Here is a 71,096-nt window from a genome sequence, read left to right as displayed (position 1 = left end):
TGATCGCAATGTACCGGAGGGGCTGTGGCGCTCTGATCCGGGACCCCTGCGGCAGGCAAAGGGTTACAGCAATCTCACTGCTCATTTATTTAATTGGATTTTATTTATTGACGGTAAAAGCACAAACTCCTTTTTTTCTATGTCATTATTTTCATGGAGTATATCTGTCTTTTGATGCCCCCTGTAAATGTTTCGTTTTTTTTTTTCATGTCTCCCCTCCCCCCCCCGCAGCCTCCTCTTACACAGCAAGGTGAAGCAGCCTGGTGTGATGCTGGAACTGAGCAGCGATTGGCTGGGAGAGCGAGCCAATCAGCAGCTGCCGGGGTACGGGCGTGTGGCTGAGCTCCACCTCTTGAGCGTTCTCCTCCCGCTGGGTCTGTTCTCGGAGGCTGAGGAGCTGGCGCGGGACCCCCGGGGGTTCACTGTGCAGCAGCAGCAAGTGGTTCTCAAAGCCGTGGCAGAGGGGAGGAATCGGTGGGAACAAGAGGATGATCAGGTGAAATCAGAGAGCAGGCAGACAGAGTCAGAGTCAGAGGCAAAGAAGCATACAGGTATGAGCACAGGGGGGACAGAGGGGCCGCGGGGGAGGGGGGGGGGGAACAAGGTGGTCAGAATCTGGGTGGGGGGGGGCAGGGCGACCACACTGGGGGGAGGGGATAGGGCACACTGAGGACATGTTTGCAAACCATTAACCCTGAGAATGACAATCGCTTCACAGAGCAAATAAAAACGAAAAACTAAATTTCTACAAAAACACTGTGGTAGTCCTAGAGGGTACGAAGTGCCACTACTTTAACCCTGGAGTACCACTGCTTCTTATTGCCTAATTTACGGTCCCCTTCTTTACAAAAAAAATAAATAAAATCAATTTATTTGAAGACGCCTGTCTCATAAATAGTGTTCATCTTCATGAAATCCATACGAAATTGTGCTGATGGGGATCAGCCAAAGAGAATCCCTTGTAAATTGCACTCATGGGGTTTCAAATAAAGTGGGGAAATGCATATCCCGGGGTTCCAATGATCCCTTAGATTAGACTTGAATAGTGGGTCGAAAACCATTAAAAATAAACTTTATTGTGTCAAATAAAGGGAAAATAAGGATGTGAGAATATATGTACATATATAATGTGAACTAAAAAAAACAGATGGTTGTGCGGACGCTGGAGCTAGGAGCTCACTACCCATCAATTGCTGTTGCAAAAGGGCGGAGGAGAGCCCCTCAAGGGGTTAATACTTGTGATCGTAGTTCACCATGCAAATGCAGCAGACCTAGAATTAGGTGTGTTAGAAGTCACAGCAGTCTCGCACAGGATACTGCGAAATTCAACGGAGACAATTGTATCTCAAGGATATGCTGCAGATACAATGTGCCGCACTTCAGCCTACAAAGCAGCACCACTGCCGTCATTCGCCTCCAGATCTAGAACGGATGCAAGTCCTGTAACATTGTTTGCTGGACCGACCGAAAATTTTTGGTGTAATTCATAAATGTACCAAGTTACATCCGTAGCAATGGCTGTGTGGGGATAACATATCATTTTATATAGCAGGCTTGGCTCAAATAACCAGAAGGAAAAATCGGGGGGAGGGAGTAACTCCGTATAGTCAAAATGTAACCCCAGTAAACGACCGTGTCATTGGTAAGCTATTTCCCTTCCCGCAACAAGGCTTGTTATTCACTAAAGGTAAGGAAGCCCGTTGTACTGATACTATGTATCGTACAAGTATTTCTATCAACATACCGTGTCATGTATGGCAGATCCCCCTATAGCCTTTTAAAACCACTGTCAGAAGCAAGATTACCCGGTATGTCTTTTTAATTTTAGCAGTAAGGGTGTACTTAGTTTTTCACACATGGCTTCTCCATTTTGGCTTTATTTTTGTCAAATAAATCATGCCACAGTGTAATATGTCATGTGTTGCTGTTCATCTGAGGTTGTATTTACCTAATTTTAAGACCTGCTAAGGAACAGATGAATGTTATTATGTCCTGATATGTAAAACCATAGAATTCAACGAGGGTGCACTTTATTTTTCACACCAATGTACCTCCAACTAGGGTCCCCTATATTCCATGTGGTGATATATTGAGAATATATTCAATTTATTTAAATGTGCATATTACCCAGGTATCTTGGGTGTTTTCCCAGGTATCTCGCCACAGGGATTGTAGGCGAGTCTATTTAGAGCAGGAGTGCCTCCTCGCTCCTCCCCGTACCTCCCCCTCGCTCCTCCTGCTCGCACCTCCTCCTCGCACCTCCTCGTACCTCCCCCTCCCACCTCCTCGCTGATCCTCCCACCTCCTCACTGCTCCTCACACCTCCTCCCTCTTCCTCGCACCTCCCCCTCGCTCCTCCTCCTCGCACCTCCTCGCTGCTCCTCCCACCTCGCACCACCCACCTTGTCGCACCTCCTCGTCGCTGCTCCTCCCACCTCCTCGCTCCTCACTGCTCCTCCTCGCTCCTTGTAGCACCTCCTCGCTGCTCCTCCTCCTCGCTGCTTCTCCTCGCACCTCCCAGCTGCACCTGAGACATGCGATGATGTTTCGGCCAGACAGCGCACTGTTCACACACCCTTCTCTCACGTACCTCAGGTAACACACAAGCAAAACTTCGGAACTACGCGCGGCTGCTCTGCTGGGCCCTGGGTTTCGTGGGGAGTCGGCTTCGCAGGTTGCCCCTCAGGCAGATCGCTCTGGCCATTCTTCTGGTCTGCCTGATTCTATTGCGCTTGGACCCAGGTAAGACGTTGGACACTCCCCGGAGACCGTTTTGTAGTAATGTTGCTCTATTTGTGGCTCTGATGAAAGTCCCATAGAACAGGGGTGCTCCATTCCAGTCCTCAAGACCCCCTCAACTGGTCCTTTTCAGGGTATCCCAATTTCAGCAGTTTCAGTCAGTCACTGCTTCAGCTCAGGTGGCTAAATCAGAGGCTCAGTCTTTGATTGAGCCTCTATTGAGCCACCTGTGCTGAAGCTGGGATATCCTGAAAACCTGACCTGTTGGTGGTTCTTCAGAACTGCAGTTGAGCACCCCTGAAATTGATGAACGAAAGATTGGTTACACTTTTGGACTGCAGTACAAATCTTTATTGTGTGTGTGTGTGTGTGTGTGTGTGTGTGTGTGTGTGTGTGTGTGTGTGTGTGTGTGTGTGTGTGTGTGTGTGTGTGTCTAATTTCCCGTTTTTTTTTTGGAGAGGAGCTGCAATTGCTCTTCCGGCCATTAGGTGGTGCTGTGTGGCTCATGCAGCTCCTCTCCCTGGCTACAACGTGCTGTGTTAATGATGAGGTTAGAGGGGGAGTGTGCATTAATAATACAGCATAAATGGGGGCGCTATTAGACAAATACCATTATAATATTTCTTTTTAAGTGATGTCATTTGTTTTCTAAACCATTTTTTAATTGTGTCTTTTTAATTTTTTTTCTGTGTCTCTGGAAGCAGGGGACCCCCGGGAGCTGAAATGCAATGGGGCTCAGTCCAGGAGACCCCCTGCTTCCACCCAATAACATAAAAAGAATAAAGCAAGAAATACAACCTGTAGCGCTGCTTTAAAAGGGAAGAATCTTTATATGTCACAGATCTGTGCGTCCGAACTCCGCATGAACACCGGTCACCTGTGAGCCACAGGTAACCGAGATTTACACGAGACGCCATCAACAGAAACTGCGGTAAAAGGATCTGTGCAGGTTATAGTACAGACCGTCTTGTTGGGGCAGTTATTGCCAGGCACCTCGGTATACCTCTGCAGGTAAACGGCAAGAAACAGGGACGCATTAGCGTTAGAAAAATATATAATCTTACGTGTATAAAAATAAGTATACAGCAAAGACAATAGGGCATCCCGCAACCAACGGCTATAACAAGTGACGGTCCCTGGCAGCAGACTTCCAGTCTAGACCGACCGGTTCTGGGAGCGTACCCGCACTCAAAAAGCCTGATGGTTGCTTGCACGACATCTTGGCGCTAAGTACTATGCGGCTAGCATGCAATGACCCCAACGCGTTTCGCAAAAGATCGCTTCATCATGTGGCTCCTCCCCATACAAATAGAAAATCCTAGAGCAGAAAGTCCAGTATCCGTGCTTCAGAAAAATAGGAACTGTGGGTCCACCAATTGTAATGTATATGTGACCCATGCAGATATGACTGCAGTAGATTAAATTGAAATGTGGTAAATCCGGACACTGTCTAAAAATATTCAGTAGGTACAATGTTATGAATAACTCCTTTTGTGGAGTAATTACAGACTCCATGGTGTTTGCCCAGAGGGACAGACCATAGAATCACAGTCGTGAGACAGGGACAGATTTGACAAAGCGCTGGATAGAGCGAAACGCGTTGGTGTTCTCTACCGTTCCCTGATTTTTATGTTGCCAGGTTAGAATAAAATTCTTTTTCTACGCGATCCAGTCTCCATCGTTATTGAGCTGTGCACGGCTTCACTTCCCCCTCGTGGGGATACTTCCGGTCCTCCCCATACAACCAGTGGGTGATCTTTAATAGCCTCCAATATCCAATTGCACAAAATGAAACGCACCTGTGGTCACACAGCACCTGATCATTAATTAACTGACGACCGAGGTCCTCTTATTTCTTTAGCGCGGCCTTTGCGTCATTCTTTGGATTATTACAAACCGGTGCTACGTGATCATCTCCACAGAGATGATACCATAACAAAATCTCTTTAAACCTGATCTCGGGGTTCTTCCCACCGGGGCGGCTGAGATTCTTTCTTCCCTCAAAAGGCCGTTGATGGTTTATCAGGTGACTTTTGCTTTAAAGCTGCAGTTCAAGCAATATCCTACGTGTGTTTTTAAAAAAAAATCAATTCTGTGCTATAAGAATTATACTTGTAGCATTTATAAACAAAAAAACTATTTTAAAGACATTTTTAATGTATTCTAATGTAACAAGCATTTTTGTTCCTATAGCAACCATATACAAAGTCACATCCCCTTCCCCTTCTGAAACAGCATCACCTTTTTGAGCCCTGCCCTCTCTAGCAGTGAACCAATTGAATGAGGACCCAGGATGCATTTGGTGAACCCTGAGCCAATCTTCAGCGATCGATTACAGGTAGTGGTGTACCGAGTACCCGGAATTACCCGGTACCGGCATTACCCGGCACATTTCCAGCTACCCGGACATTACCCGGAACCGGACCACTGAGAAGTGGGCTCGGCCGGGTAATACCCGGCGTCGGGTAATGTCAGGGCAGCTGGAAATAATCTTTCATACTTACCTTTCCGGAGACATCTAGGACCAGCAGCAGCAGTCCTGTGACGGTGGCAGCATCAGAGGTGCCTTCAGCCGGCGGGGGAGCTGCAGGAATCACTTCCACAGCACCGGAGCAGGTAAACAGTGTCTGTGTGAGCTGCCGGGGAACCACGTGACCGGAGCAGGAGACGGAGCGTTCCTATTGAAGAGACAGCTGTCCAATAGGAACGCTCCGTCTCCTGCTCCGGTCACGTGGTTCCCCGGCAGCTCACACAGACACCGTTTACCTGCTCCGGTGCTGTGGAAGTGATTCCTGCAGATCCGCCACCGGCTGAAGACACCTCTGATGCTGCCACCGTCACAGGACTGCTGCTGCTGATCCTACATGTCGCTGCCGCTCTGCAGGTAAGTGCCAAACCGGGTACCCGACCAGGTAGAACCTTTAATTTTGGCCGGGTACCCGTTACCCGTTTTTTTTTTAATTGGGGACCCGGTCCAACACTAATTACAGGAGAACGGAATGATCAGCAACTTAGCCAATCACTTGTCGGTGTGTAGATTGTATTGATGCACATATCGAATTAAAAAAATAAATAAAACTTAAACGGCAGCTTTAACAGCCGAGCCACCTTTTGAATGAGGCCTTTATTTTTCTGTTGAAACTCGGTTGTTGGAAGGCTTGGGGACCCTACTCCATATAGGTATTGCTTTCCTCATGGACAACTTTCTTTCCTCCTCCAACTGCTCGTAGCATGAATTGGTGGAATCCGGGTGCTTTTTCCAGTCGGTCTCTAAATTTGAACTTCACAATTAAGAATTCTTCAAAAGCTGCTCCTTTGTTCCTGGTTCCGAGGCCTTTATTACTACGACCCCATGCAGACCTGTATTTCAGGAAACGGGGTGTCACTGGAGCTGAAATTGATGGGGTTTAGCTCCGGAGACCCCCTGCTTCAAACCTGTTGAAAACCAATAAAACAAAAAAAGCATAAATTGCTCCTTAAGGCTGTGATTATACCCAAAAACCCACGCGTCGTCGTGTGTAGCAGCAGCGCCAAAACAAGTGCCTTACAGCCAATGAAAGTGCTTATACCGCAAGCGACGGGGCGCAGCACACCGTATTGTAATGCGTTTACGGCTGGGGAAGAGACTGAGAAATTTGTTTTTTTTCTTGCGACGGCCATGTCATGTGAGCGGTTCAGCCATTGAGGGCGAACCGCTCACAGCCACACCTCTGCCAGGCCTCCAAACCTCACCAGGCCTCCAAACCTCCCCTGCTCTCCCTCCCTGGTATAATCAAGGTGCTGCTCGGCGGCAGCGCTGGGTGACGTCACAGAATAGCGCTGCCGCCTTGCAGCACTTAGTATAATCAAGGCCTTAAGGCCAAGTTATTGGAGACCAACGCAGTGTTTGGGTTGACATAACGTGACATTAAGCCTATGCTACTGAGATTTAGAACGGCTGTTTTTGCATGTAATAAACAGTGTGGATATGAGCTTAACTGTGCTGCCTGGTGGAGTGCAGACATTTAGAATTAAAACAGCAGGAGTTGCCATGTAAAAACTCTACTGCAGGCTGCGGCCTTTCAAAATGAAAACTAAAATAGAAAAAAAAACAGCTAGGAAACAAATAAGGTTGGTTAATCTGCATTAAAGTGAATCGCATGGAGCTCACTTTCAAAAAGTTTTAATGATTTATTTTTGTCCCTGCCTTTCAGCTTCCCCCGTATCACAGGGCCCTGTGTCTCGTCTGCTCCTGCTCCTCCGGCGAGGCATCTCCGACGCGTTTCGGACTTCTCCCGGCAGCTACCACTGATCTCTCCGCGTGACCGGAGCAGAGGAAGGAGGAAGTCTGGCCTCGTGGTCAGTGTAGCAAAAAGCAGCCCTGGACTGATCGAAGAGAGTTATTCTACTGCTTTCTGTGGGATTCATAAATCCCGGGATGTTTTTATTTATTTATTTCAGCCTTAACGCTTTAATTAAACATATAATCAGACTTGAAGCAAATATTCTTTTTTGGGGGGCTTCCTTGGAAATGAAGAAAGATGTTGTTGTTTTTTGTTTTTTTGAGCGCCTGAATGGGGAGGGGGGGAGTTACTTGTCAATCAAGTGTTTACTCAACCTTTAGCCCACCCTGTCCATGTCAGAGCCAAAAAAGATGAGGGAAGAGGAGGCAACACCCCCCCCCCCATCCTGTGCAACACCCCCCCCTCCTGTGCAACACCCCCCCCTCCTGTGCAACACCCCCCTCTCCTGTGCAACACCTCCCCCCCTCCTGTGCAACACCTCCCCCCCTCCTGTGCAACACCTCCCCCCCTCCTGTGCAACACCCCCCCCCCCTCCTGTGCAACACCCCCCCCCCTCCTGTGCAACACCCCCCCCCTCCTGTGCAACACCTCCCCCCCTCCTGTGCAACACACCCCCTCCTGTGCAACACCTCCCCCCCTCCTGTGCAACACCCCCCCCCCCCGGTGCAACACCCCCCCCCCTGTGCAACACCACCCCTCCTGTGCAACACCCCCCCCCTCCTGCTCTCCAAGTCTCTTAAAATGTTTCAAATTAACTTTAAAACATTGTTTAAAATTACTTTTTTTTTTGCCAAAAGTCAGCTAGATTTAACTCTCATATATACAGGCATACCCCGCATTAACATACGCAATGGGACCGGAGCATGTATGTAAAGCGAAAATGTACTTAAAGTGAAGCACTACCTGTTTTCCACTTATCGATGCATGTGCTGTACTGCAATCGTCATATACGTGCATAACTGATGTAAATAACACATTTGTAACATGCTCTATAGTCTCCTCGCTTGCGCACAGCTTTGGTACAGGTAGGGAGCCGGTATTGCTGTTCAGGACGTGATGACAGGCGCATGCGTAAGCTGGCGTTTGCCTATTGGGCGACATGTACTTACTCGCGAGTGTACTTAAAGTGAGTGTCCTTAAAGCGGGGTATGCCTGTATATATGTGTGTGCATTTTTGTACTAAACGAGAGTTCAAGGCGTTGGATTATCACTCCGTCCCGCTGAAACTCAACATCCTGCTTTAGTATTAGGAATATCAATAATGGAAAAGGGAAACCAAAAGTGTGTGTGTGCCCCTGTGTGTGTGTGTGTGTGTGTGCCCGTGTGTGTGTGTGTGTGTGTGTGGTGTGTGTGTGCCCCTGTGTGTGCGTGTTTGTGTGCCCCTGTGTGTGTGTGTGTGCCCCTGTGTGTGTGTGTGTGTGTCCCTGTGTGTGTGTGTGTGCCCCTGTGTGTGTGTGTGCCCCTGTGTGTGTGTGTGCCCCCGTGTGTGCCCCCGTGTGTTCGATTTGCACATTACATGCATGTATTGCTGCTTTATATGATCAGCCGCTTTTACTCGTTCCAAAGTAATATAAATAAAATAATAATAATTACTACTATTAGTGTGACTTCTCCATGAAACATGCCAGTCATTTTCCAATAAAAATTGTTGCAAAATAATATTTGCAGATCTTAATAAAAAGAATGGGTTTTTGTTTGGCCTGCCTGGCTCGCTTCACCGACTTCCTACAGTCTGAGACGTAACTTCTGTACGAGTACAATGTGATAATGTATTGACCTGTAATCCTCCCCTCCCCCAACACCTTATCTTTTTTCTGTATCTCCTCCCTGTTTTCTAAATATTCCAAATAAAGAGTTAAAATAACAGAATGATGATTGTGACATTTGCTTGTTTTATTTGCGGTATTTCTTCATTCCTGAAATTCAAAAAGTGAAAAATGGAAGAAGAAAAGATGTCGTGTGGGTAAGTGCACCTCCTTTAACGATGTCTCTTGCCAATACACTGGCTCAATGAGGGTTATTTATCAAAAATATCCCAGGTGCAAAAAAAATAAGAGCCCAAGATTTCTGGAAGTCATTGTTTTAGAATCTGGGGCAGTTTGGCAACCTTAAAGCTTCAGTTCAGTCAATATCCTGCATGTGTTTTTTTTTTTAATAAATCAGTTCTGTAGTAAGAAAAAATACTTTTAGCATTTTCTGTTTTTAAAAAAACAACTTTGAAAGACCAATTTTCTTGTATTCTATTTTAACAGCCATTTGCTAAGGCACAGCCCCTTCATGTCCTGTCACAAGCCCTGGCACACCCCTTTGTCAGCCCTGCCCTCCCTCTAGCACATGTCAGTGCAGGAGTGCTCATGAATATTCATGAGCTTCCACTGAGAGACAGAAGCAGAAGAAAAACAGATCCCTTCACTAATTATGTCACCAAATTTCGACCTATCAATAGACGGAGAACGAATTGACCTGCAGCTATACAGTTCTTTAGGTAATTAGAGATTGCAAACATGAAACTATTGAAGTAAAAAAATTAAAAAAAGACTGAACTGCAGCTTTAAGGCGTTAATTAATACACTTTACAAGGGAATCGAAAGGCAAAAGGACACAAGCTGCCGGCGGCTGTACTTCAAGAACTGGGCTCTAGCAATGTGGCCCCTGAGGGCCCTGGCTGTGGCCCTCCGACTGCTCCGGCAAATTTCATTCTCATTGCTTAAGCAAACTGAAGCTCACCGGTAAGTTACAGTAATGGATATATGAATATATTATGCTGTTATGCTGATGTTGTTATGCTGGCGAGAGGTTGAAGTATATAATCATTAAATGTATCTCAAATGACATTACAATAAGCCTGTGGCCCTTCTGTTTTCTGATCTGGCCTCTTTGGAGAACTAGTTGAAGAGTGCTGCTCTAGGACGTAGTGATATTTACTAAGACGTGCTACTCCGGAAGACACCTCCCAGCACGTCTCAGGAAATATGGCCCTAAAAGTGTCATTCTAAGTAGTTCTGAAGTGCACAGTTTCAGCTGGAAATGGCCCGAAAGTACGCTTCAGTGTATGTGGGATAAGGCTACAAGTGTCCGGTACCTCTATTACTGGCGTATTGTGCAGAGTTACTACTAGTGCTGTGCGGTTTAGGGATTTAGAGCAGGAACATCGGGTGCTAGCTTTAGCTAGTTGCCTACAGTGATGGGGAGTCTCAGGTCTGATCTGTCTCAGACAAGCAGTTGGCTCAGATTAGTGGCTGTCCCCTGTCATTGTGATGCTGCACTGCCTATGATGCGGTCATCTCACTGACCACCTCCCCTGGTCCAGAGTGCAGTTGAGACAGTCACAGACCGCAGGCTGCTGAGAGACAGTCACTGCTAGAAGAAAGAGACCTAGAACTTCAACTATAAGAGCAGAATGGTAAGAGACACCCCGACTTGCCTCCATGGAGTGAGTGGTCGGATAAGTGACTCATTATTGAGTAGGACTTTCCCAGTGGGTGGCACTCACTTTCTGAGTGATACTTCCTCATTGAAGGGCACTCACTCATTTTAAATGAGTCTGCTTCCTGTGAGTGACACTGCTTCCCAATTAATTGTTGCTCCCACTGAGTGAGAATATTTTCCTGAGTGACACACTTCTGATGACGCCTCCCTGTTGCATTCTGTCTGTGAGTGACACTCACTCCTAATGAACCCGCCTTCCTGCCGAGTGAGCTGCATACACAGGACACCCGTGCTCTCCTCCCTCACCGCCCACTCTCGGGATACTACCTGAACAGTCTCTCCATCCTTTGTACTTCTGCAATAAGGCACTCCAGTCTGGGATAGGAATGTTGAGTGCTGACAAGGATTTAGCAAAAGGGACTTTTAAAGAACATGCATGAATAAATCTATTTGTTTATGGCTTTGCTGACAGCGGAAAAGGCAGAATCATTTAAAGGATTCAGCAGGTGCAGGCTGGCAGGAAGTTATGGTCATAGGGGGACTGTTTTGAATAGGTCATAAGCCAGTGTTTTTCAACGAGGCTTCCTAGGAACCCTTGGGTTCCACAGTCATCGCTAAAGGATCCCTGCAATTTTCAGGTCATTTGAAAATGGGACCAATAAACAGAAGAATTTAAAATGCATCTGATCACAGACACGCTATTAGAGAGGGTTGGGGTTCCTTACAATGCATCTGATCTCAGACGCGCTATTAGAGAGGGTTGGGGTTCCTTACAATGCATCTGATCTCAGACGCGCTATTAGAGAGGGTTGGGGTTCCTTACAATGTATATGGTGTTGAGACGTAATTAGCAGTCCCAGTAATATGCATTTAACCCTTTTGCTGCTGAAGTACATTGCAGACTGCCGACCGTGAGGGGGATTTAGGGCCTTTGTAGGATTCCAGTAACCTGTTCCCAAAGTGAGGCGGCGGGAGGGGGTTCAATAAGAATGATCTGGGATGCAGGTTACTGCTTCCTGGGTGATTCCTCTCTGAGGAAATGTTGAATTCTCACAAAAGACCATCTCATGTGTGAGCTTTTCCAGTAGCAAATAACCCCTGGCATGTCCATGGGATCCTAATCCTGTCTATTTAGGGCAGTGAAAGCTGACACAGGGATTCCTCCCGGGAGAAGGACTCAGAGGGGTTTACTGCTTCACCTCTGGTTGTTCCAGTTTTGTCCCCCCGCTGGAGCACATTGTGAGCTCTTATCATGGAGCGACTCGACACTGCTAAACTCTGGGAAATAATGTAATGAGAGCCCTTTCTGTGCTTGGGGGTAATGTGTCTCTAGCCTGCGAAACCATGGGAGATTAATGCCACAAAGTATATCACAAACGTTGGAGTTCTGCATACACTGCTGCATTGTCATAGTTACATTTGAATAAGTAATAGTAGCTGGACTATCACATTGTAACCGTAACTGTAACTCATTTAGGCAGGGACTGTGCCTGTAACAATCCGATGTGCGTTCCACTCACTACGCTAGGGACTGTGTTACAATCCAATGTGCGTTCCACGCTCTATAGTGTAATTGTGAAGAAAAAATAATTAAGTGTTGTCATTGTCACAAAACTGTCCTTTACTCTGTCTCTCTTCCTCCCTACTCCTGTCTTTGTCCTCGCAAGTATTAAAGTCATTTGACATTTTGCATAAAACCTGTTGTATAAGCCAGGGTTGCTCAACTCCAGTTCTCAAGCCCCCCCAACAGGTCAGTTTTTAGGATATCCCTGCTTCAGCACAGGTGGCTCAATCAGAGGCTGCCTTCAACTGAGCCTCTGATTGAGCCACCTGTGCTGAAGCTGGGCCATCCTGAAAACTAGACCTGTTTCTTGAGGACTGGCGTTGAGCACCCCTGGTGTAAGCCACATCTCACTGTGAAGTTATACGTGACATCACGCTTCCGATTATGATGTCATCTGGTTTGGGCTTTGAAAAGCAAGCTGAATATGGTGTCTCTGAGTTCAGCAGTGAAGTAGTTGAGGGCAGGGGCAGTTTCTGGCAGAGAAGCAGTTAAAGAAGCATTAAAGGGGTGGAAGGGAGGCCGTTTCCTTTATAGTACTCTCTATAGGAGTAACAGAAAGGAAAGCAATCAGCCATGTAACACCTTCTCCAACATTTCTACAGTTCTTTAATGGTCCAAATGTAGTTTAACAGGCGCACTCGTTACATCCCACTTCTATTACTGGAGGGCGCCTCGGCTGCGAGTCGTGCTGCAACCTTTTCAGAGATGCAGTGATCAGGGCAGCATTATACAGCAGTACTTGCAGAAACTCCCACAGCAGGCTTTTATTCAGAGCCCTTCAAGGAAAGGCAATTATCCGATGATTTCACAGTGAAGCATTTGTGCAAATTCTTTTATTGCAATAAACCAGAAAATGTGGGATGGGATAATAACTTCATACAGGCATACCCCGGTTTAAGGACACTCACTTTAAGTACACTCGCGAGTAAGGACATATCGCCGAATAGGCAAACGGCAGCTCGCGCATGCGCCTGACAGCACGTCCTGAACAGCAATACCGGCTCCCTACCTGTACCGAAGCTGTGCGCAAGCGGGGAGACTATAGAGCCTGTTACAACTGCGTTATTTACATCAGTTATGCACGTATATGACGATTGCAGTACAGTACATGCATCGATAAGTGGGAAAAGGGAGTGCTTCACTTTAAGTACATTTTCGCTTTACATACATACTCCGGTCCCATTGCGTACGTTAATGCGGGGTGTGCCTGTACAGCGCCTTTCTTCCAATGGGACTCAAAGTGCTTCAAAATTGCAGCATAGCAATACATAGCATTCTATTACAGACACAGCCCCTGCCCAGGTGAGCTTACAATCTATGTTTTCAGTGCCTGGGGCACAGGGAGATAAAGTGACTTGCTCAAGGTCACAAGGAGTTGTCACTGGGAATTGAACCGGGTTCCCCAAATTCACAGTGTCATTGTTTTGCATAGTCTGTGTCTTCACTCACTGAGCCACTGCTTCAGCTTTACTCAATCACCTCCCCATATGGTTGTGTTGAAGGGGTTAATAGGCATCTCCAGTTGTTCTGTATGTTTGGACTGTGTCAGTTTATACCAGGAATAGCTGATCATTACAAGCCTGTCATATGCTCTCTTGGCACCAGGAGATACACAGCTGTCTGCAGGTTATTGTGTGTGAAGCGTCTTCAACACTGGTTCAACCTGTTAGCATTATAATAATCATCATCTTATTTTGATACTGAGCCAGTCGTATACGGGGAGAATAGCACAAGATTTCCAAGTAAATATCTGTGTTTATTCCATTCTTTTATTTTAAATATATATGTTATATGTCAAGAGGCGGCCAACTCCAGTCCTCAAGAGCTACCAACAGGTCAGGTTTTCAGGATGTCCCAGCTTCAGCACAGGTGGCTCAATCAGTGGCTCAGTCAAAGACTGAGTCACTGATTGAGCCACCTGTGCTGAAGCAAGGAACCACTCGATTGAGCCACCTCTGCTGAAGCAGGGAGCCACTGATTGAGCTACCTGTGCTGAAGCAGGGATATCCTTAAAACCTGACCTGTTGTGGCCCTTGATGACTGGAGTTGACCACCCCTAATTACAACCTCCCCCTCCAGAAAATAAATATATATATATATATATATATATATATATATATATATATATATATACACACACACAAATATACGGCTAATAATATAATAAGTTAAATATGCTCAATTCTAGTGAACTAGCCTGGCAATTTCCTTTCCTAAAGGAGTTTATGATTTAATTGTTGCTGTCGGGAGTTTCAATGAATACAAATACTTTTAAAGCATTCTGAAAACTCAGATGTACCACCCCTCACCCCCCCCCCCCCCAACCTGACTGAGGTGTGTAATGTGGGGTGTTTATCAGAGTCTGTTGTGAACAAAAAGCACCTTTAATACCCGGGGTAATCCCGGCGAATGCGTCAGTCTTCAAAACGGGGAATTCTGATATTGGCGGCTTAGATACAGGTAAATCCCGTGTGTGTGTGTGTGTCAGTGTCCATGCAAGTATGTTAGTGTGCATGTGTTAGTGTGTGTCAGGAGAAAGAATAACTCTGGACAGTTTTTAGGGGGTTTGGAAATACCCCGTTACTCCGGCTACACGACCGCACTACCAATAGTGGATATCAATATCTGTTAAAATTGGGAGATTGTGTCATAAGAATCCAACCACATTAATTACTTTGTATTGTCACACAATATATTAATTCACATTAGCTCCCCATATTCTACATTTTCTATTAGTGTGTGTCAGGCTGTGTTAGTGTGTGTGTTTGTGTGTGTGTGTTTTAGTGTGTCAGCATGTGCATGTAGGTGTGTGTGTACGTGTATGTCAGTAACAATGAAGCAGAAATAGTAGCGCTCCAAAATAATGGTCAAGTGGTCAGTATTATTTGAGCCAACGCTTCGGTCCAACGCAGCGAACCTTTCTCAGAGATCTCTGACGTGGGAAAGGTTCGCTGCGTTGGCACGAAACGTTGGCTGAATTGATGCTAACCACTTGACTCCTGTTTTGGAGCGCTGCTCCGCTTCATTTCTGTGGCCTTTCACCATCCAGTTTCAGCCCCTGTAAGCAGGTTTAAGTTTTAAGTGGACTTTACATCTATATATTTTAGTGTGTGCCAGTTTGTAAAGTGTAGGTGTGTGTCAGTTTGTCAGTGTGTCATTGTGTCCGTTTGCATGTGCCGCCAGTGTGTGTTGTGTGTGTGTGTGTGTGTCAGTCTGTCTTTGTGTCGGTGAGTGTGTCAGTCTGACTGTGTGTGTGTCAGTCTGTGTCAGTGTGTCTGTGTGTGTCGTTGAGTGTGTTAGTCTGCCTGAATGTGTCGGTGAGTGTGTCAATGTGTCCTTTTGTATGTGCTGCCCAGTTGTATGTGCTGCCGGCGTGTGGATGTCAGTGTGTCAGCCTGTATGTGTTGGTGTGTATGTCAGTGTGTGTCAGTGTATCTGTCTGTATGTGTAGGTATGTGTCTATGTGTCAGTGTATTCCTGCCTTTTTATTGGTGGCTGTTTATAGCTCTTAGCCCTGAAACCAAATCCAAGCTACCGCCTCTGCACCCTCTTCCTGCAGCCGTGAGAGAGTCGCTCTGTGCTTGGCTTGGATTTTGGAGAGAAACGGAGGAGACCCTTCAGCACCCACCATGTGGGGGATCAAAACCAAATCTGTACGTCATGTGTGGGGTCAAAGCCCCTTTAATGAATGAGGGAGTTACACTGCAAGCCCCCCAGGAGGGAAGTTAACTGTATAAGTTGTGGGGTGGGCTAATTAAGCATGTGATTTACAGAACGTGTTACATGCTATGGGCAACAGGGGGGTCTGTTATTGTTTAACAGGTGCAAAAACAGCACCCGATTTAGCGAGGGTGAAAGCAACGGGATTGTATTCTTTGTAGAGGCAGCGGAGAGGTTATGGGCCTTATTCCATGTATAGTGGCCAATCGCTCTGTCATCGGTGGAAAGTCAATGGAAGCTGCAGTTGACCACTTGGGGAGTTATTGAATAAGCCCGATAATTTGGATTTGCGTGATGATAGTGTGTACCCCATAGTCATCTATGGATGTTGTTGTTGTTGTATGGGTTTTCTGTTCCAAAGCCCGCGCACCATATTCAGCTATGTTAGATTCATTTAACCCCTGAGCTGCTAGAGGTCAAAGGTGGCTCTACCCTTAGGTAGCAAAGGCTGAGGACCCCACATAGCTGCCATGCACCAGGTCTCCAGAGACAAGCAGCACAGCTCCGGGGGCCCACAAGAGACCCTCATATCCAAGCACCCCTGGCCATTTTGTAACGTTTGTTGGTACTGCAGCTTGGCGTGGACCCCGGGGCTCAGCCGGGCCGGGGGAACATTCTTTAACTCATTACAATCATAAACATACAAATATATGACTACAAAAAAGCTGCAAAGCATTAGGGGCCCTGGAAGATCTAGAGCTACCTCTGCCCAGAGGGACTAGCCACTATTGCAGGCCCTGCGGGGAGCGAAGGGGTTAATATGGAAGTCTTATTTGCTGATCATAAGACACCAGCGCCTACAATGTTATTCTGGTCCATAGTTCCCTTCTGTGTCAGGGTTACAGTGTTACTCTGGAATATAGGTCCTTTCTGTGTCAGGGTTACAGTGTTACTCTAGTATATATGTCCTTTCTGTGTCAGGGTCACAGTGTTACTCTGGAATATAGGTCCCTTCTGTCTCAGGGTTACAATGTTTTTCTGGTCCATAGTTCCCTTCTGTCTCAGGGTTACAATGTTTTTCTGGTCCATACATCCTTTCTGTCTCAGGGTTACAGTGTTACTCTGGAATATAGGTCCTTTCTGTCTCAGGGTTACAGTGTTACTCTGGAATATAGGTCCCTTCTGTCTCAGGGTTAAAATGTTACTCTAGTATATATGTCCCTGCTGTCTCAGGGTTACAATGTTACTCTGGTATATATGTCCCTTCTGTCTCAGGGTTACAATGTTACTCTAGTATATATGTCCCTTCTGTCTCAGGGTTACAGTGTTACTGTAGTATATAAGTTCCTTCTGTCTCAGGGTTACAATGTTACTCTAGTATATATGTCCCTTCTGTCTCAGGGTTACAGTGTTACTCTGGAATATAGGTCCTTTCTGTGTCAGGGTTACAGTGTTACTCTGGAATATAGGTCCCTTCTGTCTCAGGGTTAAAATGTTACTCTAGTATATAAGTTCCTTCTGTCTCAGGTTTACAATGTTACTCTAGTATATATGTCCCTGCTGTCTCAGGGTTACAATGTTACTCTGGTATATATGTCCCTTCTGTCTCAGGGTTACAGTGTTACTGTAGTATATAAGTTCCTTCTGTCTCAGGGTTACAATGTTACTCTAGTATATATGTCCCTTCTGTCTCAGGGTTACAGTGTTACTCTAGTATATATGTCCCTTCTGTCTCAGGGATACAGTGTTACTCTAGTATATATGTCCCTTCTGTCTCAGGGTTACAGTGTTACTCTAGTATATATGTCCCTTCTGTCTCGGGGTTACAGTGTTACTCTAGTATATATGTCCCTTCTGTCTCGGGGTTACAGTGTTACTCTGTTTACCCCCGCAGAGGGAGTGCATCTCTGTACACGTAGGGCAGGCTGGCGTTCAGATTGGCAATGCATGCTGGGAACTCTTCTGCTTGGAGCATGGCATCCAGCCAGATGGCACCTTCTCAGAAAAGACGGTGCCGGGCAGCTCAGACGATTCCTTCGCCACCTTCTTCAGCGAGACTGGCAATGGCAAGCACGTGCCCCGGGCAGTCATGGTGGACCTGGAACCCTCCGTAGTAGGTAGGTCGGGGTTTCCTGTTGGCGCTCCGCGTACTTTCAGACGCGCGAACCCGATTTGCAAATGCTTATGTAAAGGTTTAAACCTTCAGGATGCCGTAGTGACCCCACCGTGTGCGCATCAGAGACAACTTTGTGCCCGCGTTTTCTTAAAGCCAAAAATAGGTCACTTCCTGATTTTGATTTTGGGGCGTATTTGAACGCCCGCAGCTTGAACGAAATTCACGAAAACGTTTTGTGAAAGACGCCAAACGTGAAGTATACGCAGAACTGGAGTGACATTGGAGTCGCTGCGTTAGGTATCGCCTAGTACCGAAGTGCTCGGTTCTGGAGGTGACCCGGTGACGCCTCAGTATGTCATCGACACTGTGATGAATTTTTGCAAACATTTACATTTTTGTTACTTCCCCGGAAAGTAACATTCTCCAGATTCACCAATCTGTGCCGTGGTTTCTACTGTCTCCCGGCCCGCTGATGCTGGGTTATGTTCTGACGGTGTGGTCCCACTTAGTACCAAAGTGAATTCATTGCGTTTATTGAATTAATGATTGATTTAAAGAAACGTCACGTGTGCACGGGCGCAATTTTCTTCTATCCCTCAACACCGTCATTTTTGCTTAAGAGACCACCCTGAGATCTGAAGGGGTCTTCTACAAATCTGCAAAAACAATGTCACCTAGACAAGATTACACATTTACTGATGCAGTCTCTAAAACTGTATGAGCCCCCCCCCCCTCCCCTCCCCAGAGAAGATGATAGCACCTTTCTGATTTGGATGTTTGATCTCCCTGTTAGAAACCATGCAATAGCAATGTATCAGTCAGCAAAATCACCATTTACTCTGAAAAAAAAAACATTGCAATGCCCCCCAAACCCCCAAATACTCCAGGTACCTGTGCTGGAATCCTGCAGGAATCTCTGGCATCAAAAGCAGCTGACTTATTGAGACGATGCTGGAAATATGTCTCAAAAAGGAGTTGTTAAAAGGTGAAAACAAAAGAAGAATTGAATTTGAAAACGGAATGAAACAGGTGGTTACTTTAAAAACATAATGGTCATACTAACTAAATGCTGCAAAGCCATGGAACACCTTTTGAGACCATACAATCCCTTCACTTGCACGGGCCGTAAGGTGTCTTATGGCTTAACACAGGGGTGGCCAACTCCAGTCCTCAAGGGCCACCAACAGGTCAGGTTTTCAGGATATCCCTGCTTCCGCACAGGTGGCTCAATCAGTGGCTCAGTCAATGACAGCCACCTGTGCTGAAACAGGGATATCCTGAAAACCTGACCTGTTGGTGGCCCTTGAGGACTGGAGTTGGCTACCCCTGGCTTAACACCCCTTAGTAGACATGAGTAGTTGCAGCGCTGTAGTGTACGCCTATACAAATGTCTAGGTGGCTTTGCCATGAGTCGCTACACCCACTGGGAGAGAAGTGGTTAAAATAATGTGACACGAATAAGTGTAAACTCAAGTCTGGGCCCCCAGCCATTTTAACCCTTCACACCGCGCGCGATGATTGTGTGTAACAGTGTATATAACACCGGTGACAACGTAGCCGCCGCGACGCGCTATCTGTGGTGTTTGCCGTGACGGTGACCCGACCTTTGCTTGCCTCCGCCAGATGAAATCCGCAATGGGACGTACCGCCAGCTCTTCCACCCCGAGCAGCTCATCACGGGCAAGGAGGACGCCGCCAATAACTACGCCCGGGGCCACTATACGATTGGCAAGGAGAGCATCGATCTGGTGCTGGATCGCATCCGTAAACTGGTGAGACTGACTCTCTCTGCGCCCCAATTATTATCGGGGTGCGGAAATGTATTGTATAGTTTAAATGCAAATTAGGGTTATTGGTCCTTACTTGCAGTTATTGTCCATTTAAAGCCCCAGTTACCTATTTTTGGTTTTGCCTAACCCATTTTGACTTGGCACTCAACAGAGCCCTGTCTCGGGCGCCAATTCCAGCCAAGGGGTTAAGAGGTATGATTAACATAAAGTTTCCCTCCCCCCCCCCCATTCTTTTGTTCTTCCAGAGTGATGCCTGCTCAGGGCTACAAGGTTTCCTGATCTTCCACAGTTTCGGAGGGGGTACCGGCTCCGGATTCACCTCCCTCCTCATGGAGCGTCTCTCTCTGGACTACGGCAAGAAGTCCAAGCTGGAGTTTGCCATCTACCCGGCCCCGCAGATCTCCACCGCCGTGGTGGAGCCATACAACTCCATCCTGACCACGCACACCACCCTGGAGCACTCGGACTGTGCCTTCATGGTGGACAACGAGGCCATTTACGACATCTGCCGGCGCAACCTGGACATCGAGCGCCCGAGCTACGTGGATCTCAACCGGCTCATCAGCCAGATTGTCTCGTCCATCACGGCCTCGCTGCGCTTTGACGGAGCCCTCAACGTGGACCTGACAGAGTTCCAGACCAACCTGGTCCCTTACCCACGCATCCACTTCCCTTTGGTCACCTACGCCCCCATCATCTCGGCGGAGAAGGCGTACCACGAGCAGCTGTCCGTGGCCGAGATCACCAGTGCCTGCTTCGAGCCGTCCAACCAGATGGTGAAGTGCGACCCGCGGCACGGGAAGTACATGGCCTGCTGCATGCTGTACCGGGGGGACGTGGTACCCAAGGACGTCAACGTGGCCATCGCCACCATCAAGACCAAGAGGAGCATCCAGTTTGTGGATTGGTGCCCCACAGGATTCAAGGTGAGGACCCAATTTTTTTTAAAAATATATTCAAATATATACCCATAAAAAAAACAACTGCATCTGTAATAAATAGTGAGAGGAGCCTGTGCACGCCTTTTGGTGATACATGAGGCCACGTGTGGAGCTGGGTGTGGCTGTGGTCTAAATTACTTAAAGGGACAATTCCTCCTAGGACCAAAGTGAACTAATTCCAGTGACATGTTTAGGGGTCTCTTCTCGGTAATTGATGCATGCGTTACCCAAATCTGATAGTATAAGTATTTCTCATTCATTATTAAAGTGAGATTTCGGAGGGGGTTTGATATCCTCTGGCTGCTCCCTTTTGTGCGATAAGCAAGTGCTTGTATAGGCAGAGTCCCCACCTCTCCTTATCTCTATTGGGTCTTTTTTAAATAAATCAGTTCTGTACTATGAGAAAATACTTTTAGCATTAAAAAAATGTTTTTAACATATTCTAATGTATCCAGCATTTATGTTTCTATAGCAACCATTTACTAAGTCACATCCCCTTTCTCTTCTGAGATAGGCTCTGGCTTCTTCAGCCCTCTCTCTAGCAGTGCACCAATTGTATCTAGTGCCTGCCTGGTCACATGATCTTCCCCACAGAACTTTGCATCTTGGGTAGTCTTGTGCAGCCCTAACAGTGAATTAAATAACCCCCGATTCGGCGATTGATTACAGGAGAACGGATCGATCGGCAGCTTAGCTAATCACTTGTCAGTGTGCAGATTGTATCGATTCGCATATTGAATCAAATTATGTTTTTTGAACGGCAGCTTTAAGAGGAAAGAAAACACTTGATTGATAAACACTTCCCCATTCAGAGCCCCATAAGGCCGCGCTTATAGTCCTGGCTACGTCGCCGGGACTGTAAGCGCGGCCTAAAGGCCGTAATATAGTGGGCGCGCGCGGCACTTATAGTTGGCTGTGGTTAGCCAGCCATTGTATGCTAGGGCCGCGCGCGCGCACGGCAGTGAGCGTGGAGCCGGGCGACAGGGGAAAAGTAAGTGTTCGCGCCGCTTCCGCTCAGTGTCTGCAATGTGTGTGTGTGTGTGTGTGTGTGTGTGTGTGTGTGTGTGTGTGTGTGTGTGTGTGTGTGTGTGTGTGTGTGTGTGTGTGTGTGTGTGTGTGTGTGTATGTGTACAAAGTTGCACAATATTAATAAATAATTTCTTCTCACAGCATGTCTTTTTTTTTCATTTTTAATATATACACACATATATAATACACACATACACACACAGCTTCCCCAGTGACACACACACACAGTGACACACACACAGTACCTTCCAAGCCTGTTGCTCACAGCAGCACGGACCGTACACACGAAAAGTGTGCGTCACGTGCACGAGCGTTCGCACAGGCACACGCGCACACGCCCACTATATTACGGGCCTTAGAAAGTCAACTGTCCGACTACGAGGGATTGCATCTTTATGGGGTCAGTGCCTCGTAGGACAAAGGTGAAGGAAAGAAAGTGGCACGTTTAGTGGCTTACATATCACAGATTGACGTCTTTAGAAGAAAATCAGACACGTTTAAGTCTTTAAAAAAAATCATATTATACATTGTTACCATTTCTATGGCAAACAAAAGCTTTGCGTGTTTTTTTTAACAATCTTTACCTAATGTCGTTTAGCGATGAGACATTTTGTCAGTCCGGAAACTAAGGCCCGGGGTGAATTGCACTTTCTGCTTCCAAAGTGATTACAAAGCTGTCATTAGTGGGGCTTTTCTGCCTATTTTTAGGGGCCTGTACCAAACAAACAAGGGATTTTGTGGAGATCTGTAAAGTGGTTCTTAAAAAAAAAAATAACAGGATTTTATTTTTTTACACAAATTCTTCAGCGATTACATGACATCACTGGGGAGCATTTCACAGCCCTGTCTTGATTCTTAAAGGCACCGTCTCTGATTTAGTCAAATATATGTTGCTTTGACTCTGTAACTTCCTAGATAGAGCAGGAGTGGGCAACTCCAGTTCTCTACTGATTGAGCCACCTGTGCTGAGGGATATCCCGAAACTGAGACTGGAGTTGTCCACCCCTGTCCCACCACTGTCCTAGAGTCTGATATAATATATTATTACATTGACTGGGCAAGTGTGACTGCATAGAGACTGTGATGCAGCTTAATTTATGCCCTCTCTCTTCTCCCTCTCTCTCCCTCTCGCTAACTTTTCTCTCTCCCTCTCGCTAACTTTCTTTTTCTCTCTATTTTTTTTCATTATCTCGATTACTTTCTATTTCTCTCTCTGTGTACCTCTCTGACCTTCTGTTTCTCTGTTCTCTTACTCCCTCTATTTCTCCCTCTCATTCTCTATATTTCTCACTTTCTATGTCTTTCTCTCGCTCTTTCTATATTTATATATATTATCATTCTCTTATCTCTCTCCCCTCACCCTCTCTCTCCATCTCTCCCTCCCTCTCTACTTCTATCTCTCCCTCTTTCTCTCTACCACTCCCTCCCCTCTCTCCATCTCTCCCTCTCTATCACTCTCTCTCCCTCCCCATCTCCCCTATCTCTCCCTCCCCCCTCTCCCCTATCTCTCCCTCCCCCCTCTCTCTCCCTCCCCCCTCTCTCTCCCTCCCCCCTCTCCCCTATCTCTAACTCTCCCTCTCTCTCCCTCCCCCCTCTCCCCTATCTCTCCCTCCCCCCTCTCCCCTATGTCTCCCTCCCCCCTCTCCCCTATCTCTAACTCCCCCCTCTCCCCTATCTCTCCCTCCCCCCTCTCCCCTATCTCGCCCTCCCCCCTCTCCCCTATCTCTCCCTCCCCCTCCCTCTCCCTCCCCCTCTCTACCTACTTTATCTCTCTCTACCTATCTCTCCCTCCCCCTCTCCCTCCCCCTTCCCCTCTTTCCTCTCTTTCCCTCTCTCCCTCACCTCTCCCTCCTCTCTCTCTCTCTACCTATCTCTCCCTCCCCCTCTCTCTCCCTCCCCTTCCCCTCTTTCCTCTCTCTCACTCTTTCCCTCTCTCCCTCACCTCTCCCTCCTCTCTCTCCATCTCTCCCTTTCCCAGGTTGGCATTAATTACCAGCCTCCCACTGTGGTGCCAGGGGGTGACCTGGCCAAGGTGCAACGCGCCGTCTGTATGCTGAGCAACACCACCGCCATCGCCGAGGCCTGGGCGCGGCTGGACCACAAGTTTGACCTGATGTACGCCAAGCGCGCCTTCGTGCACTGGTACGTGGGCGAAGGGATGGAGGAGGGAGAGTTCGCCGAGGCTCGCGAGGACTTGGCAGCGCTGGAGAAGGATTACGAGGAGGTGGGGATGGACTCGTTTGAGGAGGACAATGAAGGAGAAGAATATTAAGAGTGAAAACTCAGAGCTTCATACGGAGACTTGTGGGAGCTAATCTAAAATAAACGTATCCCAACTCTCAATCACATCGCCTTTTATTGTACCAGGAACGTGCTAGTGGTATTATTATATATCAGGATATCATATTAACTGCTTACTTGTGCAGCTGTAACTGTTCCCTTAATGCCTCCTAATGCCCCATATACCCTCTCCCTATAATTCCTCCTAATGCCCCATATACCCTCTCCCTATAACTCCTCCTAATGCCCCATATACCCTCTCCCTATAACTCCTCCTAATGCCCCATATACCCTCTCCCTATAACTCCTCCTAATGCCCCATATACCCTCTCCCTATAACTCCTCCTAATGCCCCATATACCCTCTCCCTATAACTCCTCCTATTGCTCCATATACCCTCTCCCTATAACTCCTCCTATTGCTCCATATACCCTCTTCCTATAACTCCTCCTATTGCTCCATATAACTGTTCCCTATAACTCCTCCTAATGCCCCATATAACCCCATCCTATAACTCCTCCTATTGCTCCATATAGATGTAGCCCTGCCCCCCCCCCCCCCCCCCCTCTGTTTTGCTGTGTGGTGCTGAGGTACACCTGTAGGTTCAGGAGAGCTGAGCTGATCTGCGGTGTAGTGGCGATCAGGACAGGCTTAGATTCTTCTCTGAGATCTTCTCATGGTGCGTAGCGCCTCCAGCAGTAGTGGGCTCCAAGGAGTTCGGAGGTCAGCCCCCACCATTGCACTCTTTCTCCCACTGCCCAAAGACTGATACTCAGACTGAGGTATATTCTGAACAGGATCTTTATTGGGGAACATCCACTGCAGATCTTCTCACAGCGATGCAAGGTCTCAGAGGTTCCATACCTCTGGATGGTGCTTTGCCCCTGGTAGAATAGGGCATCTGTGGCTGAATCAGATGTTCCCTCAGTCCAAAGACTGAGGGTGAGCACGCTCATCCCGCCATGGGAGAGTCTGACAGCTCTACTGCTTCCTCAGTCTTCCAGAGCATGAACAGTACTACTACTAAATTTGGCATTCCCCTAGTTAGGACAGAAGGGGCGGGCTCATGGTCTATACCTATCCCTGATAGGCTTAAACAGTCCATAAGTCACCACCGCACTCCTGTCCATCAAAGAGGAGCACAAGGGGGTCACTTGATACTGGCTGCAGCTAGCAGGAACTTACATAACAGGGGCAAAGACAGGTAGAAATAGACATACCCTGTTACATAACCGCTCCCTATAACTCCTCTTGTCGCTCCATATAACCCCTCCCTATAACTCCTCCTATTGCTCCATATAAATCCTCCCTATAAAATACCTCCCTATAACTCCTCTTGTCGCTCCATATAACCCCTCCCTATAACTCCTCCTATTGATCCATATAACACCTCCCTATAACTCCTGCTATTGATCCATATAACCGCTCCCTATAACTCCTCCTATTGATCCATATAACACCTCCCTATAACTCCTGCTATTGCTCCATATAACCGCTCCCTATAACTCCTCCTATTGATCCATATAACACCTCCCTATAACTCCTCCTATTGCGCCATAGAACCCCTCTTCAATTCTGCTTTACCTCCAAATGCCTCGCGGCTGCAAGAAGCAGAATACCTGCACGCCAAAAGTGAGCGCCTCCATTCGGGGGGGGGGGGGGGCGGGAGAGGTGCCGCAGATTGAAAGTGGCGGAACCTTTGCTCCTTTTCGCTGCCCTGCAAAGAAGGGGTTAACCGTCACCTGCCACTTTAAGCTGTGTTCGAAGTACCTGTCATTCATTTAGTGACTGTGTTAAATGTGTGTGTGCAGGGTAACCGTCTCCCTGGCCCAGCAGCTGCACAGCAGCTCTCTCTGAGTTTCATTTTTCTCTTTCAGGCGTGGGAAATGAAACTCAGAGCTCAAGCAGTGTGTGCGCCTGTGTGTGTGTGTGTGTGTGCGCCTGTGTGTGTATACATGTGTGCGTGTGTGTGGGGTTGCAAGGGAGGAGTATAAAAAGGGAGAGGAGAGCAGCAGAGCAGGCTCATCCCAAACCTGCAGAGGAGAAGGTAGAGTAACGCGGAATTGCCTGCGCTGTGAGTCTTATTCATACCTTCCCAGATATACTGCTTACATTTGCCACACACTGTAAGGCAATGAGAAATATGGGAAGCCAGCGGGGTTACCCATATGTACTCATTGTCAGAACTATTCTTTTCTTTTGGTTAATGAATAATAATTATTTGGCAATAGACACCATATATGAAGATTACAGAAAAGATGACTTTTATAAAAACTAATTACAAAGTGTGTGTGTGTGTGTGTGTGTGTGTGTGTGTGTGTGTGTGTGTGTGTGTGTGTGTGTGTGTGTGTGTGTGTGTGTGTGTGTGTGTGTGCGCGCGCGTGCGTATATATATATATATATATATATCTCAACTGTAAATATTACTGTATGTATGTATGCTATATGCTTTACTGTGGAGGGTTTTTGTCACTTTTTTTACCCACCATAACCTTAATAATTATTCTGGTGTGTGTATATATATATATATATATATATATATATAAGAAAGCGCACGCTCCATAGTGCTTAAAATGTAATTATAAAAATTATTTTCATTGGGTTTATTTTTTATAATATTGGACTTTATGGGACTGTATTTTATGTTTTATTTCTCCTGAAGTCTAATTGCATATTTGATTTCATCTTTCACTTTATTATTGACAACATTCATTTTTTTAATTTAATATTAACACACTTTGCATAATGAATCCATATTTGTTAATAACATCACTTATGTATAGTCACATCTTTTATGTCACTAAATCACTGGGGCTACTTATCTTTACTGTCTGCTGCTTGCGTCTAAACCACCTACAGTATACAGAGCTAACGAGGCAGGTAATCTGGGACCAGTATGCTAAGTATCGGCGGGTTATTGAGACAACAACGAATGTACAAATAACGAGATTGCTATTTTATTTATTTATTTTAATATGTTATTTTGCGCGGATAGGCACAAAATAGAGGAATAGAAGGAGCACAAAGGAGACTTGTTTTGAGTTTGAAAAAACTTCAATAAAGTATTCACAGCATCAGAGCTAATAAAGGTAACGTTTCAGGATTGGGTCTGGGAAGGGGCACATTAATCCTGAAACGTTACCTTATACTTTATTGAAGTTTTATCAAACTCAAAACAAGTCTCCTGCGTGCTCCCTTCTTTTCCTCTGTTTTGTGCCTATTATCAGGTCCAGCTTTGAGACGCCGGGACCATCGGAAGGTAAGCACCAGAAGCACAATTATATTTATATATTCTTTACAAACAGTGGTGTGCCATTTATCCCTACTATTGCTCCTATTTTACGCGGATACATCGGTATTGAGTATCTGTCGTCTAAATGGAATGTAGGTTTAACTCGATGGACTTTTTTTTTCAACCTCATTTACTCTGCGACATTGAAATGACCATCTGGTTTTCAAGCATTTCTACATGTATGTAGCCTATTCCAATCTCTCTTAATATAAATGTATAGACAGGGAGGGAGGGAGCTATAGATATAACTATAATATCATTATTATTTATTCTGTGCAGTTTTTGAACACACGTGTTACAATGCAGGAAAATGAGCATCTAACTACAGTGAACATATAGAATATACAGAATGGGGATATAGGCAAGGAAATCGTATAATCTACATCAGGGGGGTGGCCAACTCCAGTCCTCAGGAGCCATCAACAGGTCAGGTTTTCAGGATATCCCTGCTTCAGCAGAGGTGGCTCAATCAGTGGCTCCCTGCTTCAGCACAGGTGGTTCAATCAGTGACTCAGTCTTTGAGCCAGCTGTGCTGAAGCAGGGATATCCTGTAAACCTGACCTGTTGGTAGCTCTTGAGAACTGGAGTTGGCTACCCCTTGACGCAGAACATATATATTTTAAAAGAATGGAATAAACACAGATATTTACGTGGACATCCTGTGCTATTCTCCCCGTATACTGTTCGTGCACGACTGGCTCAGTGTCAAACTACGATCATAATGCTAACAGGTCAGTGTTAAAGACGCTTCACACACAATAACCTGCAGACAGCTGTGTATCTCCTTGTGCCTAGAGAGCATATGACAGGCTTGTAATGATCAAGCTATTCCTGGTATAAAGCAGGGATATGCTGAAAACCAGACCTGTTGAGGACTGAAGTTGACTACTCTGCCCTAGCACTCTTCTTGCACAGGTGGCTTAATCAGTCCCTGCTTCAGCACAGGTTGACTCAGTCTTTGACTGAGCCACCTGTGCTGAAGCAGGGATATCCTGAAACCCTGACCTGTTGAGGACTGAAGTTCACTACACTGCCCTAGCACCATCACTCTTCTTGCACAGCTGGCTTAATCAGTCCCTGCTTCAGCACAGGTGACTCAGTCTTTGACTGATCCAACTGTGCTGAAGCAGGGATATCCTGAAACCCTGACCTGTTGTTGGCACCTTGACGACTGGAGTTGCCTCCCCCCCCCCTCCCGATCTACGTTGTGATAAGATCACGGTGCACAGGAATACTCTGAGTTAACGCAGGGAGATGTGCAGGAATACTCCGAGTTAACGCAGGGAGATGTGCACGCGTCTTTGCCTCGTGTTGTCACACATCAGGTTATATCTGCGCAGCTGAAACAAGACTGTACCAGATTTAGCAAAGGAACGGAATCTTTTCCTCCAAATTCTTTGGAGGGTTTTTGCGACATCCTATATTTCTACCTCGGGTTTCTTTTGTAGTTGTTTTTCCTTTTTGTAACTGTGAAGTGTTTTCTGTCCGGCGGCGAGACAAAAAAACGCCACGTAAAAGAATATTTCATTTCTATGGCGCCAACATAAGCCACAGCGCAGTATAATAATAATGATAGCATGTTCTTGTATAGCGTTGCTAGTTTTACGTAGCCAATTGATATACTTAGTGTACAAAAAGCGCTAATATCACCCTAAAATAAAGTTAGTGAATCTATATATTATAACAAAACAACAGTAAATAAAGACATTTTGCAGGCACAGGTCTCTGCCCCGTGGAGCTTACAATCTATGTTTTTGGTGCCCAGGGGCACAGGGAGATAAGGTGACTTGCCCAAGGTCACAAGGAGCCAACGCCGGGAATTGAACCAGGATCCCCGGCTTCAAACTCTGGTGCCAGTCAGTGTCTTTACTCACTGAGCAACTCCCTCTCTCCCTCTCTCCCTCTCTCCCTCTCTCCCTCTCTCCCTCTCTCCCTCTCTCCCTCTCTCCCTCTCTCCCTCTCTCCCTCTCTCCCTCTCTCCCTCTCTCCCTCTCTCCCTCTCTCCCTCTCTCCCTCTCTCCCTCATGAGGGAGGAGAATACCGTGGTATGGCAAGAGAATATATATATATATAACATAAACATATTATTATTAATATTATTAATCTCAGATAGCTGTGATATATTTCCTTTTGATAAATGTCAAACTCCATTTACTGCCACTATTCCAATGGTTTCCACACCTATTCTGGGGATTATTTGCCAAAGTATCCTGCCGGCAAAACTACAGCAAAATCGCACACAAAAACCGTCCCATAAAAATCTAAACACCTATTTAAAAAAAATCTGCCAAGTAATAAGTATGTTAAAAAAAATGTCAATAAACTGATCATTTCCATGGTAAACATATTCTCCGTTTGGGTTTTTACAATCTGTATGTAATGTCTTTTGTGGTTCAGACTGTTGTCCGGGTGAGGACGCTGTGTTCTATGTCTGCAAAGTAATTATAAGGCCGGTCGTTAGTCAAACAGATAATCAGAAGTAGCTGCTTGAAAATTCAAGGGACCTGGAAAAAGAGAAACTCATTCATTTTTAAAGAGGATGCAGATAAGGTATAGTTACTGGAAGGGTGGGGAAGTCTTTCGGTTACACTAATAAAGTGTTTTTCTGTTGCTATGTGACAATGCTTTTTTTTTTAAAGCGTCGTTTCCTCCTCGGACCAAAGTGAACTTGGCAGCGGGCATTATTTAGGGGTTAAATGGACATGACATATTTTTTTACTTTAATCATGCAAGTTTAAGTATTTTTTTAGGTAATTAACATTTTTATTTTCCATGGTGACGAAAAGCTATGAAGGGTTTTACAATCTTCGGCTAATGTTTTCTAATGATAAGACTGTTTGTCAGTCCTTAAAGCCGCAGATAATAATAATAATAAAAAAATGTTTAAATTATTTTTGTTCTTTGGCTGCAAAGTAATTACGACGCCATCATTAGTCAAAACAGGTGAATAAAAGGTATTTGCCCGAATTCAGTGTTCCCGGGGGAAAGCATAAAACTTAATTTCTCACACAGCACAAATAAAAATAACATGTTTTCAGGAGGATTTGATCTGGTTTATTTCCCCTGCCCTGCTACATTGGAATGTAATGTTAACCCTTGCACTGCAGGCTCCTCTAGGAGCACAATAGTTAAGAACGCTGTATAGTATATACCTGTAATTAGTATTTTTGTTTGCTGGTTACTTAGCAGATTGTCCGTTTTGTTTTTAGTTGCCATGCCTGGTATCAAATACCCAGCTCCGGCTGGGTTATCGAAATGGCGGCTATAATGTCCCGCCTCACACGGGTTAATAGGAAGCAGTGATGTCATCGCTTGCGGATTCCTATTGGCCCATGTGACGCGGGGCATTTAAACTACAGAGATGGTGACACCCCCTTCTGAGACAAGCATCTCGGGAAGCCGGGGGTCCCCACAGCTGAAATTGACGCAGTTCTGCTACGGAGACCCCCTGCTTCAAACCAATTTTTTATTATTAAACACAAAAAATTGTCACCAGTTCTGCTGCGGCGCGGTGAGCGTCGGATAAGCGGGTCCGGCGTGAGATAATGCGTCCGGCGGACTGCGTTATGCGGTGTCGGAGAACCGGGACGTCGGTAAGCAAGGACTCGCTGCACAGCAACGGGAATTAGCTTTGTGGATATGGGTTAACCTCAGGAAACAGATCGACCCGCTGCAGTCTCAGTAATGTCCTGTTATTTGCGCTCACCCTTCGATGTCACGCAGGAATAGGCCCGAAAATAAATGTATTGGGAACTATACAAGTCTCTTATACACGTTATCAATATAAAGTTTGGTAGAAAACATTGTGTATATTGTAATAGACACGTAAAATTCCGTTTCAGGAATCAGAACAGTTTGTGTTAAATCACAGAGTAACTGAGTACTTGAGTATTTTAGGCGATACCTTTTTTTTATTTGGACTAACAATGAATGTATGTATGTATGTATGTCTTTATTTGTATAGCGCCATTAATGTACATAGTGCTACACAGCAGTAATAGTTACAATCATAAATAATAAGATATAAATAACACAAAGGGAAGAAGTGCTTCAGACTTAAAAGTAACATTTAGGAAAAGGAGTCCCTGCTCCGAAGAGCTTACACTCTAATTGTAACAATAGCTATTATAAGACAAGCTTTTGAGTTCCCCTCTCGTCCTCTGGTCAGCAATAACTCTCAGGAATCAAAACCTTTCACAGTTTAATGCGCACGTATTTCTCATGAGTAAAACAGCTAATGTTTGCACATTTCCTCCCATAGCAAAATAACAATGGACATGTTTGAAAAAAAACATCTTTTATTGAGGAAAAGATATACATGGAACACATGAAATATACATCCCACATAGTATATTACATTGCAATCCAGATATTTATACCGTTCCTTTAGAAATATAAGTAATTGCTGCGTTCCATTGTAAAGTTATCACGTTCTCTTTCCTTCCACTCTTTTCTATTTTAACATTTCTAAGCAGATAAACGTTAAAATGTTTGACCATATGTTTAACAAAACTGGAGGGGTAAAAGGGATTGAAGGGAACAAACACCAGCAGATCAGCTTAATAACAAAACAAGAAAAACAAACATGGTTTAAAAATAATAAAAATAATTGAGATTAATAAGGGCTTTACATACTGTGTGTGTATATATACTGTACTGTATATATATATATATATATATATATATATATATATATATATATATATATATATATATATATATATATATATATATATATATATATATATATATATATATATATATATATATATATATATATATATATATTCCCTTTGATCACTTTTACCCCTCATGTTTTGTTAAACATATAGTCAAACATTTTAAAGTTTATCTGAGTTAAGATGACAATAATACATGGTTACAAATACAGTTATATACATTATATACAAGACATTGCAGGCACAGTCTCCAGTCCTTTTAGCATAAGCACAATGCTGGAGTGATGAAAGGACCGGAGCAGCTGCAAACACTGAGCAAAGGGGGATTCTATGTGAGAATAAGTTCTAATAATAATAATAATCCTTCTATAGTTATATGCAGCTACATACCACAGGATACAAAGGCAGAGGGGTATAATTATTTGTGAGAATATGTTTCTGTAATTATACCCAGCTATACACTACAGGATGCAGAAGCAAGATTACATATAAAAAAATTAGGATAATTTTAATTGACACATTCCTAAATTTACCCCAGGATTTAAATGCTCACAACAATAATATATAGTATGAGGTTATTCAGATACCGTTTGCAAGCCGCCTCTCAGTATAACAGGCTCTGTTTAATCAGGAAAGAGAAAATGATCAGGATTAGCACTGTTCTAATAGAAACAAGACAGGTTTAAAGTAATGGCAATAATCATAGAATCGAGTCCTCTGTTGGCAGACCTTGGAAGTGATGAAACCCAGACAAGGGTTAATTCGCTGTGAGGTCTATAATCAGCACTGGCAAAAGGTCTATGTGAGCGAGGAGTAGTTGAGATCTTCCCGCAGCCCAGCAGAGGCAGCTGGAGGGGGTTTCCTTCACTTTGTAGAAGCTGTGATTGCGCAGGATAGAGTGGCGAGGAGCATGTAGGACAAAAGGCCAGGACCCGGTGTTGGCTTCTCCAGCGCGTCCTCGTGCAAGATCACGGGGCAGGGCACATTTAAGATGGATGTCGACGCAGGGGCTAGGAAGGCATTCTGGCTATTCATCATAGGTACAGGATCTAGTAGCTTCCCCGGCGTGTTGGCGACCTCGGTCACAGAGCTGGGCGCATTCATGACAGCAGTGACAAGTTTATAGGGTCAGTTCCTGCTAGGACAAAGTGTACTAATGGCAGTGACATGGTTAAGGGGTCAGTCCCTCGGAGGACCAATGTGTACTAATGGCAGTGACATGGTTAAGATGTCTGTCCCCCCTAGTGCAAAGTGTACTAATGGCAGTGACATGATTAAGGGTCAGTCCCTCCTAGGGCAAAGTGTACTAATGGCAGTGACATGATTAAGGGTCAGTCCCTCCTAGGGGCAAAGTGTACTAATGGCAGTGGCATGATTAAGGGTCAGTCCTTCCTAGGGGCAAAGTGTACTAATGGCAGTGACATGATTAAGGGTCAGTCCCTCCTAGGGGCAAAGTGTACTAATGGCAGTGGCATGATTAAGGGTCAGTCCTTCCTAGGGGCAAAGTGTACTAATGGCAGTGACATGATTAAGGGTCAGTCCCTCCTAGGGGCAAAGTGTACTAATGGCAGTGACATGATTAAGGGTCAGTCCCTCCTTGGGCAAAGTGTACTAATGGCAGTGACATGATTAAGGGTCAGTCCCTCCTAGGGGCAAAGTGTACTAATGGCAGTGGCATGATTAAGGGGTTCAGGGGCGGATTGGAAGTGAAATGTGACCCGGGCATTTCACTTACCTGCCGACCCTCCTCTCATGACGTTTAATGGAGGACGGCTGCTCTCTTACGGAAGCTGCTCTCCCCTGGCAATCAGTCTCATTGCTGTGGGGAAGAGCGTGGGGCCTCCGTAACCACGATCCATAGCGTAGCAGCGTGCTGCGGGGGTGCTGTGGGCCGGTGTTGTGGGCCGGTGGTCTTGGGGTGCTGTGGGCCGGTGCTGCAGGGGTGCTGTGGGCCAGTGCTGCGGGGGTGCTGTGGGCCGGTGCTGCGGGGGTGCTGTGGGCCGGTGCTGCGGGGTGCTATGGGTCGGTGCTGCAGGGGTGCTGTGGTATTTGCCCAGTGTCCCGATGACCCAATCCGCCCCTGAAGGGGTCAGCCCCTCTTGGGACAATGTGTATAGTGACATTTAAGGGGTCACATCTGCGTGAATGAGGCCTTTTATTTTTCAAAATCAAAAACCTTTAGGCATTTTTGGGTGACTTGTTAAAGTTATTATGTATACATGTTGAGCTGAGACTTGATTTCTTGGGAGAGGGTTTGATTTCCTCTGGCTGCTCCCTTTTGTCTGATGTCACTGTTTGAGATCAACGATTTACACAGGAAAAGTCCCCTCTCTCTCCCACCTCACCCTTCTCACCTTTATTTGCTCTCTGATAAGGACAGGCTGGGCTAGAGGTAAAGAAAATGTCCCCTATGAACAGAAGAGGAACGACAAGCTGACAACAGCGCACAAATTGGCCTTCCGGAGCTTCATGTAATATATGCAACACTTTCTCATCTAAATCCTAAATCCTTGAAACCTCCATCACATTTTACAAGACTACTGTGGTATGTTCCGATCTCTTATATACCTATAATGTTACTGACACTTATTTTCATTACTGTAACTTCACTTAAACATCTTAGGCTTCGGCCCCAGTGCCGGCGCTGCACGCGCGCCTGTGAGGCTGGCGGCGCGTGCAGCCAAATTCCCCGGTCTGCAGAGAGCTGCAGGGGGTGGACGTGATGGGGGCATCCGAGAAGGGTCATTACTCTTTGACAAAGTGCAGAAGATGCACGAAACGCGTCAGAGTTCCTTCTCAAGATGATTTTTTTCTTTTTACTGATGTCTTTGCTGTTCATTACATTTTTCTACTGAAATCGCCATCCAGCTTCCGTTTTACTTCCTGCTTCCGGAACAAATGAGGCACTCGTTGGCACGCTGTGCACCGCCATTTTTCCCCCTATCCAGGATGATTTTCTTCTGACTCCACACAAATGTTAATCCTTGGTCCTGTGCTAGCCACTCGACCTTTGTTAGTGGCCCAAGCACGCAATGAGTCACACGGAAAACCCATAGGAAATATGTAAATCAACAGATACATACATTACAGAACAACCCTGCAAACTATACCTAACTGGGCTTATGCATTAACGAAGTTGACCACCATGTTGCAGCTCAGAGATGGCCATTTTGACCCTGTACCTAGGTCGCCAACTTGACTGGTAGGGGCAACGAGTAGACTTAACCTTTATTACAGAATGCTGGGCCCCGCTGCCCCTAATGTCATGATGCCACCGATGCCAGAGAAAAGGTATGGGGGGTGAGGGTACGAGCAGGGGGTGCGAGTAGGCAGGTGGGCGCAAGTACAAAATGTTTGCGCACCCCTGGGATAAAGTATCTGACCTCTAAATTTAACATAGGTTGCACTTGATGGACGTATGTCTTTTTTCAACCTCATCTACTATGTAACTATTTACATATCTATTTGTAACATTCCATCAAAGTCTTTTGACCATCATCTCCTGTTTCCTGATATGAAAGCCCCACGACAATCCCTATGTAATGTGTCATTTGGTTTCACCCTTAAAATAACAACATTTGTGCACAATTCAAATCACTAAATGTAACACAACTAATTTCTCAACTAAATGTAAGATCCTGTAACCAGTCACTGTTAGATTGGATCTGAACTTCCTGTCCCCAACAGAATCCAAACCTCTGGTATATTGCCTGATATTATCAGTGGTCATGCAATAGTACATTGTGTACGTAAAATCAAACGATTAGAATCTAGCCCATAAGTCCTATTCACGAGAACATTTAGATATTTTAACCTTCAACTATTTCTTGTTCACCTTATTGCCAACAGCCCTTGGTTCAGAATCTAATTGGTACCAGACCCTGATTTTGCCCTCAACTATTTCTAGGCAGAGTTCCTTAACACCTGTGATGTCCCTGCTCCTCTGAGTGGAGTTTGCGGGGCCGATCCCCAATCTAGGACACGCCCAAATCTCCACCGCCGGGACATCTCTCCCCGCAGACGCTTTGCCACCCTAAAACCCCCTAATCTTAACCTCTAATGCAAACGCAACCCCCTACCCTAAAAAACTAACCCTTAACCCCTACTGTAACCGCTAAATTAGCATACCTTGACAAAGAGTGTCCAGCGGCTGCGGCATAGGGCCCCTCGCGAGCCGAACGCCGGTGGAGACTTGGTCGCTGCGAGACGGGCTCGAACATATGTCCGATTCTGCATCTTCCCAGGGTGATATCCAATCTTATTGAGCGTTACCGCGGTTGAGGTGCCGTGTGGAATAGACACAAACTACAGTAACTGCCTCCACTCAAGATCTCGAAAATGATAGAGCCCTGCGGAATACATATTCTGGCAATTTGTATCGAGACATGAAATCCGGCAAAATTCTGGAATGTCACTATCATGATCAATATCATGAGATATTAAGTATTTTAATAAATCTGGGACTTCAAGGGTTAACGTTGCCTTACAAAAAAAAACAAGAATTGTTTTTATGACAGGTCAAGACCCTTCTTGTTTCTATGTTGATCGAGAAATTGAGCTTAACCTGGGGGTTATCACTGATGGCTCCACTAAAAGTGAAACAAATGTCTGCTTGGAAGTCTGTAAACGATACACAGATCATGGGGCTGTCAACCTCAAAGAAAACCTTTAAATCCTGAAATATCCTCTGTGCATTACAGAGAGTGGTGATGAACAGGTCACCACTTAGTTTGAGGGCTTTATTAAATATGAAGATACTATGGGCCTGACAGCAATTTGCAAGAATAACAAATAGATATGTGTAACCGTTGCAAGGAGACGAATCAAATGATGCCAAACACTTGATGTTTATGAGGCGGAAAGGGACAGATATCAATTTCTCGCTCAAATTTAGGATCAAACCGGTCCAAATGACTGTTGTCACATTCGGCAAACTCGTCCGAACCTATTGATATGAATCACATTTGTCTAAGTATTATAGAAACCAAGTTGTGAAACGTTTTATATATTGAGGCAAAAGTTAAGTCTCAAAAAAGTTTTTTTGTTTTTTTTAAAGTACAGTAGTAACAATGGCAGCCAAGTGGCTGATTGATGACAGTGGAGGGCTTATGTTGTTTTCAATGGGAGAAGAAGAGTATATCATTCTTACCAAGGTATTATGAAATCAGAATTCAACAGAGGTATTTTGGGATCAGACACTTGAATTTTCTTCTCCAGTGACCTCTCTGGGAAGTGCCTATGACATATGGTAACGTACTGTATAGGGATTTCTGCTTGTTGTATCCTTTTATTTTAAGAAACTGTTCTGCATTTATTGTAACTGTATGTTCTTGTAATAACCTTATTCTGTAATCTAAGTACTAAGCAATATTAAAGCCAAATTTTAATATGCAATACCTTGGGCTCTGAATGAACTATTTGCACGCTATGTGGAGAGTAAAGTACGTTTTTGGACACATTTTGCTACAACAGATTTTTGTGTGTTAAGTGCATAGTTTTTCTTTAAATAAACAGGGACCTGAGACCCTGGCAGATATAGATTTTGTTTGCGTTATCGTAAACATTAACTAATTGAAAGGTGAGCTGCCTAGAGTAGCTGTGTCACTTAACCCTGGTTGCAGATCTAAGTGACGTGCTCACTCGGGTGCTGTTCATGACAGATGGTATATTGGGACTGTTTAAGGGGCGATATAATTCATTTGAGGGACCTTTGCGAAGGTGAAAAGGGGGCCAGGTACAGAGCTGTATATTAACCCTTATCCTGTATGCAGGTCACGTGCTCACAGCTGTGCCGTACGTGACAGTCAATAATATTTTTGAGCCCTGTAGCTATCAACAACCTTACAGTATCAAAATGACGATGCCACTTTGTCTGAGCATTCACCCATTGGTAACACATTCAATGAATACTTTGTGGGGTGTGCTACTTCCTTATTATCAAGGCGAAGACATGATCTTAATCTGGAAGCCCGAGTGCACGCACTCCTGTATCAGAACCGCGTCCTGACTGTTCTCATGAATTAAAATGTATCCCAGTGTCTGAAGAGGAGATTGTACCGGAGATCCTAACACTAAAGCTAAATAAACCAGTGTGGGCCTGACCAATTGCAAACTAAGTTCCTATGTCTTGGTGACCCCGGTCACTGCTAATCCAATTGCCGCCTTAATCAACTCTCTAAGGCCTGGTAAACCAGCAGAGTTATCCCTGCCTTCAAAAGGGGTGATAAAGACACTGTCTCAAACTACAGACCTGCTGGATGTATCTCTATTCTACCTCTATTATCCCAAAGCCCATAGGAAAATGCGTTAATGTCCAACTGAGCAACTTTTATAAGAAGTTAAATATGATTTAGTCAATTCCAATCTGGATTCCAACCAAGTCCCTTCACAGTAACGACCCGTTTAAACATTTGCAATGAGATCCAATGTGATAGGGAACACGGACAGTTGACTGGTGCAATATTCCTAGATTTTGCAAAGACGTGTGATACTGTTAACCAACCTATTATGTTAAACAAGCTCCAGTACTCTGGTATTGGACCACTTGCTTTTAAATTCGCAGCCATTTTAAATTCGCAGAATCAGTACCCTGCGTCGGTCACCATCTGTAAAAGTTTCCCTGCTTCAGCACAATCTTGCATCAACTTTCACACTTGTACCGCTCGTGGGTCACCGTCTGTATTCACTGCTTCAGCGCAATTTTTTTTTTTTAAGAAAACAATAAACAAAGCTTAGCTCCTCTGGAGTGCTAACTCACTTCTTCAACCCTGACTACGACTGGAAGGCAAAGCCCCTTTATCAACAACCATATTACACATTATTGTGATAGGCAAGTAAGGTTTACCTGCTTCAGCAGTCTCTCTCTCTCCTCTTGGGATTGGAGAAAAGAGTCCATCTGTGGTTTTGTGGCTTTCTTCAGTGCACTGTAGATTTCCTGCCTGTATGTGTATCCCTTTAATTCTGGTCTCTGCTGCATGTGATTCTTTGCTTTGTTGCTTAGGCTGTTTGCAAGACTGCATGCAGGTAAAAAGCACAATTTTTTTTACAGGTAGTCTCCAGGGCCCCTTTTAACTTCAAGGGCCACCTCTCACCCCAACTTCTGACACCATATGTAAGAGATGTGTGCAGAGGTAAGCAATGGAGACCATTTTTAAGGTGAAATTAAAATAAGGCTTTATTGCGCCTGTCCCTTTAATACAGCAAAACATATGAAATAGTGAGCCAAACAAAACCTGCTCCACTTTGGCATACATGTACAGTATCCTTATATTCCAGCCCTTTTTAACTGGGTGGCTATTCATCAGCCCAAGTCATATAGATATATATAGACAACAGTCATTGGAAAATAAAGTCTTATCTGTTGCTGCCTTTTCTCCGGATAATCAGCATCCAGCTTTAGAAGTCCTATTTGTCAGCTCCAGACATCTGTGTTCCCTCGGTCAGTCTCACCTGTGAGACTCAGGAACCTCTGCTCTGTTTCCTAGTTCAGCTCATGTGTGTGCTCAGGAAGAATCTCCCTTCCTGTCTCAAAGGCAGGCCTTTCTATCAAACCTCTAATCAGCCAGGTGAAGTTGGCTAACTGCTGGATCCAATTAACCAACACACTGCTGGATTAGCGGCATATTCTGAACAGGGATAAGTTCCCCTGTTACACTCACCTTCAAATATTTTCTGGACAAATTACCCAATTATCTGAGCAGGCTTCTCACCCTACTGTACACAGCACTCATCTTAGATCTGCCCCCAGAAACCTGCTTATAGTCCCGAGGTTCAATAAACAATCCAGTCGCTCTTCCTTCTCGTACCGGTCGCCCCAGTTCTGGAACCATTTACCCGAGTCTCAAATCTGCTTCCTATCTAAGATCCTGCAAGACTTTGGCTGTTTCCTACTTTTAAGCATGTTTGTAGCTGTAACTTGTTATTTAACTTTATATTGTGCTGTAAGGAATCCACTACTGGCTTTGACTATTGCCTTGCAGACATGTGCAGTTGCAGGCTTCCTCTGGCAATCTATGGCACAGGTGCTGCCTCTCATTGCAGCTTCTGCCCTGTGCTACTTCATTGGAGGAGTTCTCACACACCCTCCTCCTGTGATTGGATCTCCGCCCTTTATATTCTAGGCGTTGGCTCTGAACCAGCGCCGAGCATAACTATTCCTACCTCTATGTTACTGTCTCTGCCACAAACCACCCCAGGCCTCTCTCCTAGCGTTCTTACCTTCCAAGTTCCTGAGTATCCAGAGGCCTGGTCCTGGACGTCTGTGCTGAAGCGTTGTTGCCAGCACTGGCCTGCTGCTATCTCCTTGCAGTGGCCTACCCTGGACGTCTGTGCTGAAGCGTTGATGCCAGCACTGGTAACTGCTGCATTCCCTCCTAGCAGTAGCTACCCTTCCTGTCCTGTGGCCTGCCGCTATTCTCCTGTAGTGGCCTATCCTGGACGTCTGTGCTGAAGCGTTGATGCCAGCACTGGTACTGCTGCATTCCCTCCTAGCAGTGGCTACCCTTCCTTTCCTGCGGCCTGCTGCTATCTCCTTGCAGTGGCCTGCCCTGGACGTCTGTGCTGAAGCGTTGATGCCAGCACTGGCCTGCTGCTATTCTCCTGCAGTGGCCTACCCGGGACGTCTGTGCTGAAGCGTGTTGCCAGCACCGGTACCTGCTGCATTCCCTCCTAGCAGTGGCTACCCTTCCTTTCCTGCGGCTTGCTGCGATCCTCTTGCAGTGACCTGCCTTGGACTTCTGCGCTGAAGCGTTGGTTCTTCCCGACGCTGCCCTGCGGTGAACTTCGGCCAGCCTGCTGTCTCCTGCTGAGATCGGCGTCATGGGCCGAGGCCGCTCCTCGCGCAGAAGCCACCCCCGCGCTCACGCTCCTAAGCTGAAGCGGGGAAATCCTGACTACCTGTTGCCGAACTCCTGCTTCCATAACGACGATGCTGCCTTCTCCAATCCTGACCCTGCGATGTACGACTACGAACTGCGCACTCCGGATCAGTCTGCGTGGACTCAGGTCGGTGATTATATAACCCCACCTCAGCCCCGCGGTCCGGTCCCGGTTTGTGGCGAGCATCGGCGTAACATGTGCCCAGGACATACTTGAAAATGAGAGACAACTCAATGTATTTTTTTCCTGGTAAAATATTCTATAAATAATATTAATATTCATATGACCCAATGAACAGAAAAGTATAATTAATTAATTTCCATAGGAACATATATAGCCCTCCTTATCCGGCTCTAAAGGAGGTCACATAAGATTAGGTACGTACGTTGGCAGTGCTGAGGCTCTCAGGCCTTCGCAGGGTGCTGGGTAGGTGCAGGCTGAGGGGGCGTGAATAAGCGGATAGGAAAAGGATGGGCACCAGGAACTCTTATAAAACAATAATATGCTTTATTTGACAGCCGTCTAAAACACTCCACAGGTAATCGACATACCGGGTACTTGACAGAAACTCGTGGCAAACAATACTTTGGATACTTCCATCTCCGGATAGTTTCCATTCCTATTCAGGGGAGGTTCTTAACTGAGTGGCCCGGCTGGAAAGAAGGGAGTGGAGACCGACTGCAGGGAGACTAGGATGCAAATGAGGACCCACTAGACGGGCAGGTTCAGTCATGCGAGGGATGCAGTATAGGCAACCCTATGAGGACAGTGGTGGTGAGGCAGCGGTATGGGCAACCTTATGAGGACAGTGGTGGTCAGGCTGCGGTAGGGGCAACCCTATGAGGACAGTGGTGGTCAGGCTGCAGTAGGGGCAACCCTATGAGGACAGTGGTGGTCAGGCTGCGGTAGGGGCAACCCTATGAGGACAGTGATGGTCAGGCTGCGGTAGGGGCAACCCTATGAGACCAGGAAAGTTGGCATAACTCTCCCACAAACTTTGGTTTCCTGTTCCTTTCATAGGACCAGTGAACAATAGAGAAAAATATCTCAAACATCAGTGCATCTGAGTTAGGGATAACATCATAAATGAATAAAAGTCTCAAATGGATAATGGACAGTTTATATATATATATTATATATACTAGTTTTATTGAAGGGTGGGTTGCCTTAAGGCGTTAACTGTGTTGGCTCACTAAGGTTACTCCCCTGTTACCCTGTATGATGTAGATGTAAGGGTATATATACCCGCCCCTTATGTTCTAGGAGCAGGTTCTTCAGAGTTCTGACTGGGGTCCTCACTGTGAGTCCTATGCCTAGGTCCTATGAAAGGGAGGAAGTTCCCAAATGGAGAGAAAAAACGGAGCACAGCATATGCCAAATAGTCTGGGGCTAAGCAGAGGTAGTAATAAAATTAGTTTTTATTGAAGGTGAACAACATAGAGAAGTATGGCTATACCTCTAATGCTAAGATAGCTATACAGGCATACCCCGGTTTAAGGACACTCACTTTAAGTACACTCGCGAGTAAGTACATATCGCCCAATAGGCAAACGGCAGCTCACGCATGCGCCTGTCAGCATGTCCTGAACAGCAATACCAGCTCCCTACCTGTACCGAAGCTGTGCGCAAGCGGGGAGACTATAGAGCCTGTTACACATGTGTTATTTACATCAGTTATGCACGTATATGACGATTGCAGTACAGTACATGCATCGTAAAGTGGGAAAATGGTAGTGCTTCACTTTAAGTACATTTTCGCTTTACATACATGCTCCGGTCCCATTGCGTACGTTAATGCGGGGTATGCCTGTATATATATATATATATATATATATATATATAGCTATCTTAGCGTTAGAGGTATAGCCATACTTCTCTATGTTGTTCAACTTCAATAAAAACTAATTTTATTACTACCTCTGCTTAGCCCCAGACTATTTGGCATATGCTGTGCTCCGTTTTTTCTCTCCATTTGGGAACTTCCTCCCTTTCATAGGACCTAGGCATAGGACTCACCGTGAGGACCCCAGTCAGAACTCTGAAGAACCTGCTCCTAGAACATAAGGGGCGGGTATATATACCCTTACATCTACATCATACAGGGTAACAGGGGAGTAACCTTAGTGAGCCAACACAGTTAACGCCTTAAGGCAACCCACCCTTCAATAAAACTAGTAGTCCTCCAAGAGGGGGCTACACATAAACAGCCAAACATTGGTTTTTAGCACCGCTATATTAGCCTAAGGAAGTCAACTACATTGTTACATTGTTTACATGAAAGGCTATGTGGATTTAATCTGTTAAAAGGAATGCAGTCAAGAACAGTACTGCTACTTTCTCAGGGCCGGCTTGATGCGGTGACATCAGTGCGACTGCATCTGGACCTGCGCTTACAGAGACCCCGCACTCTCCCCCCGGCTCAACTTCCATAATCGCAGTTTAAATGTGGTGTTAAATTAACCACCACAATATTTAAACTGTTACTGCCGGGGGAGGGCGCGGGGCCTCTGTAAGCGCCGGCGTCTCCTGCTGCCTCGTAAAGTCACATGACTGCATGTCACCGTGATGACGCAATGTCCCAAGACATCGTCACGCGATGTCATGGCTCCGGTGGCGGTAAGAGACCCCTCGCGCACACAGTGCACCGTCCCCTGTCCTGATGTGTGACCCCTATTCCAGCAGAGGTCACTCTCCCGCTGTGCATACTCCCGGGGACTGACTCACGCTCTGTTTTCTAGCACTTACGATGACTCTTGGGACAGGATGTACATGGAAGGATATGTGAGTTGCGTCCACTTACTGGAGCACCAGGAAACAGCGCAAGATACCCGTGGGGTCAGCAGCTCCGCAGAGCGATGGACATATTCCACCGGGAGGTTCAAAAATGGTAGGCTACCGCTGGAAACTCTTTGGTGACAGGTACTATATTCCCCCACTTACTCAGATACACAGCACCTGTGTCCTGTAACTAAGGAACACCAAATGTAGCCATTGCATCTATCTCTGCCCGGTCTAGAACATTTGGTCACCGGCGTTTAGTCACCACTCACCTCGCCGCAGGGACATCTCACCGCTGGTCATTTGGCCACCAAGGTAAGTCCCTAGCCTTACCCCAAACCCTAATCTTCACCCCAAATACTAGCGCTACCCCCTACCCTAAAAACCTTAACCCCCTTACCCCAACCCTAACTCCTTACCCTAATCACCTACCATAAATGACGAAACGGCCGGCGGCTCAGTGTCCAGTGGTGGCGGCGAAGGGTTCTTGGTGGGCAATATGGCTAATATAATAAAAGAAGTCGCCGTTTCCTTAAAATGGTGAAAAAAATACATATTTGGGGCTTGTCCATTTTTATCCTAAATCACAAAGTCCCCTGTCGGAACAGTTTTCAGCCTCGGAGAAATGTTGATGCTGAATACTTTTCGCAAGGGTCTCTAAATATGGCCGCCCTTGTTAAACGACTTGGCACAAGTCTCTGCAACGCTGGAATCGATGCACCATTCACATTTATCTAGGTCTGACCCCCTCAACCCCTTTGTCATCAGAGGGCCTGAGATATTGGGGGTTAACAAAATGCAGCATGCACTATATTCTATTCTGTATTCCAGTGACTTTGTTAGAAATGAGGTGTCTGTGTGTGGGGACCTGATTTGCAAAACTGCTAAACTCATATTGAAATATGAAACAATAAACCTTGAAATTGTTATGTTAGGGGCCTTCTACTATATATAGCCCCTTCAGCGTATATAGAATTACCCGCTAAGTGTCGCATGTTTGAGTGTTTTCAAGCAACAAAACGTGCAATCTTACGTGTGTTTTTTTTTTTTTTTTAATTATTAATAAATCAGTTCTGTAGTATTAGATGTCTCTTTTTTGTTTTTTAATTCAACTCAATGCCATTTTGAATGCGTTTTAAACATCCTTTGATTTCTATAGCATGTTTAGCCCACCTCCCCAGCAGTGCAAGATATTTGTAACTTTCCTGTTTGTGATAATTTGTTGCCAATGTTCCCAGCTGCAAACTGTAACAATAGTATATATTGTACTGTAACCCCTTTCACTCATTGTAACTATATATTTGTAACCATGTATTTTTCATTATAACTCTATGCCCAGGACATACTTGAAAATGAGAGGTAACTCATGTATTTGTTCCTGGTAAAACATTTTATACTGTTACCTTAGTAATATAAAAATACATTGTAGCTGCTGCATTACACTGACTGCAGGATTGATTGCAATGGAAAGGCGGCCATTATGTTAGGCACACAATGAGGATTTTTACAGATCTATAACAGGAGCGATAGAAATGTGCAAAAGAATGCAAACAATGGGTGGCGCAGTGATAATAAATATATAATATAGGTGTATATAAACACAATGTGTATAATCACAAATGAGTGATAAGAGAAAGAAATGCAGCTCTAACCCCTTAAGTGGATGATCTGTGGTATCCACTCCTTGTTGCAGCACGTCTTGGGAAAGCAGGGGAGCGCAGTTTTCAATATGCAACAAATAGAAAAGCATACATAGTGCAAATAAAGTTAATTCAAACGATGTGGTGTGGTTGTATCTATTGAATGGAGACTCACGTGGTGTCAGATATAATCAGTCATGTCAGAGATCAGTGGCAATAGCTTGACTCTTGATAGTTGATGAAATGTGAACAGCATACACAGCAACCTCAGCAATCAGGGTTATAGAAAGGAAAGAGAGGCTTCCATAGCGTAACACAATAAAAATACTTTTATACACGCAATAAAATTAACACAGTGTCATAATAGCAAATGGGCACATAAAAAACGGGTGATATCACCAGCTCCAGTCTCCTCCGTCTCAGATACCACGGGCCGTCAGAATCGGCTGGAACACATTTTTCGGACCGCCTGAACGTGGAACCTCTGTGTTCTCTGCGTCTTACACTCCCAAGGTCTCGCCTGGCATCCGTCACTGGGATCCGTGCAGCTCTTGTTGTGGACTCACTGGGGAACACAGCTCTTCTTGCGGGGAGACAACTGGTATACTTCCGGGTACTGGCTGATGACGTCACTCACAGCGACTCTACGCGTTTCACTAAACAGTGTAGTTTCATCAGGAGTCGACACTCCTGACGAAGACGACGCTAACACGTGGCGAAACGCGTCGAGTGGGAGTCTTACCTGAGCGGAGCTATCGGAAGAGGAGTCCCACAAGGTCCAGCCCTTACCCAGCGACGAACCCGGATCTGACGTCAGACGCCGAGCTGTGCAGTGTCGCAGCTGATCGAAGGCAGAGACAGACGAGTGGGAAGAGTTGCGGGACGGTGAGCCAGCCGGCTGTAGATATCCTCTTATACACTATTGCAGTGTGACATGCCCGTTTTTTTATTGTCATATTGTGAGTACATTACTTTTATTTAGATAAACTTTTTTATACCTTGGTTGATCTGCGCTATCAATACACACAAATAATCCTAGGATTATAAACAGCCCCCTATAGTTGCACTCAAGGTAGGTGACAAAAAAATCTATTGTCTACTAATAACTGGCTAGATAGTAGCCAAATCCTAGCATAGGAATCACCACCAAAAGGTCACACTCAAATAAAAAAAAAAAAGACTTTAATAGTTATACTGTAAAAAACGACGAAACACTCTAAAAATGCACAACAGTGCATAGATAAAATCCCCAAATGTGTTTGGTCACGGTAACTATATGAACAGATAGAGTTCCAAACATATAGCTGATAATGAGTCAGATGCTATATATAGACAGGACTATTGCATACACAGGTATGGTGTATAATAAATGGATATTGAGGGAGGGTAGCAGTGGGCTCAATGCAACCACTATGTAATAGAAAATCTAACCAACAAATCCTCTGTATAGGGTGAACAGTGAACTCAGGTATAATCAGTAAATGGGTATATATAAAGACACTAAGATAGCTTGGTTAGGGCCAATGTACCCATACATAGAATGAACATTCACATACAATCGTTGTCAATAATAGACTCTAAGTAGTGACTCTGAGTAGCGCACACAGAAATGCACAGAATGAACACTCCAATGCACAGAACGAGCACTCACATACAATCAGTCAATAATAGACTCTGAATAATTATTCTGGGTAGCGCACGCTGCAGAGTGCGCAAGTACAAGCCCCCAGAGAGTGTGAGTAACGTAGGACCCAAATAGGATAATATACAACCTGATTCGTGATAGCAATAAGCAGCCTTTTGCTCCGTGTATTGGCTGGAGCGACCGTTCCTCCAAACACAAACCGCACATGTGTCAACGTAATGACATCACGGCGTACCCCGACGTACGTTTCACGCGTCACCACGCGCTTTCTCAAGGGGGAGGAGTAGGTAGCATGTAACATCGTATAGTGGAGCCTTTTGTACCCTCCCTGGAGGGGAGGGGCGAGTTAGTGCCCTCTGTGTATATTCATTGATCTGCGCTATGCCAGTTTCTTTCTCTTGTTATTGGGCCATACCCTCCTGAGTACCTGATCCACCCAGATGACAACTTTACCACTCATTAACCATTGACTGTGTGAGTCAACGCTGCTGTTTTGACTCTTATATCCTGTAAGTAGTCAATCTATAAGAGCCAAGTCATTTGGAAGCATTTTTCCCCATTGCTATTCTGCTGCACTTAGTTTTATTTTGTTTCTTCCCCATGCTCCCCCTGTATTTCGTGTTCACTGCTTTTCTATTTGTTGCATATTGAAAACTGCGCTCCCCTGCTTTCCTAAGACGTGCTATAACAGGAGCACCAAACGTTTGTCAGTTTAGGTAAGAGGGTAGATACATGGTCACGGGCTTTCCATACAGTATACACATGATAAGAAAAAGAAAGGGAGAGTGTGCTATTGCTACTTTCACTGTACTGCAGATTCAGTGTGGAACTTGGGGACTGATGAAAGTTTTTGTAATGAGGTATTCAATAAAAAATATATATATTTTAATATCTCCGGTGAACAGGTATGAAGATAATAATTTGTTGCTACAAAACGCAGAGCAAACGTTTTCATACGTGTCGTTTTTTTCAAAACGTATGAAACGTGTTAGCTGCACATTTACCCACGTTTCATTGTAATATTTTGCCCCGCTAACCCCTCCCCAAAACACTCATCAGATTGGAGCAAAGCCCCTTGATACAATTTGATGCAGAGACAAAATGACAATGTTTGAGTAACATTTTGTATTACTATTATTTATTATTATTATTATATTATTATTTCCAGCCTGAAGTTTGCAACACAAGTCTCTGATGCTGCTGTTGGTGTTGATCCATTAGCGATAGTTCAGACTTGGTGGTGACACAGTGACCCAGTGCTGTCCCGAAACCATCCCAAATCTCTAAGCCCCCTCTCTTTTATCCGCTCTCCTCCGCAGGAGCCGTCGGGCTGTGCAATATCGGGGTGACCTGCTGCCTGAACCCCCTTCTACAGACTCTATATATGAACAGGGACTTTACAGACATACTGTGCGGGTAAGAGACCAGTATGCCGAGGGCAGGACCGGGTGAAGTGGCGGTCTGGGTGGGAAGTTGCTCGGGGTGCCAACCGAATAAGGGGTGCCTCCCTCCGAGCAGCTCACCTCGCCACCTTCCGCCATCTGTAAATGTCCTCGTCGCTCGGACCTCACGCCGCCGCTCCAACGCCATTTGTGTGCACATTTCCGGGAAATGTAAAAATGTGTCCTGGCGGCCAAGTGGAGTGTCCCGTCGGGCTGGCGCATGCACGGGCGCCCTCACAAATGGCTTCAGAGCGGTGGCTGCACAAGGTGCCCTGCGGCTGGGGAGATCCAAGCGGTAGGGACATTTAAAGATGGCGGAAGGCGGAGAGGTGACCTTCGGTGAGTACTCTTGGCGGCGGAGCGCTGGTTAGCGATTTGGTCGAGGACAAACATCCCATCTTGGCATTCGGCAGGCAGACTAAAAATGTGTCATCCCTGTGAAAATAAAATTGTTTGACGCCAAATTTTTAGTAATGAAAGGGATGGATACCTTTCTGTCATCAGACACCTTCAATTCACTGTAAGCGCTGGGAGGTGTCTTATACCAGAAGACTGCTTAGTAAATATGGTCCAGAATCTCCTTTCATTTAAAGGGTCAGTCCTTATTAGGACGAACGTGAACTAAGGATAGTGATATGTTTATTAGGTTAAATGTAGCTTAGCAAGTATAAGCATTTTTAAATAATTTGTTTAAACGTAACATTACCACGGGAATTGTCAGTGTGTATATATATATATATATTTTATTTACAATCTTTAATCTTTTGGTGATAAGACTGTTTGTCAGTCCTCAAAGCCGCAGCTAAATTGTTCTTTCGCTTTGTTTCGCGTTTGCAAAGTAATTATGAAGCCATTCTTAGCCGGCAAGACAAAAAACACCCCAGAATAAGCTGGAATTCAGTGAAATTGGGTAAAAAGTAATAATACATATTCATTTTCACAAGATACAAATAAAACAACTTCTTTAAAGGGGGATGTAATTAATCCTGGGAGCCGATTCTACTAATAAAATGGTTTCATTTACTCTTTCGTGCATCTGAATCCGCCTTTAAAAAAAAGAAAGAAAAGTGTGTGAATAGTAGAGGTATGCGGAGATTACAAATACTGAAACAGAAGTACTTTAATACTTTCAAGTACAATCGCACATACTCTGCAAAGGTCAACTGCCCCACCCACATTAGGGTCTCTCTGCTGCTGACAATAGTTATCTTTCCTAAAGAACTCGCTGATACATTCACACACCCACATACCGGCTTTCCAGCGAGAAGCAACACCTCCATGTAATGGTAACCAAGGAGAAAATCCTTATTATTGTTATTTATTACATGGTGCATGATGTTACTTTACAAACAAAGGTTAGTGTCACGTATGACGCACCTGTGACCTGTATATGGGACAAGGGGTAATACACCCAGCACTCTAGCTGATTCACTTTTCTCCATGCTAGGACCCTCAAATAAACAATATCTCCCCTCAATCCGTCCCCATATATACCATCAGTCACGAACAGCACCCCGGTGAGCACGTGACTTATATGCAACAAGGGTTAATACACACAGCTAACTGTCTGCCCCACCTTTCTCCTTCAAATGAGTTTATATTTACCCCTTACTCGGTTACAATACATATCTTTAATCTGCCACCACCAAAGCGTACTATGAAAGGTACGTACAGAGCCTTTGGTCCCTGTTAATAAAATAACTATGCACTTAACACACAAAAATCTGTTGTAGCAAAATGTGTTCGAAATTTTTTTTATTAGCTTAAATATACAACAAGTACAATGCTTGGGTTACAGAAAGATTATTAGAAGAACATATAGTATAATAAATGCAGACAGTTTCTAAAAACCCAAAATATTCAAATAAACTGAATCTAAACTTACATTATCATCTAATATTGATCAGATCTTTTCCTAAAGGGTCAAGTGGAAATTGATATTTCGGGGGTTCCAGCATGGACACTCCCTTAGTTGAAATCTAACGCATAATTATAAACTAGGGCTTTATATTCTGGGTTCCCCTCATTGAGCACACAATAAGCCCTTTTATCACTCTCTACTGACAGTTTTACAGCTTAAACGCGCGCGCGGTCTATGGCCGCAATCATTGCCTTAAGGCATTGTGATCGCCGCCGCCGCCGCACACTCCTCCGCGCGGTCTCACCGACCATGGACGCGGCCTTAACTTCTTTAATACTTTGACACGCCATATTCACGGTTGCGTCTGTGTACTTTAATATACACGCCTGGATAACAATTGAGCCACCTGTGCTGAAGCAGGGATATCCTGCTGACCTGTTGGTGGCGAGGAGTTGCCCGCCACCTGGAATAGATTATCCTTCGCTTCACCTCTTGATCTCGGAGTTTAAGGAATGTATAGCAGGTGAGCAGAGATTACCAGTGGGTAGTGGGTTGCTCTGACCTAGTGTCCCACCCTACCTGTCATTGTAATATACACCATCAGAGAAAGTAGGTGGTAAAACTGCTGCTTTAAGAACACCCAGTAACACCCAGTACCTCCTCTGTTGTTCGCTTACCAATGAAACATTCACTGTCACTGCCGGAGTGAAGCAGATGAAAAAGTCAATTTAGTAAGAAGGTTAACCTGTTGGTTGCCATACTGCACAGAAAAGGTAACCTGCTATATCGTGACATATAATGGGGGGAGGGGAAATAAGGTTATAAAGTTAACACCTAAAATAGAAAAGTCAAAAGACAATGAGACATTAATGTTTCCCACGTGTTACTTCATTTCAGGCTGATCCCTGTTAGAATAACACCAATCTGCCTCTGAAAACCTGGGGACACGCTGTGAACCGACTTTAAGGACATTGCATTAATAAATCAGAATGAATTAAATATCGTGCAGATGCGTGTTAGTGTCTTTCTGAGAAACCCACAAAGCAATAATACCACTAATGAAGTTATGTTCAGCTTTAATACCAGGGAAGAACTAATAGACCGGATTAGAAGTGCAACAGCCAATTGGGATGCAGAGGCCATGTCTACTAAGTAGTTCTGCAAGGTGTTTAATGGAGAATCGCAGACTATTGAATATGGTTCCGTTTCTTTTGGAGATGCTGGGTCATATCCCACTGGCCTTGGAAGTCTGTTTGTCTCCCCGTGATCAGGCCTCGGGAAACCCACAGAAATTTGCACCTCCCTGCCTGTCAGTCACGGGGCAATTCTATTTATTTTGTGTATTTTTCATCCATTCTGCAGTTTTCTTTTCTTTTATAAATTCAGCATGTGTGTGTTTTTTTTTTTTGTGTGGAGATTTTACAGTACAGTAATTCAGAGGCAATTTCCAAGAAAATCATTAAATTGCGATAACTGAAGCGTGAGATGATCTTTGTGATGTGGGAAACAGAGGGAGGAAGAAAGATGGTGGCAGAAGCCAGAAGCCCAACTGCTGAATATATAATGAACCATTTTTTATTCATTCATTCTATTGAACATCCTGTATGAAACCTGCAATACAATATCCTTAACGCTTCCATATTTCTTAGTTCGAAAGCGGAGTCTTCGGACCAACACATGGTCAGCCCCAGCCCCGCTCGCCGAGCCCCCCAATAATCCCAGGTGGACCTGCTGCCCCAGCCCCGCTCGCCGAGCCCCCCAATAATCCCAGCTGGACCTGCTGCCCCAGCCCCTCTCGCCGAGCCCACAATAATCCCAGCTGGACCTGCAATCCCAGCCCCCCATCACGAGCCCCAAAATAATCCCAGCTGGATTTGCAGTCCCGGCCCCCCTCACCGAGCCGCAAGATAATCCCGGCCGGACCTGCAAGCCCTGCCCCCCTCACGATCCCCCCGATAATCCTAGCCAGACATGCAGCCCCGGCCCCCTTCGCCGAGCCCTGAGATAATCCCAGCCAGACATGCAGCCCCTGCCCCCCTCACTGATCCCCGTGATAATTCCAGCCGGATTTGCAGCCCCTGCCCCTTTCCCCAAGCCCCCCGATAATCCCAGCTGGACCTGCAGCCCCTGCCCCTTTCCCCAAGCCACCCGATAATCCCAGCTGGACCTGCAGCCCCTGCCCCCCTCACCGAGGCTTTCCCCAAAGGGCAGGTCCGACAACAATAAATATTTACCTTGCCTTGTGTCCAGTATCCATCCAAAGTCTTTACACTGCAGTTCTGGCCAAGTCGAGGTCTTTCTGCCGGGAGTTGCCTGCCTCTGCTGCTTCAGATAGTCTCTGTCCGTCTCTGCTGCTTCAGATAGTCTCTGTCCGCCTCTGCTGCTTCAGATAGTCTCTGTCCGTCTCTGTCTGCCTCTGCTGCTTCAGATAGTCTCTGTCTGCCTCTGCTGCTTCAGATAGCCTCTGTCCGTCTCTGTCCGCCTCTGCTGCTTCAGATAGTCTCTGTCCGTCTCTGTCCGCCTCTGCTGCTTCAGATAGTCTCTGTCCGTCTCTGTCCGCCTCTGCTGCTTCAGATAGTCTCTGTCCGTCTCTGTCCGCCTCTGCTGCTTCAGATAGTCTCTGTCCGTCTCTGTCCGCCTCTGCTGCTTCAGATAGTCTCTGTCCGTCTCTGTCCGCCTCTGCTGCTTCAGATAGTCTCTGTCCGTCTCTGTCCGCCTCTGCTGCTTCAGATAGTCTCTGTCCGTCTCTGTCCGCCTCTGCTGCTTCAGATAGTCTCTTTCTGCCTCTGCTGCTTCAGATAGTCTCTGTCTGCCTCTGCTGCTTCAGATAGTCTCTGTCTGCCTCTGCTGCTTCAGATAGCCTCTGTCCGCCTCTGCTGCTTCAGATAGTCTCTGTCCACCTCTGCTGCTTCAGATAGCCTCTGCCTGCCTCTGCTGCTTCAGATAGCCTCTGTCCGCCTCTGCTGCTTCAGATAGCCTCTGTCCGCCTCTGCTGCTTCAGATAGCCTCTGTCTGCCTCTGCGGCACTCGGCTATTTCTCTACATTTATTTCTGTAATTACAGCAAATAAAAATCCCACTTGTGAGCACATTCGCGTGTCTCAGACAGATCCACAAACCTGCCGTTCCCCATTATCTCTTGGCATACAGCGCGTCCACCGCAGCCAGGAATTCTGGGTAATGACATGCAAATGAGCACTCACAGCTCAATCTCACTTTGTGTCTGGCATTCGAATTTCGCTCGCACAGGGCGATAAGAAACATTATGATCATTCTCACTTGTGGTGCGCGTGTCAGCCCTGTGGCTGTGCCCTGGGTTCCCGGTGTCACAGACTTGGGTGTTCTCTCCCCGGCAGGATAGAAACCCCAGATACCTCCGTACCCCCCGAGGGGAGGCTCCCTCATGAGCTGCTGGCGCTGTTTGAAGAGATGCAGAATAGAAAGGAAGATGCTGTGCCCCCCTACAGAATCCTGCGCTGTCTGCAGATGCTCAATGTGAACCGTGAGTGCGGGGACACAGGGAGCATGGGGTCACTGGGAGCAGGGGGTCACTGGGAGCAGGGGATCACTGGGAGCAAGGGTAGTAGGGAGCAGGGGGTCATAGGGAGCATGGGAAGTGGGGAGCAGGAGGTCACAGGGAGCATGGGAAGTGGGGAGCAGGAGGTCACAGGGAGCATGAGTAGTGGGGAGCAGGGGGTAACAGGGAGCATGGGTAGAGGGGGTCACAGGGAGCATGGGTAGAGGGGGTCACAGGGAGCATGGGTAGAGGGGGTCACAGGGAGCATGGGTAGAGGGGGTCACAGGGAGCATGGGTAGAGGGGGTCACAGGGAGCATGGGTAGAGGGGGTCACAGGGAGCATGGGTAGAGGGGAGCAGGGGATCACAGGGAGCATGGGTAGTGGAGAGCAGGGGGTCACAGGGAGCATGGGTAGAGGGGGTCACAGGGAGCATGGGTAGAGGGGAGCAGGGGATCACAGGGAGCATGGGTAGTGGGGAGCACGGGGTCACAGGGAGCATGGGTAGAGGGGGTCACAGGGAGCATGGGTAGAGGGGGTCACAGGGAGCATGGGTAGAGGGGGTCACAGGGAGCATGGGTAGAGGGGAGCAGGGGATCACAGGGAGCGAGGAGTTACAGGGGGAGTGGGTACAGGGAGCGAGGAGGGAAGGGGACGCAGAGGTAGGGGGGCACATGGAACAGGGTTAGGGTGCGTGGGACCTCCTTGATACATCCCAAACTGACACCCACTTCAGAAGCAGTGTTCTTAACACTAAACGGCTCCTTTCTGTGTTAGGCCAGGTCCCCAGTGGCCGCTGCGGTGCGTACTACGGTGCGTGCTACGGCATGCGCGCCACACACCACAGCACAGCCCTCTATGGGGCAGGCCCTAGTGGCCATGTGTGTGGGCGCGCAAAGCGCTGTGATGCGTACGCTGGCAGGGAAGATAACAATTGTGTCTTCCCGTGCCGCAACGCGGTCACATGGTGTGCGGGCACCCAATGGAAGGGCAGATATGCCCCGCCATGGTCGCGCCCCCCCTGTAATGGCCCCGCCCCCGCGCATCCCATCGCTCCCCTAGAGACCGCCGATCACGGCTGTAGTCTGTGCACCTGCCGCTAGGCCACCAGGGAGGACGGGGGCCGTAGCCTAACACCTCCGACTGACACTCCCCAAATTGCACAAATCGCCCCTCACAGCCGCATGGGGAAAATGTCTCTCGCCGCGTCCGTTTAACGGCAGGAAGGGCGTTTGTATTTGCAGTATTTGTACAGTATGAAGCTGCTGATCTCTTCCTCACCCTCTGGAGCCTGCTCCTCAAACAGATGCCCCAGCCACACCTGGTACGTACGTGGGATTTGGGAGGGAGTGGAAGAGACGGAGGACGGGGGGGGGGGAGAACGGAGAGTTGAGTTGCACGCAGGACATGACCAGCAGGCTCGTGACAATGACAAATCAGAATTCTCCATTCACATGTCACATGTTCTAGAACCAAGCTTGAAAAACACAGAACAAATTATATTAATTTTTGTAAATGATATATATATTATGTATATATCTCTTAGGTATGTTCCGTGCAAAGGTTCAGCTGTTACAGGGTTGCTAAGCAACGACAGCAAGGAGAGCAGGAGACAGACGGATGATGAGGAGGGAATGGGGAGCAATGAGCACATGGGGTAGGAGGGAGTGCAGCAATGACAGCAGGGAGGGGAGGAGAAACAGCAAGGAGAGGAGGAGACAGACGGATGACAAGGAGGAGGGAATGGAAGAGCAGTGTGTACACGGGGCAGGAAGGAGTGCAAAGAGAGAGGAGGAGAGACAGCAAGGTGAGTAGGAGGAAGAAACAGAGACACAGCAAGGTGAGTAGGAGGAGGAAACAGAGAGACAGCAAGGAGAGGAGGGAGTGTAGTGTGCACAGAGAGGAGCAGACACAGTAAGGCAGGGAGTCCAAAGAGAGGGGAGGAGCAGGGCATGATTTAGGAGAGAGTAAGGTAAGGAAGAGGGGACAAGAGACAGCAAGGGTTACAGGGAGGGGTGAAAACAGTCATTTTTAATTAATAACCTTTAAGATCTGCTAGATCGGCACGCGTTACACCGGGTACAGCTAGTATTCTATTAGTTGTTTTGAAAAATATATTATATATACACATATGTACAAGCCGGTGCATTCCGAGGGTGTACATGTTGGCTATGTTAATTTTTTAAATGTTCATTAAATCAACCGTGCTCTGTAATTCCCTACAAAGCGCCATCAGACTCTCCCCCAGCTTTCAGACATTTAAAAACTCTGAATGTTCACCATTTAAAGGCAGCCTATCTGCCGTCCGACTAACATCCATCCCCCCAACCCTCCCCCAGCCCTGTTGGGACCAGCTGTGCGGTAGAAACCAAACTCCACGCTAACACCCCGTAACATCCACACCCTCATACTTTAATGGCATCAGCTCTGTGCAGGGCTGGCTGGGAGTATGGCGGGCCCCGGTGCAGTACTAGTTTAAATCTCCAGGGGAAACAAAATGGCTGCCGAACAGCTGCTAGTCAATGGGAAGCTGCAACATCATTAGCTGTGGCTTCTTATTGGATGGCCATTTAAATGCCCTTTTAAAAAAATAAATAAAAACAGGAAGTAATACCAGTAACTTCACCAGTAAGTATATCAGAAAACGGGGAGGGGGGGGGGGCACAAAAAGTAGTGCAGTGCAGCTTTGGAAGACCCCTGGGTGCCATCTTGTAAAGAAAATCGGAGGTGGAACCCACAATAAGTTTGAAACATTTCACACAAGTTGGGTTACTTATCAAAATCTCCGACTGCAAACCTGAGGTAATCTTGGTGTGGGAAAAATTTCTGAGACTGCTGTCTTTTTCCCTTTGATAAATCTTGTGCTGTTTCTCCCCATTCCCCCTAACCACCCCCAACAGTTTTTTCCCAGATTTGCTGTGTTTTATAAATAATCCCAAAGATTCCCAGGGGTTTGTGTCTTCCGGGTGCAAAACCACCGCGTTTCTCAAACGCGAGAATCACAACGGTTATTTCTTTAAGAAATCTGTTGGGTTTTTTTGCCCTCGTTTTACAACCTGGGAGACTTTATTGCTGCCCGCCAGTGCTAAAAAACTGGGCACATACAGTATTGGTGCAAAAAAAAAAACCAGCCCCAGATTTATGAAAGAATAGAAACCGCCGCTTTGATACGTAAGCTCCTGAGGGAGACCAGGTTCGTTCCGTTACTTAGGCAGCTGCACGGCCAGGTGTGAGGCGACATTAAACTGTTCTGCCTTTGTCACTGTGTGTTGTGCCCCAATGTCAGGCTGAGAAGCTTAGAGCTCTGTATACCGTCAGGCTGGAGGAATACGTGACCTGCCACAAGTGTTACCACGAGAGGTCCAGTGACAAGGACGTGCTAACCATTCCTCTGCCAGTGTCAGACTCCAGGCACCACAGGAAACAGCGCTTGGTAAGTTCTGTGCTCAAATAGAAGTCGGGTTTCTCCCTGATAAGATGGAGCTGGGTCTAGCAGAGTTTGCTGGGCCTAGCAGAGTTTGCTGGGCCTAGCAGAGTTTGCTGGGCCTAGCAGAGTTTGCTGGGCCTAGCAGAGTTTGCTGGGCCTAGCAGAGTTTGCTGGGCCTAGCAGAGTTAGCTGGGCCTAGCAGAGTTAGCTGGGCCTAGCAGAGTTAGCTGGGCCTAGCAGAGTTAGCTGGGCCTAGCAGAGTTTCGTTTTAGTATGTCCACAAAACCACTGCACCGTTAACCTCTCGGCTGCCGCAGACACATCCAAGGAGTTACAAATTCAGGCAGTTCAGGCTATTTTAACAATCCAGGTTCATCTGTATGAGACGTGAGGATGAACCTGGGAGTTATATTTACTAAAGTTTCCTGGCTTTAAAATTATATATATAGATATATATAGATATATATATATATATATATATATATATATATATATATATATATATATATCAATCTAATTAATGAAAGAAATATTGTGGTTTTTTTTAATGTGATGCAAAAACAGCACAAGATTGATCAGATTTGCAGCTGGGAGGCTGATCTGTAAGTCTCCCGGAGAGGCCTGCTCCGTCTTACTTGCACCTTTTTGAAGTGGAGAGTTTTTGTCCCATAACTCCCGTGTGCATCAAACAAAATAAAGATTTTGTTGAAGGCAAAACTTCACCAAAAGCTTCTCTTCCCCCTGACTCACCTTCCTGCCCCCCTCCTTCCCTGGCACTCCGCTCTCCCCCCAATATGGATTTCCATATACACAGCTAAATATACAATGGTGGAGAAAAGCCAAAGCTATCTCACTCACTCCGCAAACTGCTACCAGTGTGAAACCTCATCTCGCCCGCGTACACGGGTGTCCCCTTTCTGATGATGATATGTACAGAATGCAGTATGGGGCCTCTCTGACATTAAAAGGAAATGCCCAGTGCCAACGTATAATAATGTATACCCCTGCTCACGTAATGTAACTATGTATTTGTAACCATGTATCTGTCATCATAACTCTGTGCCCAGGACATACTTGAAAACGAGAGGTAACTCTCAATGTATCACTCCCTGGTAACACATTTTTATAAATAGCGTATGGTGCAGGAAGGGGCACTACTCTGCTGACAGCCCCCTTGCTTCTGATTTTTGGCAGGAACATGACTTGTGGACGTTCTTCATGCCTCAGGAGCTCAGCGGAGAAAACAAGAGCTTTTGCCCCCAGTGCAGAGAGAAAACCGCCAGTCTAAAGGTAACCCTCTCAGGGCGTGATCCAAATATTCCCATAATCCCTTCACTGCCAACACGATGCAAAACAACAGGGATAAAGCAGCAAACCCTTGTGGATGCCGTGTTTATTTATTTTTGTTTATAAGTTACATAGCTGATGAGGTTGAAAAAAAAGACTCGTCCATCGAGTTCAACCGACGTAAAATGTAGACGACAGATGCTTTATCCTATAATTGTGCGTTTGCAGGATATTGAGGAAGGGCAAACAGAAAACCCCAGTGAAAGGGCAGTGCTTCCCCCAAAAAAAGTCTAGGGGGGGTTTATTCTCTTAGCTCCGAAGTTGTGAGGGCCAAAATGTACAGAAGAAGCAGAATAAAATGTGAGAAAAAAAAATACGTATTCTCTATCGCTTCTTCTAAATCACTTCTATAAAAAAAGTGACAACCCGCCTGGAATGTACGTGCTTTACAGGCGGAATGTCCTGAGGCGGTGCTAACTCCACCCCCAGTCTGATTTATGGGTTCTGCGCTCTCAGCCAAACTCATGTTTCAGGCTCTGGATGGAACTCGAGGTATCAATCTCGCCACTCTTTAGGTAGCGTGAGTTTTTAGAAGCGGTTTGCGTAACGGAGCAGTTTTAGATAAAAAAATGTAAATTGGGAGTCTTTTTTGACAAACCGATCGAATTGTTAAAGCCGGAGTGAAACTGCTTCAAAAAAAGCGTTTGACACGGATTAGACAAGTGGGAAGGGCTTACAGAATAGCAAAGCGCGCCAATGCGATGGGTAAGGGGAATTTAGAAACAGTTCGTCACATTTCGGCGCTACAAGAATAGACCCTAGGTTTGTCAAAGGCACAGGAATCTGTAATAAAAAATGTTCAGTCCCCCCCTTCAAAGCAGTAGTGGTCTTAAATCTTATTTTCTACAATATTTACACTAAAACAACAGGACAAGGGTTGCGTTACATGGAGGCGGTGAGAGGGCGATATATATCGCCGAAAACCCCAGGCACCTCGTCGCACACTCACTTTGGTTGGTTGTAACGTCAGCCCAGGTTGCTCATAATGTCATTTATTTTTTCCTAGTCACAAGACCCGCTGCTCTTTTCGTAAGGTCTATGTTAGGCCGCGATTTATAGTTGCAGCGTCACGCGCGTGAAACATGCACTCTAGCTGGAGGTGACAGGGGGGCGTGGCTGTGACGTCACGTGAGCAGTTCGCCCTCATTGGCTGAACCGCTCAAGTGACGCAGCCGTCGCGCTGCAAAAACAAATCCAATTGTATCACGCGCTTGGTCGCTAGCTCTATGGCCTGACTCATAGAGGTACAGGCTTTTGTTCGCGGAACGAACGGGGACTATAATCGCGGCCTTACAAACAAAGTGAAAGCCTCTTCCACATTTGCTGCTCCCGGCACGTAGTACTGGGCACCTCTTGGTGACATTGTTAGTCGTGTTATTGGTGACACAAGTGCTTAAAGAAGGACGTCACGTGTTGCCAGGGCAATATATTCTGTAATGTGGCCTCTGCTAGTTGAACAGAATACTCGATATCTTCAATATATACTGAATTTATAAATTTATACTGAAGTAAAAGTAATGTACAGGCATACCCCGGTTTAAAGATACTCACTTTAAGTACACTTGCGAGTAAGGACATATCGCCCAATAGGCAAACGGAAGCTCGCGCATGCGCCTGTCAGCACGTCCTGAACAGCAATACCGGCTCCCTACCTGTACCCAAGCTGTGCGCAAGAGGGGAGACTATAGAGCCTGTTACAAATGCGTTATTTACATCAGTTATGCATGTATATGACGATTGCAGTACAGTATATGCATCGATAAGTGGGGAAAAGGTAGTGCTTCACTTTAAGTACATTTTCGCTTTACATACATGCTCTGGACCCATTGCGTACGTTAATGCAGGGTATGCCTGTATATTAAAATGAACAAACACAGGAGCTATTAAATACAGTATAAATGTACAGAACACGACGAGTGAGATTTAAAGGGGCCTCCTTGTTATCTTGGCAACGTGTAAGATCTTCCTTTTTGGATATTTGATGGTATCTTGTGCTGCCGAGTCTGCACTCAAAGAAAAAAATATAAGATTGGGCCCTCTGCAAGTGTACTGCGGCCTGAATTACTGTTTGCTATTACAAGATGGTGATGTAGTCCCCGGTCCATGTTCACTAAAGAGTGCTATGCTTTAGCGTGCTATAACTGCCATTGAAATGAGTGGGAGTAAAGACGTGCTAACACTTAGCGCCCTTTAATGGATATTGGCCTCAGTGAGTTACAGGGAAGCGAGTGAGTAATGTTTGGATGCTGGCTGTATACACCCCATTATCTCTGGAAGGTGTCACTTTTAATTCCCCATGTTTGCAGGGCACACGGCTCCTGTCGCAGCCGCGGACTCTGACGATACATCTGAAGCGTATTAGCCTAAGAAAATCCTCCCGGCTTCAAAAGATAAATAGAACCTTGTCCTTCCCCCCAAGCCTAGACCTGAGTGAGGTGCTGGATCCAGAACACCTCCCAGAGCAACAGCAGGCACAGGTACACCCTCCCCAAATTAACATCTTCTATATGTCACATATAGTATGTGAGAGTGTCTGATTTGGCATAGGTTGTGATATCTTTTAATAAACCAGGAAGAGAGTTCTTCAAAGATAATATGTACAGAGCTTTCCAAACCTCACAGGTATCTTCGTCGTATGTACAGAGCTTTCCAAACCTCACAGGTCTCTTCGTCCTATGTACAGAGCTTTCCAAACCTCACAGGTCTCTTCGTCCTATGTACAGAGCTTTCCAAACCTCACAGGTCTCTTCGTCCTATGTACAGAGCTTTCCAAACCTCACAGGTCTCTTCGTCCTATGTACAGAGCTTTCCAAACCTCACAGGTCTCTTCTTCGCATGTACAGAGCTTTCCAAACCTCACAGGTCTCTTCTTCACTTGATCATTAAGTGATGATGAATGAGAGTGGTACACCGACTGATCATTTTTTTTCCCCATTGTCCAATTTTCTTGGTGTCTTCTCATTACTGTGTTCCTTGCAGTGATAACGGGGGGTCTCACTTTCTTTCAGGGGCCGTATAAATACCGTCTTTTCGCTGTTGTCGCACATTCTGGAACTGCCAGTTTCGGTCACTACTGCGCTTACATCAACAGCTCTAAGGACAAGAAGTGGTACTGTTTTAATGACTCCAGCGTGTGTAAGGTAAGAACCTCTCACTTTTTTCAGGGGGGGGGGTGGGGGGGAAGCTCCTATACACATGACCAGGACCCTCCTGTCTCACTCATTTCAGCATCCTTGATTTTGGACACATCCGTGGAATCTATATTTGAAAAGGGAACCTGTCTGTTATCCCAGGGTTTCCATCCCCATCCATATCACCACGAAGGGTAAACTCGCTGTAATTACAGCTGCAGCTTTCTGATTGGTCCCTATTCTGGGCATTCATGATCTACAAAAGTAACAGCTGCTAATTGTAAAATAGGCATTAAAATAAAACATAAGTAGCCCCTAAAAAAATTATAATAATAATAAAATTCACTTCACCTCTTCCAGCTGTGGCATTAATGGTCAAATACCCCGTTGTTTGCAATTGTTGGTTCAATGTTTAACCCCCTCCACGCAGGGCCGGTTTTAGAAGTTTTCCGCCCATAGGCACTTACCTTTTTGCCGTCTCGGCCTCCTCCTCCTTGTAGCGTCTCGGCATCACATGATGATGCGTTTCCATGACAATGGGACGCCATGTGGCGTCATGTTGTCGTGGCAACGCGTCGCCATGTGACCCTGCAGGAGGAGGTAAGAGACCTTTACAGAGGCCCCACGCTCTCCCTCAGCAATCAGTTTTATTGTTGTGGGGAAGAGAGTGGGGCCTCTGTAACCGCAGCACCGAGCCCCCCTGAAATTTTCTGCACTAGGCTCAGGCCTAGTAGACGTATGCCCAAATACAGGCCTGCCTCACTGCTCGAAGGGCTAGCCCCACACACACGCTCTGACACAGCAGTTGAAAATCATCGCTTTCTCTATTCAGCGGAGTATAGGAAAAGATACGTTAATGGCTGCGGCCCCACTGCTGCTGAGCGCGCTCATGCTTGAGAGCAGTGACGTCACCAACTCTCCAAGCATGAGCGCTCGGCTGTCCTTCTGCAATTTGCAAGCGGGGAAGGGGGGGGGCGTGGTGTTTAAAGGAGGGGGCGTGTAATTGGCTGGATCGGCGCGTGTTATTGAAGGAACTATCGTGATGTAATTTTGGGTCTTGTGACCCATCTGAGCACGAAGCGTCAGCGTGGCCATGCCCATTAGATTACATTAAAGTGAGCGCTCGAAGCGCCAAGTGTGAGCGCACTCAGCGGCAGCGTGGCCGCAGCCTAACAAGTAATAAGAACACTTATGAGCATATTTAATTGTCTCAGACAAGTTCACAAACTGCCTTACCCCGCAAACCCACAGTGCATCACGTATTCACTGTAACATGGATCCCCATCAATTTCTGCCTGCTGTGTTACAGCGTTTACAGCACAGATTGGGGTACAGAAGTGCATGCCCAGCAACCCTACTCACAGACAGTTGTTTTGATCTTTAATGTTTCACCCGTGTCAGACTGGTTACTGGCCATACATTGTCAAACTGGTCATGGGTACAAACCAGCTACAAACATGTTATGGTGGGTAAAAAAAAAAAAAAAGTTAGCACTCATTTGCATGTCAGTACCCAGAATCCCTTGCTGCAGTGGAAGCACTGTATGCTGTGCGATAATGGGGTACGGCAGGTTTGCGGGACCTGTCTGAGACATGGGAATGTGATCATAAGTGTTCGTTCTCATTACTGTACTCTGAACATTGGAGGGTTTCTTTACTCACCATAACTTGTTTGTGTACCTAGTTTATGAAGTGAAATGCGATCCTCCCAACCTCCCAGAGGCTAGATGGGAAGGGAGGGCACATGGTTCCCATTATACAGTGACACGACACAGAACTCCCTCCAAGCTTCATGGCAGTTAGGTTGCATCAATAAGGAGATCTGGGAATATTCCAGTTTTCTACGTATGGAGTGGTAGTCAGTTCATATGACATCAGTTTGAAGCTGCAGGGCCTAATTTAGAGTCGAAATATACAGTAACAGCAGATTCAAGGATATTATCTGGATAAATAGCCAGCAGTGTTAGCTGAGAGGCTGAGAGACAAGCAGAGAGGAGACAGGCGGAGAGGCTCAGGGGTCATTGATTACATCAGGATGAGGACAGATCACCATGAAGAAAGAGAGACAGGTTAAAACCAAGATGGAGGAAACAGAAGTGTTTTCATGATATTAAGATCCACTCAGAAACAGAAATCAATGTGCAAACATCCTTAAGAATACCATCATTTATTTGGGACATCACCGTCGTCATTTTTACTATATTTGTATGTAAGTAATTTATCTTTAAAATAAACGTTTTCTTTTTGTGTGCAGAGAGTAGAATGCCGAGTTCTGTTATGCTGGTGTAATCTATAGAAAAGACGTAAAAAGACATTAAACATCTATATATTAAACATGCCAATCATTGCCAAGGTTTTATCCTATTGACGTGTCACCTGCTGACATTCCTTCACTGTGCTAATAAAAAGGGCCGCGCCTTCAATTTTTCCGATTTCCGCAATAATGTGGGTTTGAGGGAAAATCTATCCGCAGAGTTGTTTGTGGAGCTGAGCAGAGCTGTGTGTGTTTCAGGTGTCGTGGGACGATGTGAAATGCACCTTTGGAAATACGTCCTTCCATTGGTAAGTACATCACAGCGCAAAATATATTCTGGGGGTCTCCAACTTTCCTATCAGAGACCACTGAAAGTTACATGGTTAGAGGATCACTATACATATATCCATCTCTCCCATAATATAGAACAGAAGGCTGACACTCCAATACATGTAAAACACGTTTATTTAAAGCCTATCAACATTCCCACAGCAGGGCCGGCCAACTCCACTCCTCAAGGGCCACCAACGGATCAAGTTTTCAGGATATCCCTGCTTCAGCACAGCTGACTCAGTTGAAGATTGAGCCACTGATTGAGCCACCTGTGCTGAAGCAGGGATATCCTGAAAACCTGACCTGTTGGTGGCCCTTGAGTTGGCCACCCCTGCCCGAGAGACAACTTCACCTCAGATAGGCCCCCTAACTGTGAGTGAGAGAATATATATAAATAAAAATCGGTCTTTTATGTTGATAAAAAAAAGTCCATGCTCCAGCAGAATGGAGTGAATTGCCTGAGAACCGCTGCTGCAGGTAACACTACGGGGTCTGTGTATGGAGTTTTAAACATGTCCTTTATTTGTCAATAACCCTTTCACTGCCGGAAGAGTATGCAACTGACAGCACAGCAACAGTATCCCCAACCTAAGCTGTCATTATTATTCAACCTCGGGGATGTCATTATGATGAGACCTCGGGGATGTCATTATGACGAGACCTCGGTGACGTGATTATGATGAGACCTCGGTGATGTCATTATGGGACCTTCTATGCACTAAACTTAACCCCTTGCAGACACACGTCCCATAACACCCTCCTACTGTCTCTGTAAGTTCTCCCTACAAGGAACTCCTTTTCCTAATGTTACTTTTGAGTACAAAGCGCTTATTCCTATTATGTCACGTGTATTATTGCTTTAAAGCGCTATGTACGTGGATAGTGCTATATAACTAAAGAAGATATACATAGAGACATTTATAAAGTATTACAACTGGGCCATGCAAATGGAAACTTGTTAATTAACTGAACAAAGCTTTTAGGATGTCAGTTTATAGAAAGGACTCATTACACAATATGTCACAAAAATAAACAGAGTGTGACCTTTTAAATGAAACCCACTTTCCATTAAAAATTAAATAGACGTGAGTTTATAATTGCAGTAATATGATACTTGGGTATATATATATACTAGCTGAGAGACCCGGCGTTGCCCGGGATGTAAATGCGTAATAGGTAGTATTATTTATAAATCGTGGAACAATAGGTGACTGTTTGTTGTAAAGGTTGGATAATAATATTGAAAAGAAAGATGGAAGAAAATGTAATACGATGTTGTATAAAAATGGTTTATTGTAACCACACCACAGTACAATGTATATTTTGGTGCCATAAGTGATGTAAAAATCTGAGTCGTGTGTCCTGCTAGGGTGTGAGGCGGCGGGTGGCGCGTGGGTTGTGAGTGCTGTCTGTGAGTGGGGGTCCTGCTAGGGTGTGAGGCGGCGGGTGGCGCGTGGGTTGTGAGTGCTGTCTGTGAGTGGGGGTCCTGCAAGGGTGTGAGGCGGCGGGTGGCGCGTGGGTTGTGAGTGCTGTCTGTGAGTGGGGGTCCTGCTAGGGTGTGAGGCGGCGGCTGGCCCGTGGGTTGTGAGTGCTGTCTGTGAGTGGGGGTCCTGCTAGGGTGTGAGGCGGTGGGTCAGTGATGTCGGGGGGTAGGGGCGGGAGGCAGCAGGTGTGTGTGGCGGGTGTCTGTTGAGTGCGTGCAGCGGCTGTGAGGCGGTGGGTGAAAGGCAGAGGCGGCCGGAGTAAGGGCGGGTGAAAGGCAGAGGCGGGGGTGGGGAGGCGGTAAGGCGGGCATGAAGGCGAAGGGCGGCGGGAAGGGGAGGAGGGGGTGGAGGAGGGGGGCAAGGGGTGGAGGAGGGGGGAAGGGTTAGAGGAGGGGGGGGAAGGGTTAGAGGAGGGGGGGGGAAGGGTTAGAGGAGGGGGGGAAGGGTTAGAGGAGGGGGGGAAGGGTTAGAGGAGGGGGGGGAGGGAAGGGGGGGAAGGGTTAGAGGAGGGGGGGAAGGGTTTGAGGAGGGGGTTGAAGTGTGGGAGGGGGTGGGAAGGGAAAGGGTAAAAAGAGGTGGAGGGGGGGGTGGAAAGGGGAGCGGAGGGGGGGTGAAGGGGAGCGGAGGGGGGGTGAAGGGGAGCGGGGGGGGGTGAAGGGGAGCGGGGGGGGGGGGGAAGGGGAGCGGGGGGGAAGGGGAGCGGGGGGGGAAGGGGAGCGGGGGGGGAGGGGAGAAGTGGTGGGAAGGGGGAGGAGGGGGGAGGTGGTGGAAAGGGGGAGAAGGGGGGAGGTGGTGGGAGGGGGGAGGTGGTGGGAAGGGGGAGAAGGGGGGAGGTGGTGGGAAGGGGGGAGGTGGTGGGAAGGAGGAGGAGGGGGAAGGTGGTGGAAAGGGAGAGAAGGGGGGATGTGGTGGGAAGGGGGAGGAGGAGGAAGGTGGTGGAAAGGGAGAGAAGGGGGGATGTGGTGGGAAGGGGGAGGAGGGGGAAGGTGGTGGGAAGGGGGAGGAGGGGGGAGGTGGTGGGAAGGGGGAGGAGGGGGGAGGTGGTGGGAAGGGGGAGGAGGGGGGAGGTGGTGGGAAGGGGGAGGAGGGGGGAGGTGGTGGGAAGGTGGTGGGAAGGGGGAGGAGGGGGGAGGTGGTGGGAAGAGGGGGGAGGTGGTGGGAAGGGGGGGGAGGTGGTGGGAAGGGGGGGAGGTGGTGGGAAGGGGGGGAGGTGGTGGAAAGGGGGGGGTGGTGGAAAGGGGGGGGGGGAGGGGTGAGGTGGTGGGAAGGGGGAGGAGGTGGGAAGGGGGGGGGGAGGGGTGAGGTGGAGGGAAGGGGGAGGAGGTGGGAAGGGGGAGGCGGAGGGAAGGCGGGGGGTGGGAGGCGGTGGGAAGGCGGGGGGCGGTGGGAAGGCGGGGGGTGGGAGGCGGTGGGAAGGCGGGGGGTGGGAGGCGGTGGGAAGGGGGGTGGGAGGCGGTGGGGCGGTGGGAAGGCGGGGGGTGGGAGGCGGTGGGAAGGGGGGGTGGGAGGCGGTGGGAAGGGGGGGTGGGAGGCGGTGGGAAGGGGGGGTGGGAGGCGGTGGGAAGGGGGGGTGGGAGGCGGTGGGAAGGGGGGGTGGGAGGCGGTGGGAAGGGGGGGGTGGGAGGTGGTGGGAAGGGGGGTGGGAGGCGGTGGGAAGGGGGGGGTGGGAGGCGGTGGGAAGGGGGGGAGGGAGGCGGTGGGAAGGGGGGGAGGGAGGCGGTGGGAAGGGGGGGTGGGAGGCGGTGGGAAGGGGGGGTGGGAAGGGGGGGTGGGAGGCGGTGGGAAGGGGGGGAGGCGGTGTGAAGGGGGGGAGGCGGTGGGAAGGGGGGGGAGGCGGTGGGAAGGGGGGGAGGCGGTGGGAAGGGGGGGGAGGCGGTGGGAAGGGGGGGAGGCGGTGGGGGAGGCGGTGGGGAAGGGGGGGGGCGGTGGGAAGGGGGAGGGGAGGCGGTGGGAAGGGGGGGGGGAGGCGGTGGGAAGGGGGGGGGAGGCGGTGGGAAGGGGGGGGGGGCGGTGGGAAGGGGGGGTGGAGGGGAGGTGAAGGGGTGAAGGGGGGGGGGTGGAGGGGAGGTGGAGGGGGGGGGGTGGAGGGGAGGTGGAGGGGGGGTGGAGGGGGGGGGAGTGGAAGGGAGGTGAAGGGGGGGGGTGGAAGGGAGGTGAAGGGGGGGGTGGAAGGGAGGGGGGGTGGAAGGGAGGGGGGGTGGAGGGGAGGTGGAGGGGGGGGTGGAGGGGGGGTGGAGGGGGGGGAGGTAAATGGGGAGGTGAAGGGGGGTGGAAGGGAGAAGTGGAGTGAGGGGAGGTGAAAGGGGGTGAGGGGAGGTGATGGGGGGTGAGGGGAGGTGATGGGGGGTGAGGGGTGGTGAAGGCCGCTCACTCACCCGTCCGGCAGGTCCCACGTGGATCTGAGGCGGGAGGCAGCGTGTTGTGGCCGCTCTCCCGCTGTGTCCCGGGCGCTCGCTCGCTCACCCGCTGACTGTGGCGGCGCCGGGGGGGGGGGTATCGGGGAGACACTGACACTGGAGGGGAGGGGGGGTGGAGGGGAGGTGAAGGGGGGGTAGAGGGGAGGTGAAGGCCGCTCACTCACCCATCCGGCAGGTCCCACGTGGATCTGAGGCGGGAGGCAGCGTGTTGTGGCCGCTCCCCCGCTGTGTCCCGGGCGCCGCCATCTTGGGCACTCGGCGCCGCGAGGCAGCCTGCCTGGCCACTGGCTGTTCCCCCGCCGGGGAGGGGTGAGTTGTAGCGCCGGTGAGGGGGGGGCATGTATATGTGTGGGGGGGGAGAGGTGGGAGATATAGAGGGGGGGTCTCGCACGGCCGCTGACACTTGGTGGGGGGGGGGGGCGCTGAAGGGGTAATAATAGTGTGTGTGTCCCGCTGACTGTAGCAGCGCCGGGGGAGGGGGGGGGGGCGCTGAAGGGGTAATAATAGTGTGTGTGTCCCCCGCTGAATGTAGCTGCGCCGGGGGAGGGGGGGTCGGGGTGAAAACGCGGGAGACACGGGGAGAGGAGGAGGTGCGCGCGGGTGCTGCTAACTGTGAGCCCCGCTAATGTAGGTAACAGTGTGTGTGTGTGTGTGTGTGTGTCTGTCATTGTGTGTGTGTGTGTGTCCCTGTGTGTGTGTCCCTGTGTCCCTGTGTGTCCTTTGGCCCGTCACTCCGCCTCAGGCCAATGAGAGGTGTGCGGGGGCGGGCCAAGGGACCAATCAGATTTCCCCTAGGGACACCGGACATCCAGCAGGCATGCATGCAGGCAGGCAGGCAAACATACAGTGCTTTCACTAATATAGTATAAGATATATATATATATATATATATATATATATATATATATATATATATATATATATATGTTATATATATATATATATTATATATATATTTTGTATTATTATTTTTTAAACTAACCGTCCCACCACTGGCTGTGTAATGCTAGTTATAAGTTCCTTATAATGCAGAACATTAACGTGCCCCCGTCTTGTGTTGCAGGGGTGTCACGGCCTGCCTGCTGGTGTATGTGAGAGCAGAAGCGGAGTAGTGATGGGAAGGGAGAAGGGGACCTGATGTGTAACGGAGGCGCAGCGCTGTGTCTGAGCCGCAATGCCTTCTGCCCGGCCAGCCGCACGAAATCTGCTCCCATCACGGGCCGTCGGAAAAACCCGTCCAATCCGACGGCAGCTGAATACACAATCCTGAGGATAGCCTGTGCGCTGCCATCCGGGATCCTAGAGGTATCCGGTGGCCATCTTCCTCTATCCCGGTTGCAGGAGTTTTTTAAGAATAGGTTGCTTAGTAGGATCTGAAATCGAATACCGCTGCTATTCCTGTAAAAATAGCACGTCTGAAAGGCTAAAACAGATTTACCTAGATGTACGAATATGTCATTAGCGACATTTTATTTTTACAACTGTGTTCAGCTGCTTGATGTCTACAGTTATTCCGGCTTTATCTTTGCATGCCGGGTTTTGTCAGATTTCACATAAATGAGTTGTGTGCTTGTATGATATCATTTTGATCCCACGGACACATTCTCTCCCCTTGCACGTTTCAATATTTCTTGGAGGGAAACCCCTCACATAATTTCAACAGAATAAAAAAAAACATCTATTTCCAGCTGATATTGTAACCCCCTTGGTGCCAGCGGGATTGTGTACATGGGATCTCGGCAGTATGAATGATCAATGATGAGAGGCAAAGCTGTGATTATTACACATCAGTAAAAGTGCAATTATGACATGCCAGATTTAACTCCGTAGCTGCTAGCCGATCCGGTGATAACGTGGAACATGATTTCATGACATCAACTGGCACTGTAAATAGTGAATGGGTGGATGTGCGACGGGATCGCGTAGTACAGAGTACCACCTCGCTTTTATTTATTGGCAAACCTTGTGTTCCGTTTTCTGTTTATTTGAAAATTGGTTTATTTCAGGACACCTCACTCCATTTCTGCGTTCTAAGCACAAATACTGTATATAATCTTCCTAAAATAGGGTCAGGATAGTTTTTCCTAAACAATATACACATTTCAAACGCTGACACAGTACCGCTACTTTTTTTAAAGCAGCAGTCTTTTTTCTAATCTATAAAATCGGGAGGACCCCCCCCGAGAGCAGAGTCCCGGTCCCCCAATGGTCCTGAGCAACTATCTGCTTTTTTCCACCAGACTACAAAAGTGCACACAACGCCAGCAGGGTCAGACCCCAGTCCAGCAGCCAATAGAAACTTGCAAAGTCATCGGGCGTCATGACCCTGTTGCCGTTACATGTCGTTTTTTTTTTTTTATGACACAGAAAAACTACATCTCTGGAACCTGAGAGGGGGTGTGTGGGTGGGTGGGTGGGTGGCGGTTGTGGGGTCACAGATGCCCTACAATGCCTTTAGGGAAGCTTAAACAATATATAATTAACATTTGAGGAGGGGAGTTGCTGGTTTAAGCCATTTTTCACTCCTGTGATTACTGGCCAGGGGTGTTTTTTTAGGTGGAAATATTTATTTGTCAGATTTCACATATAACGATGCATGTGAATCGGTTACCCAGGGGGGCTCAACTCCAGCCCTCAAGGTCTCCCCGCCCACCAGATCAGGTTTTCAGGATATCCCTGCTTCAGCACAGGTGGCTCAATCTGACGTGAGTCACTGGTTGAGTCACCTGCGCTGAAGCTGAGATATCCTAAAAACCTGACCTGTTGGGAGGGTTAGAGGACCGGAGTTCAAAACCTCTGGGTCACAGAATACAAACACTGGTTAGAAATACAATAAGAATCCATGAAGTCCTGCGAAAGCAGAGGAAATATTTTCTGTCCTTTTTCCATTATTATTTTTTAAATTTTACAAACAAAAGAATTAAATAAATGTCAATTTTTCTGTTTGTTTTTCTATACAATTTTTTTTGTGTTTACACTCAATGTTGTGTCAGTAAAAGTGTTCCCAATGTCTGTCTTAATATCCTCAGGTTGTGAAAAAAGACATAATTTTTCTCTGTTTCTTTTATATAACACGACCTCAGTTTTATCTTCATTCTAAATTTGGGGGCTTGCTTGAACCCCACTTTACCAGTACTGTATAACT

General features: G+C 46.9%; 3 protein-coding genes across 7 annotated transcripts in view; all 3 read left to right on the top strand.

The window, feature by feature from the left end:
* Window positions 1–7,210, top strand: part of PEX26 (peroxisomal biogenesis factor 26) — a 12,870-nt gene extending 5,660 nt beyond the window's left edge. For all 3 annotated transcript variants that reach the window (XM_075602460.1, XM_075602458.1, XM_075602459.1), the window contains exons 4-6: window positions 232–551; window positions 2,596–2,742; window positions 6,933–7,210. In XM_075602460.1, the coding sequence (XP_075458575.1) occupies window positions 232–551; window positions 2,596–2,742; window positions 6,933–7,030 (565 nt within the window). In that variant the 3' untranslated portion in view covers window positions 7,031–7,210. The remainder of the gene's footprint in view (window positions 1–231; window positions 552–2,595; window positions 2,743–6,932) is intronic.
* Window positions 7,211–15,537: 8,327 nt separating this feature from the next.
* On the top strand, window positions 15,538–23,894 carry TUBA8 (tubulin alpha 8). Its single transcript, XM_075602457.1, has 5 exons — window positions 15,538–15,668; window positions 17,570–17,792; window positions 19,415–19,563; window positions 19,827–20,507; window positions 23,530–23,894. Exons 1-5 carry the CDS (start codon window positions 15,645–15,647, stop codon window positions 23,821–23,823), a joined length of 1,371 nt encoding a protein of 456 aa, XP_075458572.1. The 5' UTR covers window positions 15,538–15,644; the 3' UTR covers window positions 23,824–23,894.
* Window positions 23,895–25,825: 1,931 nt separating this feature from the next.
* Window positions 25,826–69,671, top strand: USP18 (ubiquitin specific peptidase 18). Of its 3 annotated transcripts, none has more exons than XM_075602455.1 (11): window positions 25,826–25,878; window positions 43,418–43,566; window positions 48,062–48,158; window positions 53,401–53,546; window positions 54,804–54,883; window positions 56,846–56,992; window positions 58,181–58,276; window positions 60,640–60,810; window positions 61,342–61,473; window positions 63,976–64,025; window positions 69,015–69,671. In XM_075602455.1, exons 2-11 carry the CDS (start codon window positions 43,443–43,445, stop codon window positions 69,061–69,063), a joined length of 1,092 nt encoding a protein of 363 aa, XP_075458570.1. In that variant the 5' UTR covers window positions 25,826–25,878; window positions 43,418–43,442; the 3' UTR covers window positions 69,064–69,671. The 3 variants fall into 3 exon arrangements, with proteins under 3 accessions (XP_075458570.1, XP_075458569.1, XP_075458571.1); XM_075602454.1 differs by having other exon boundaries at window positions 25,827–25,905; XM_075602456.1 differs by lacking the exon at window positions 56,846–56,992 and having other exon boundaries at window positions 25,827–25,905.
* The last annotated feature ends 1,425 nt before the right edge of the window (window positions 69,672–71,096 follow it).

This window comes from Ascaphus truei, chromosome 5, assembly GCF_040206685.1.
Source record: "Ascaphus truei isolate aAscTru1 chromosome 5, aAscTru1.hap1, whole genome shotgun sequence".
Lineage (NCBI taxonomy): Eukaryota > Metazoa > Chordata > Amphibia > Anura > Ascaphidae > Ascaphus > Ascaphus truei.
This window is presented reverse-complemented; position numbering and strand designations above follow the sequence as displayed.

What these genes read in the sequence shown, in the direction of transcription:
- USP18 (XM_075602455.1), top strand. Translation starts at nt 43,443, where the DNA reads ATGTACATGGAAGGATATGTGAGTTGCGTCCACTTACTGGAGCACCAG. An exon ending in CACCGGGAGGTTCAAAAATG is followed by an intron (nt 43,567 to 48,061) that starts GTAGGCTACCGC and finishes TCTCCTCCGCAG; the next exon opens with GAGCCGTCGGGCTGTGCAAT. An exon ending in GGAAATACGTCCTTCCATTG is followed by an intron (nt 64,026 to 69,014) that starts GTAAGTACATCA and finishes CTTGTGTTGCAG; the next exon opens with GGGTGTCACGGCCTGCCTGC.
- TUBA8 (XM_075602457.1), top strand. Translation starts at nt 15,645, where the DNA reads ATGTGGGGGATCAAAACCAAATCT. An exon ending in CCTGGAACCCTCCGTAGTAG is followed by an intron (nt 17,793 to 19,414) that starts GTAGGTCGGGGT and finishes TGCCTCCGCCAG; the next exon opens with ATGAAATCCGCAATGGGACG. An exon ending in TGGATCGCATCCGTAAACTG is followed by an intron (nt 19,564 to 19,826) that starts GTGAGACTGACT and finishes TTGTTCTTCCAG; the next exon opens with AGTGATGCCTGCTCAGGGCT.